This window comes from Martes martes (genome assembly GCF_963455335.1).
Source record: "Martes martes genome assembly, chromosome: 3".
Taxonomy (NCBI): domain Eukaryota; kingdom Metazoa; phylum Chordata; class Mammalia; order Carnivora; family Mustelidae; genus Martes; species Martes martes.
The window spans coordinates 178,721,508-178,787,120 of record NC_137890.1 but is presented as its reverse complement, the minus strand read 5'-3'; the positions used below and the strand labels follow the sequence as shown (position 1 = coordinate 178,787,120).

Genomic DNA, 65,613 nt, shown 5'->3' with positions numbered 1-65,613 from the left:
ATTTAACCTAGTGGCTAAAAACAACAAACATTTAGCATCTCAGTTTCTGTGTGTCAGGAATCTAGAAGTGTACGGGTTTGAGTCATCTCAACGGAACTGGGGTCAAAGGATTCAGCTCACTCACATGGTTGCTGGGAGGTAGTCCTCTTCCTCACCACCTGGTCCTTTTCCGAGGCTGCTTATGTGTCCTCACAACATCCCAGGTGGTGATCTGAGAGGGAGAGAATCAGAGAACGTCCAAGATGGAAGCCAGTCTTAAAAACCCAGCAGGGACATCCCTAATGATTACAAGTCAATCAGTAAGTCCAGCCCACACTCCAGGAGAGGGGATTACATAAGGGCATGAATCCCAGCGGGCAACCATCATGCAGGCCATCTTAGAGGCTGCCTATCACACATAACATACACAGAATTTTGTATCCTGCTATATTTCGTTTTCTTCAGCCTATATATTTTGGTTTGCTACATAGTCTTCATTTAAACAACGTGTTTAAAAGCAAAATATTCTTGCTGTAAAAACTCAAATGTTCAAATGATAGAGGTGTAAAATCCTTTTCTTTATCCTCACTTTAGTTGAACTACCCAGAGGTCACATTTTTTTTTTCTGCTGAACTACTTTTTACATATAGGTAAACATATATATAGGTACAGGTACGTATTATTGCAGCTTAATGTTTTTTTTTTAAAGATTTTATTTATTTATTTGACAGAGATCACAAGTAGGCAGAGAGGCAGGCAGAGAGAGAGAGAGGGGAGCAGGCTCCCTGCTGAGCAGAGAGCCCAATGCGGGACTCGATCCCAGGATCCTGAGATCATGACCTGAGCCAAAGGCAGCGGCTTAACCCACTGAGCCACCCAGGCGCCCAGCAGCTTAATGTTCTTAATGGGGGCGCCTGGGTGGCTCAGTTGGTTGGACATCTGCCTTTGGCTCAGGTCATGATCCCAGAGTCCTGGGATGGAGCCCTAGCAGGAGTCTGCTTCTTCCTCTCCCTCTCCTTCTGCCTGCCGCTTTCCTTGCTTGTGTTCTCTCACTCTCTAATAAATAAAATCTTTTTAAAAAATTAAAGTTCTTTTTAATTTTTTTTAAGAATTTATTTATTTGTTTGACAGCGATCACAAGTAGTCAGAGAGGCAGGCAGAGAGAGAGGGAGAAGCAGGCTCCCCACTGAGCAGAGAGCCCGACGCCGGGCTCGATCTCAGGATCCCGGGATCATGACCTGAGCCGAAGGCAGAGGCTTTAACCCACTGAGCCACCCAGGCGCCCCTAAAGTTCTTAATGTATCTTGCAGTTTCTTTCCGTAACAGCAAGTGGAGATCTAGCTCAGGCTTTTAACCATGTGTATATTTTATACCAAAAATATTTTATGTCCTCCATTGATGGACATTAAAATTTTTTTCATTTTATTTGATGACCAATGTGAATGTACATTCTACTCAAGTCTTTGCAAATTCCTGCTGGTAATCTTTGCGGTAAATTCCTGGAAGTGGAATTGTTTGGTCTAAGAAATGAGCTTTTAAAATTCTGATGGGGTGGCACCTGGCTGGCTCCGTCACTGCATCATGGGACTCTTGATCTCAGGATTGAGTTCGAGCCCCACGTTGGGTGTAGAGATTATTTAAAAATAAAATCTTTAAAAACGTTTTTGGGGCATGTGGGTGGCTCAGTTGGTTGAGAGGCCAACTCTTGATTTCAGCTCAGGTCATGATCTGGGGCTCCTGAGATTAAGCCCAGTGTTGGGTTCCGTGCTCTGCAGGGAGTATGCTTGAGGATTCTTTTTTTTTTTTTTTTTTTTTTTAGTATTTTTATTTATTCATTTATTTGACAGGCAGAGATCACAAGTAGGCAGAAAGGCAGGCAGAGAAGGGGAAGCAGGCTCCCTGCTGGGCAGAGGGCCTGATGCGGGGCTCGATCTCAGGACCCTGAGACCATGACCTGAGCCAAAGGCAGAGGCTTAACCCACTGAGCCACCCAGGTGCCCCTGCTTGAGGATTCTTTCTCTCCCTCTGCCTCTCCCCCTCACACTCTCTCTCGCCAAAGGAAAAAAAAAATCTTAAAAAAAAACCAAATAAGAATAAAGTTTTGAAGGATATCATACAGTGTATGAGCTTATCTGTTTCTCCAGATAATGGCTAACCCTGGGTATTACTAAGCATTAAAATTTTGTCAGGTTCAGTCATGGCCACCACTGTATTATGTATACCTGTATTCAAATGTTGACATTACTATAATTGATGTTTACAGATCTTTTACTACACTGTTAGCTTCTTGAGGACACAAACTGAAGTGCATTTCTCTTAGTATTATACTTGGCACGCAATACTCTGCAAATGTTTCATAAATCTCAAAGCTGAATTTAAGGCTTCGAGATGTCACTGAACCAGGAGTCAAGAGCTGGTTTAACCCAAAAAACCTGCCCCTAATTTTTCTCTAATTCTCTCTGGCTTCCATTCCAACTACAAAATGCACATGTAACACTAGATTTCTTGGGGAACCCGGCTACTTTAGTCGGTACAGTGTCTAGCTTTTTTTTTTTTTTAACATTTTATTTATTTATTTGAGAGAGAGAGAGAGAGAAAGACTGAGAAAGAGAGAACACAAGCAGAGCAAGTGGGAGAGGGAGTAGCAGGCGACCCTGGGACCATGACCCAAGCCAAAAGCAGATGCCTAATAACTGAGCCACCCGTGTGACCCAAGTATCTGGCTCTTGATATCAGTTCAGGTCTTGATCTCAGGGTTATGAGTTCAAGCCTCATGTGGGGCTCCATCAGCACAGAGCCTACTTAAAAAACAAACAAACAAACAAAAAACTAGGTTTCTTTCTACAGTCCTTTTCAGACCTCAAATTTTATGCTTCTAAGAAGGACATTAATTTTTTTTAAATTAATTATTTTTGTTAACATATTACTTGCCCCAGGGGTACAGGTCTGTGAATTGTCAGGTTTACACACTTCACAGCACTCACCATATCACATACCCTCCCCAATGTCCATAACCCTACCTCTCTCTCCCTACCACCCCCCCGCCCCGGCAACCCTCAGTTTGTTTTGTGAGATGAAGAGTCTCTTATGGTTTGTCTCCCTCCTGATCCCAACTTGTTTCATCTTTTCCTTTCCTATCCCCCAAACCCCCCACTCTGCCTCTCAAATTCCTCATATCAGGGAGATCATATGATAATCTTTCTCTGATTGACTTATTTCGCTCAGGATAATACCCTCTAGTTCCATCCACGTCATTGCAAATGGCAAGATTTCATTTATTTTGATGGCTGCATAGTATTCCATTGTGTACATATATATATACCACCTCTTCTTTATCCATTCATCTGTTGATGGACATCTAGGTTCTTCCCATAGTTTGGCTATTGTGGACATTGCTGCTATAAACATTTGGGTGTACATGCCCTGGGAAGGACATTAATGTTTTTCATCTTGTGATCTCTTTACATACCAATTAAAAATTCAATACTGTAAATTAATCACTAGTCCTAAACCACACGTTCACCATATTTTTCAGTACCAACATATGCTTTCCAGTGTAAGTTATCTTCCAAATATTAAGATATCAAAGATTTTGAAGATTTTTTTTTTTTTATTTGACAGAAATCACAAGTAGGCAGAGAGGCAGGCAGAAGGGGGTGGGGGAAGCAGGCTCCCTGCTGAGCAGAGAGCCAGATGCGGGGCTTGATCCCAAGACTCTGGGATCATAACCTGAGCTGAAGGCAGAGGCTTAACCCACTGAGCTACCCAGGCGCCCCTCAAAGATTTTGAATGTCATAGGCAAATCAATCTTTAGAATTTTTCAGTAGTAAAATCTACAAACACTTCAAGTAAAAGGTATTTGGTTTCAAGATCCTTATTCTCTTAAAATCTGGACCTGAGTTCATAGTTTTCTCATTGTCTCTTGGGGCTAAATTATATAAGCAAGCTAATTAAAGTACTATGCAATTATTAAGATATTTTAAAGTCTCAGTTATTACAAAATTATTAGGGAGTTATCAGCTACCTTCATCATTATTAAATGGTGGCCATATATATGTCTATACACAATTTTTTGATCCAATAGATCTTTATCAGATAATTTTCCTTAGAACCCAACAGACTCAGTAAATCTTCCTACAACCGGTGAAAGTTCCATCAAAATAAGCAGAGTTCTGCTTAATAAATTTTCATAGCTTTGGTGGATGTACATATATATAGTAGCAGTGTTTTGTTGATTAGGTTGAACTTGAATAAGTCATTAACTCCTTGGAGCCTTAAGAAAGGAATGCATTTCATTTTATTTATAAAAATAAGAGCTGGAGGTTTTATTAGGCATGACTTTCCCTCACAACCATAGTTTGAGTTTTTCACTTCATTCACTTAGAATGGGGACTTTTTTTTTTTTAAAGATTTATTTATTTATTTGACAGACATCACAAGTAGGCAGAGAGGCAGGCAGAGAGAGAAAGGAGGAAGCAGGCTCCCCACTGAGCAGAGAGCCTGATGCGGGGCTTGATCCCAGGACCCTGGAATCATGACCTGAGCCGAAGGCAGAGGCTTTAACCCACTGAGCCACACAGGTGCCCCTAGAATGGGGACTTTTTTTTTTTTTTTTTTAAAGACTTTTTTTTTTTTTTTAAGATTTTATTTATGTATTTGACAGAAAGAGATCACAAGTAGGCAGAGAGGCAGGCACAGAGAGAGGGGGAGGCAGTCTCTCTGCTGAGCAGAGAGCCCGATGCGGGGCTCGATCCCAGGATCCTGAGATCACGACCTGAGCCGAAAGCAGAGGCTTTAACCCACTGAGCCACCCAGGCGCCCCATAGAATGGGGACTTTTAATTTTAGGATCAAGAACTCCCTTGGGGGTGCCTGCCTGGTTCAGTCAGTAGAGTGACTGCTGATCTCTTCTGAGTTTGAGCCCCATGTTGGGTACAGAGCTTAGTTTAAAAAACAGTAACAAAACTCCCATGGATGGTTCCCTGCAACCCCCTGAACTGTTAGAAAATTTTGAATACACATTTCCCTATAACGATGGTCTTGTTATTGAGCACTTTGAACATGTACTGCGTCAGGAAGTAAGCTAAGAGTTTCATAGGTTTTCTGACCTAATCCTCATAACGACAGTATGAGGTAGAGGTAAATACAATTATTCTATTTTTATCCCCATTTTACAAATGAAGAAATAATCTTCAAATTTTTCTTAGTAACCTTTCCAAAGTTCTGACCCGGCAAGAAGTGGTATTTAAATAACTCAGCAACAAACAATAACAAATGACTGTATACTAGGTATTACTAAGAGGGCATCACACTTTTTATTAATGTATTTGTTATAATACAATTCATAATAAAATTGGGAAGCATTTTGTATAGAGCTTAGGCTTTAAAATCTTTCTTGCACATCTACTCAATTTTCATAGCTGTCCGAAGAGGTTTATATTTGAGGCAACATGGGACAATCAAATATCTCTAATTAAACTCCCTTGCCTTTGTCTCTAACTCTGCAGCTTTAGGCAAATTATTTGGTATTTCTTAGGTCTCAATACCTATTGTTTGCAGGGTTTTTGTGAAAATTAGACATAATGTACTTAAAACTTTAGTGATACGTATTTAGGTTCGCTTTAAATGAGAGGGTATTCCCTTTGCCTTCTTCACCCAAAGGAACCTGGCCCTTGAGCTCTGTAACTTTCTCATTGTTTCATTACTTAGAAGCATAATTCTATCAGCCAGGTTATTCTCACCTTTATGTATTTTTCTTCTATTTGGGGGCTCTTCTTCAGAAAGCCTTTTTCCCCCCTAGCAACCACCTTTAATGTTTATGTTCACAATAACCTTAATATTTAGTTTTACAGGATTAATAAGTGCCCCATTAGACAGACTTTCATGTTTATTTGATGTAAAAACAGGCAATTTTACTGAGCACTACTTACCCCAGACAAGGTATTCTTTATAGAATTACAAGTTCAACACACATTGCCTAGATGACAGCCCAAGGATTCTGAACCATCTTGGTCATATAATCACCTTTTCTCCATTTGAACACAATATTCCCTCACCAACAGGCCTATGAAGTCTACGCACATTCACTGAAAATTACTGTGTAGAATACAAAACTGGCAGCATATGGCCCCTTGAGGTCAGCTACAGTGCTAAGGGGTAAAGAAAGAAGAGGGGGACAAAAAGTTTGTACTGAATTCAAAGACTTTCAGAAAGAATTTGTACAATTTCAGGCAACTTAGAATTTTAAGTACTTTAAGCAAAATATACTTCATAATGTATCTCTATTGAAAAAATAAACAGTGTGGAAAAAATTTACAGGTGACATTCTGTACAGTTTATCTTTTTGAAGATAAAGCATCAAAGACATGCTACTATTTGAAAAATCTTATTGTTGTATCAAGAATATCACATCCTATAATCGGGCTAAGTCTTTAGGGAAAGCAGGAATAAGGGTTATAGAACAAAAGGATTAGGATTCTGACCATAGATTTTGAAAAACATTTAATATGGCTTTAAATTATCTCCCGATTAATTATAAAATTGTAACTCCATTTAGTTTTGACAACTGAAAATTATAAAAGCTGTTAGTTTTGTCTCCTATTACTGGAGTAATTTAGTTGACTTAAAACTGCAGATGGTTAATATAATGAATATGGAACATCCACAAAGACCTAAATTATATCCCTTAACTCCATCACTCCAGTGGTGCATGTGTGATAATCTCTTATACAAAGAAGAATTTCACATCAATCACCATGACATATAAACAGGTTCAAGAGAAAACATGAAGACGGACTATCCATTAACCTTCTCAATGCTAATTCTTAGAAATAACCACCTAAGATCTGTATTAATGGGAGGGAATTATGTGTAGCAGGTAAGAACAATGAGCTTTGGAGTCAGAGAGAACCACATTAGAGTCCTTAACTATTTTTCTATGACCTTGGGCAAGCTACCAAATATCCCCAGGCTTCAGTGTCTTCATCTGTAAAATGAGATAACAGAGTTGTAGCAAGGACAAAACAAGATAATACATGTACAACCAGAGTGCTTAGCACATAGAAAAAGCTGAATAATCATTACCTATCATTATTATGATTATTATTAGTTATAGCTGTCCAAGATACATATCTGATGTGTGATTATGTTACACATATTTTTTTCTATTTACTCAGCTTGACAGAATGCTCAAATCCCTCCTTGACCACTAGAAGCCAGTGGGTTCTGATGGAAGCTCTTATTTCATCCATTTTTACAAACATAAATATCAATGAAAATAAACAAAAACTCGTATTTTAAGAATTTTCTTTTTATGTGTCACAAAGATTGCCAATACTTTTATGTGAAAGAACGTCTGTATACACTGTTTATTGAACAATTTAACAATGTTTACACACAATACATATATGTCTTTGAAACCTCAAAGTTCACTGATAACTGTAGCATCATTTTCAAATAAGCAAGGTACGACCTTGAGTATTACACCATTCAGATTATTTTTTAAAGAGATAAACCTGTAGGGGATCACTCCAACATAACTGTCCATTAATTATCTGTAAGAAAATGGGGTTCCTAGCAGAAGTTTCAGCATATGGATGGTTCCTCTACTGCCTGGGCACCCTCCGTGACAGCTTTGACACATTTGGCCATTGTCTGTGAGGCTCTGCTAATTGAGTCTGAAAGATATTAAGAAAATGTGCATTTTGATAGCACAATTTTTAAATAAGCACACAATATAACTTTCTTGTTACACATATTCAGGAACAACAACAAAAGACTGTAAAATTCTATGTGACTGTATCTAATGTGAGAACAACAAATCCAGAAAATAAGCCCCTTCTATGCTAAATGGTTTTAGTAAGTACTCCTAGGAATGATTAAATAATTATATACAGCTATACAATATGCCAGTATATAACCATTACAATTATTATAGAGAAGTACTAAAGATAGGACAAATATGCACACAATACTGTCACTGAAAGAAAGTTTATAAAATAGTGTGTGTACTAAAATCCACTGAATCTAGGGGTGCCTGGGTGGCCCAGTCAGCTCAGGTCATGATCCCCAGGGTCCTAGAATCTAGCCCCATGTTGGGCTCCCTGCTCAGAAGGGAGTCTGCTTCTCCCTCTGCTTCTGCCCTTTCTCCCCACTTCTTTATGTGCATGAATGCACTCTCTCACTCTCAAATAAAATCTTTAAAAAAAAAAACAACAAAAAAATAAAATCCACTGAATTCAGTGAATTTTATGGTCTGTAAATGGTATTTCAATGAAGCTGTCAACCCCTCCCCCCAATATATGAATAATCATATCTTTTCTTTAAATATGTACGTGTATATCCCTGTATGACAAAATGTTAAGAAAATAAAAGTAGTTATTTCTGGATAGGGGGATCATAGTAACTATTCTTTGCTCATTGGGCTTAGGTATGTATTCTACAACAAACAACTTTCATAAATAACTAAAAAAACCCCAAAATAATCTTAGATTAATACGCTTAAAAAATTTTTACATATACCATCTGCTTTTAGATAGAATATTATTTAAAATCATCTCTCAACTAGCTCAGAACACAGATGTTATATATCAACTGTTATATCACATCATAGCAAATGTAAGATCTTCAGTAAACAAGTTTCAGTAAGTCCACATTCCTTAAAAGCATCCCTAACAATGTCCATCAGAAGCACTTTTTTTTTTTTTAAAGATTTTATTTATTTATTTGACAGAGAGAGATCACAAGTAGGCAGAGAAGCAGGCAGAGAGAGGGGGGAAAGCAGGCTCCCTGCTGAGCAGAGAGCCCTATGTGGGGCTCGATCCCAGGACCCCGAGATCATGACCTGAGCCAAAGGCAGCGGCTTAACCCACTGAGCCACCCAGGCGCCCCCATCAGAAGCACTCTTTTTTTTTTTTTTTTTTTTTTAATTTATCCGACAGAGATCACAAGTAGGCAGAGAGGCAGGCAGAGAGAGAGGAAGGGAAGCAGGCTCCCTGCTGAGCAGAGAGCCCGATGCGGGGCTCGATCCCAGGACCCTGAGATCATGACCCGAGCCGAAAGCAGAGGCTTTAATCCACTGAGCCACCCAGGCGCCCCCAGAAGCACTCTTTAACATACTTCACATTTAAGTGTTTTGATGTTTCTACTGTAATTCTCAGAAAAACCTTCACAGCTGTCACTTAAAAAAATTCTCCCTAAATTGCTATATGGTGACCTTATACACAAGAGTAAATTTTATACTTAAAATTTAGAGTCAAATCAGAAAAAAATATTCTCATAAGCAGGTTGGAATCATAATGCTAAATTAGGTGATCTCATTCCCTCCCTCCTTTCTATCTGGCAGTCAACGCTAACAAATGCATACCTGTCATGTAGAAGTCTTTTATTGTTAGCTGAGGTGGAACAAGCGGATCAGCAAGAAGTTGCTGGTTCACTAGCTGCAAAAAAAGGATTATGAGGTCAATAATATAAGTGAAAACTAACATCAGAGAATACGCTAGTATGAAAACTGAACACAGGCAAGTTTTTACCTTAGAGAGCTCATTTGCTTGTTGGAAATAATTGGCTCCTTCGACATCATCATATCGGACAAGATTAGGAGAGACTTCTTCCAATCTGTTCCTTACTTGATCCAGAGTATCATACGGAAGAGTCATACCTGCAATCTATAAATATGAGGTCCTCAGAATTGACATAAAGCTTTAGTACTTAAAAAAATTCAAATCATACGTAACTGCTACTATCCTGAAGTAATGTGCTAGTGTAAGTTCTATTGGTACCCATCTGCATGTACATTAAGTGGTTAAGTGGAAAACACAACTGTCAAAAATTCTAATTCATAAGGAACTGTCAGTACATTAGTAACTTCTCTTCAGAAATTAGATTGTGTGAAATAAATGAATAAAGAGATAATGCTATGCTAAATCTGAATGCTTTTGCTAACCCAATATTGATCATATACAAAGTTTACAGACAACTGTATATTATTTTAAATCTCATGCTTTTTTTATATTTTATTTTTCTTTTTTTAAAAGATTTTATTTATTTATTTGACAGACAAGTAGGCAGAAAGGGAGGCAGAGAGGGGGAAGCAGGCTCCCTGCTGAGCTGAGCAGAGAGCCCGATGTGCGCCTCGATCCCAGAACTCTGAGATCATGACCTGGGCCGAAGGCAGATGCTCAACCCACTAAGCCACCCAGGTGCCCCTCATGCTTTTCTTAATAATAAAAAGAATTAAAATAAGTGTTTTTAGGCAAAAAAACAAACCACCAGGCAAAAAAAAATAAAACCACCAATATCTAACCCCATTTTCTGAATACATTTGTCTTAAAGAGATTACTCAAATTACCTCTGCACATTAGACCTGCATCCTCCTTGACTCTGAAAATCATTTTGACAAGCTAACAAGGCAAACATCCCATTAGCAGCATCACTCAGAACAAATACCTCAGAGAGGGCTCTTAGAATTTTCCAGTCTTCTCTTGCCAAGCCAGGAGGTGTCACTGCTACTTTAGTCTGCTGGGCTCGGCCCTCAGTATTGACATAAGTAGCAGACTTCTCTGTGTAAGCAGCGCCTGGGAGAATAACATCAGCTATTGGAGCGCCGACGTCACCATGATGTCCTGAGAAAAGATGGAAAATGGCAAACCAAATTTTAGCAAAAAAGTGATTAGGTTTCATACATGAACATAAGATATCCTTTTTAAATCCCATTAAGAATTACAAAAGTGTTGGGGTGGCTCAGGAGTCAAGTGTCTTTCTTTGGCTCAGGTCATGATTCCAGGGTCCTGGGATGGAGCCCTGCATCAGGCTGCCTGCTCACCGGGGAGCCTGCTTCTCCCTCTCCTACTCCCCTTGTCCGTGTTCCCTCCCTCTCTGTCAAAAAAAAAAAAAAAAAAAATCACAAAAGTGTTTACAAAATTATAACATATAGAACATAAAAAAAATTGTGTAATAAAAAGCCCACCTTGCCCACAATTCAACTCCCTTCCCAAAGAAAATTACTGATAAGCATTTGCTATCTTCACAGATTTTTTTTTTTTTTTTTTTTTTAGAGAGAGAGAGACACAGGGAGAGAAGGAACACAAGAAGGCGAAGTGGGAAAGGAAGTAGCAGGCTCCCCGCTGAGCAGGGAGCCTGATGCAGGGCTTGGGCTCCATCCCAGGACCCTGGGATCATGACCTGAGGTGAAGGCAGACTCTTAATGACTGAGCCACCCAGATGCCCCCCAAATTATTTTTTGGAAATACAGAAATATGTATAATATCATACAAACATGTATCATGGGCAACTAGGTATATTATTTCTCTTGCTGATTACCAAGTGGAAATGCTCAGATGTATGTTAGAGAAATTCAGTAAAATAGACTGAAATGGTGGAGGAACAAAAAATGTGGAACAGGAATGACAGTGGTAATACCGAAAAGAACATAAATAGGGTATTATAGAAAACAGTATAATGAAAGGCTGAAAGAGTATAATGAAAATTTTAATAGTTTAACAAAACTGTTAGAAGGAAAAGAAAACCTTGAGTTGGATGAAAGAAAGTTAGAGAATATATGAAGTCTAATCTCATCTATATACATTTTCATATGTAACAGAAAAATATATGAAGCATACATTTTCAAAGCCATCATCAATGATTATTTCTGCAGAGGACTAAGAACCGGATGTAAATTATGCATTTTGCTTTAACTTTATCACACAAAAGGTACAAAATATTATATAATGCTCTTTATGTACCACAGCAATAAAAAGCCTATTACAAATTTATAGTGTTTGTATAAAATGAAGTGGAGAGTTATGTAATACTTTTCTCTGTAAAACATCCAGGAATATTCTGGACTCCATTTATTCTAAATGGAGTCCATTTATTCTAAGGAAACTTCATTATATTTACAATGAGTGAGAGTTCAAGAAAAGGAGTCAAACACAAAAAACCTGGAGAAGTACTATCAAATATTTCTTTTCTTCTTTTTTTCTTTAAAAGATTTTATTTTTTATTTATTTGACAGACAGAGATCATAAGTAGGCAGAGAGGCAGGCAGAGAGAGAGGGAGAAGCAGGCTCCCTGCTGAGCAGAGAAGCCCAATGTAGGGCTCGATCCCGGGACCCTGGGGTCATGACCTGAGTGAAGGCAGAGGCTTTAACCCACTGAGCCACCCAGGTGCCCTGCATTCATGATTTTAAAACGTTCTACCATTTATGTAAAAGTGCTTTCCTCTGATTATATAATAATGCCAAATATTCTTTGAAAAGTTGAATTTTAATGTTACATAACATTTAACTGTATAAATAAATCGTTATTTAAGCATTCCCATTACTGGGGCATTTAGGTTTCTTCTCAATCTTTGTTATTAAATATCATCAGGTAATCATTCTTTTTTTTCCCCCCTTAGATTTTATTTATTTATTTATTTGAGAGTCCCCATGTATTTGGGCGGGCAGAGGGAGAGGGAGAAACAGGCTCCTTCTGAGCAGGGAGCCCGATGTGGGGCTAGATCCCAGGACTCTGGAATCATGACATGAGCCATGAAGGCAGATTCTTAAAACTGACTGAGCTATGCAAGTGCCCCACCAGGTAAATTCTCTCTCTCTCTCTTTTTTTTTTTTTTTAAAGATTTATTTATTTATTTATTTGACAGATAGAGATCACAAGTAGGCAGAGAGGCAGGCAGAGAGAGAGGGGGAAGCAGGTTTCCCGCTGAGCAGAGAGCCTGATGCGGGGCTCAATCCCAGGACCCTGGGATCATGACCTGAGCCGAAGGCAGAGGCTTTAACCCACTGAGCCACCCAGGCGCCCCCACCAGGTAAATTCTTAACAGCAATATCAGCTATATAACTAATAAAACCTATGATTTAGTTTAAAAAATACTAAGGTGTGTGTGTATAACTCCTGAATGGAAAATATTCATTTGACTAAATGTATTGCCATACAGTTTCTAATCTACAAAATGTAGGATTCTTTTCTGTTTCTAGTATCACAGATGCTACTTACCTTGATAAATAATGAAACAATCCTTTGGCAAATCCTGTCGAGTGATACAACCTCCATCTGCCCCCAGGAGAAATAGCACTTTGGGAGGGTTCTTGCGAATTGCTTCCACCCCAGGTTTATAGCCAAGGTCCAAAGCAGCTACCTGGCTTGCAATCCTGTAAAACAATTACGGATTTTTAGCACACCTGCAGTGTTATCATTATAAAAAAATTAAATGTGACTCTTGAAATGATACTTAATCCCTTTCCTATTCAGTGCTGACAAAGACCTTACCTCATCTTCTTCTTTTTTTTTAAAGATTTTATTTATTTATTTATTTATGTAGGTATGTATGTATGTATGTATCTGACAGACAGAGATCACAAGTAGGCAGAGAGGCAGGCAGAGAGAGAGAGAGGAGGAAGCAGGCTCCCCGCTGAGCAGAGAGCCCGATGTGGGGCTCGATCCCAGGACCCTGGGATCATGACCTGAGCTGAAGGCAGAGGCTTTAACCCACTGAGCCACCCAGGCGCCCCTTACCTCATCTTCTTAACCCATTTTAAAATAGATGTCAAAACCAGAAATAGCAATATTTTAGTTTTAAGAGTGGGAAACAAAGAAACAAGATGCTCAGAACACTGTCTTCATGAAATATTTACTTATGTGTTATTTATTATTTGGGGGGGAGGGGCAAAGTGACAGGGTGAGAGAGAATCCTAAACAGGCTGCATGCCCAGCATAGAGCAGGGCTCAATCTCATGACCATGACATTATGACCTGAGCCAAAATCAAGAGTCAGATGCTTAACCAACTAAGCCAATCAGGGACCTCACTTCATAAGATAATGGTTAATGGAATAATTCTGGAAACTTTATGCCAACTGAAATTGTCCTAAATTGATTCTTATTCAATACAGCAAGATACAAAACATAAGGCAAAAACAGTCATTAGAGAAAAGTCATATGATTTTGAAAACCAAAAGGGAGAAATTAAAACACCAGTCATAAAACTGTAATTTGGAGAAAACGGTAAAATTAGTACATACGTGTTCTATGAGCATATATTACTCTTATAAGTAAAAATAATCCTTTAAAAAGAGGTCTGGAGGCGCCTGGTGGCTCAGTTGGTTAAGCGTCTCCCTTTGACACAGGTCATGATCCCGGTATCCTGGAATTGAGCCCTGCATCAGGCTCCCTGCTCAGTAGGATGTCTTGCTTCTCCCTCTGCCCTTCAGCCCGCTCATGCTCTCTCTCTTTAAAATAAGTAAAATCTTAAGAAAAATAAAAATAAGGGGTGCCTGGGTGGCTCAGTGGGTTAAAGCCTCTGCCTTCAGCTCAGGTCATGATCTCAGGGTCCTGGGATCGAGCCCCACATCGGGCTCTCTGCTCAGCGGGGAGCCTGCTTCCTCCTCTCTCTCTCTCGCTGCCTGCCCCTCTGCCTACTTGTGATCTCCATCTGTCAAATAAATAAATAAATTCTTTAAAAAATAATATAAAATAAAATAAAATAAAAATAAAAAAGGAGTCTGGAATAACTATACTCTAAACTGGGAGTCCGGTGCAGTTCGCTATTGCTAACTTTCTAGAAATAGCCATTCTGAGGACCTACTGTATATAAAGCAAGTTGGTGTTTTACCTATTTGTTAGGGGAAAAGAGCAGGTCAAACCAACTCCTACTAGATGTTGTTACTCTGTCAAACTCTGGATAACATCAAAAGCATAAAATGCTTTTTTTTAAAAAAGTAACAACATAAGATTTATATAATGAAAACTACAAAACAACTTTCAAAGAAATTAAAGAACTTACTAAATGGAAAGACATCCCAAGTTAATGGATTAGAGGGCTTAATACTGTTAAGATGGCAATACTCCCCAACTGAGCTTACAAATTCAGTATGATCCCATCAAAAATCACAGATGAATACTTTACAGAAATGGACAAGCTGATCCTAAAATTCACATGGAATGTGAAGGACCCAGAATAGCCAAACCTATCATTTAACAGTGAACAAAACTGGAGGACTCATACTTCCCAATTTCAAAACAAATCCCTCTGCCCCCAGTGGTTTTTTTCCTTAATTTCCCTCAGTTTAAGTCTTGACATGTCTCTCTCAAAGATCCGTGCAGAGATTCACATTAACTTATAACACAGTCCACCTCATCCTAGAAAACAAATCGAGTATGCTTAAGTTTGCCTTTACAATAAAAGGTATGTCCTGGGGCATCTGGGTGGCTCAGTTCATTGACTTTCTTGACTCTTGGTTTCATCTCAGGTCATGATCTCAGGTTTGTGGGATCGAGCCCCATGTCAGGCTACGCTCTCAGCACGGTGTCTGCTTATTGCTCTCCCTCTGCTTCTCCCCCTGCTTATACACCACACCCCTCAAGTAAGTGAATAAATAAAATCTTTTTTTTTTTTTAAAGATTTTGTTTATTTATTTGACAGACAGATCACAAGTAGGCAGAGAGGCAGGCAGAGAGAGAAGGGAGGAAGCAGGCTCCCTGCTGAGCCTGCTTTCTCCTCTCTCTGCCTGCTTGTGATCTTCGTCTGTCAAATACATAAATAAAATCTTAAAAAAAAAAGTCCTAATAAACTAAAATGAACTTTCATAAAAAAGAAATCTTGTAAGAATGAAATGACAAACAAGGCTAATAAATTAAAAATTGTAACAATGTCATGCTCTCCAGAATGAAAACTCACAAAATGATGGAACATAATTTAAGAAATTTTCACTAAACCCAGAGAAAAAAGATATGAGAAAAATTATGAGAGAAGAGCCAAAAGTCTGAAGGTCTATCATAACAAAACAAGTCTCTGCATGAGAGCAAAGAACTAAGTACAAGTAAAGCAATAACCTTTTCTGAGCTTAAAAGAAAAAAGAATTAAAACATTTCAATTTGATAATGGAGAGTATCTATGATATTCCCAGGTAAAAGAAATGACATCTGAGTGTCACCTACTTAAAATCTGACAGAATTTTGAATTTTAACACCAAAAATAAGAACCCAAAGGGTGAGCAGGCAGACACTGATACATATACAAAGTCAGGTCATCCTCAGTGACAAAACTGAGAATACATTAGATCCTCTCTAAAATATCGAATGAAAATGGGGCGCTTGGGTAGCTTAGTTGTTAAGTGTCTGCCTTTGGCTCAGGTCATGATCTCAGGGTCCTGGGATTGAGCCTCACATTGGGCTCCCTGCTCAGCAGGAAGCCTGCTTCTCCCTCTCCCATTCCCCCTGCTTGTGTTCTCTCTCTCACTGTATCTCTCTCTGTCAAATAAACAAATAAAATCTTAAAAAAAAATTAAATGAAAAAAGGATGCAAAAATACTTAGTATTAAAGGAAAAAGACTGTCATCTTTGTACCTACCCAAGTGGTCATTTGTGAGAAGGAATCAGAAATACAGCATTAGACAATTGGGAATTTTTAGAAAGTTATTAATTTTGGTACCCATTCAGAAAAACAAAACTGTATGAATAAAGACACAGATGGAAAAGTGAACTAAAAATACATAAAAATTGTGGCTAGAAAGGATCCAGAGGCGATCAATGCAAATAAACTCTACCTAAAAACTATAAAGTTTTAAAAAGTGTTTTACGTAACAATCTACAAGGCCAAATTAAACCAATCAAAGAGAAACGTAACACCGAAACTGAAATTAATGTTTAAGAATTTATTCAAGGGCATCTGGGTGGCTCAGTCGGTTAAGTGTCTGCCTTTGGCTCAGGTCATGATCCCAGGGTTCTGGGATCAAGTCCTGCATTAGGCTCCCTGCTCAGTGGGGAGTTTGCTTCTTCCTCTGCCCCTGCCCCCACTTGTGCTCTTTCTCTCTCAAATAAATAAAATCTTAAAAAAAAAAAGTATTCAAATACTTGTAAATTTAAAAATTTGCCTATCATATTTAAAAGTACTTAGCCTTGGGGCGCCTGGGTGGCTCAGTGGGTTAAGCCGCTGCCTTCGGCTCAGGTCATGATCTCAGGGTCCTGGGATCGAGTCCCGCATCGGGCTCTCTGCTCAGCAAGGAGCCTGCTTCCCTCTCTCTCTCTCTGCCTGCCTCTGTCTACTGTGATCTCTCTCTCTGTCAAATAAATAAATAAATAAATCTTTAAAAAAATAAATAAATAAAAGTACTTAGCCTCAATCCTTAAACAAATCTGAAAAATAATACTTTTTTAAAAAGATTTTATTTATTTATTTGAGAGAGAGAGGTGGGGAAAGAGGCAGAGGGAGAGGGAGAAACAGACTCCCTACTGAGCAGGGAGCCTAACACGGGGCTTGATCCCAGGACTCTGGGATCATAACCTGAGCTGAAGGCAGACTTAAACGACTGAGCTACCCGGGCACCCCCTTAAAAATAATTCTTAAGGTAGAAAGGATTATGGGAAATGGGAAAACTCATTTACTAAGGTAAAATTGTTACAACATTTCTTTTTTCTTTTTTTAAAAGATTTTATTTGTTATGGGGTTATGGGCATTGGGGAGGGTATGTGCTATGGTGAGTGCTGTCAAGTGTGCAAGCCTGACGATTCACAGACCTGTACCCCTGGGGCCAATAATACATTCTGTGTTAATAAAAAATAGAAAATAAAAAAGAATTTTTAAAAAGATTTTATTTGTTAGAGAAAGAGAAACAAGCAGGGAGCAGCAGGCAGAGGGAGAAACGGGCTCCCCACTGAGCAGGGAGCCCGATGGAGGACTCAAACCCAGGACCTGAAGATCATGACCTGCGCTGAAGGCAGATGCTTAACGGACTGAGCCACCCAAGCATCCCTGTTACATTTCTAAAACAAGTTGGAAATAAGCACGGAGAGCCTCAGAAATGTTTATTCTGTTTACCTTAAGAGCTCTACTTTTAGAAAGCCACTGTAAGAAAATAAAGTTCATTAAGTATCTGTGTATCATTGCATTACTTATACTTTACAGACTAGTATCAATTTACATGTTAACAAGAATGAAATGACTAAAAAGCTGTACATATTCATGATACTAAATTGCCACTGAAGTTTATATTTATAAGAAATTTCTAATTACAAGAAGAAATTTTATCTGGTAATGAAAATTGATAAAAACAGGATAGAAAACTGTTTATACAGTATGATTTCAACTATATAACTAAAAAAATATTTACAGAGGAAAAAGAGAACCAGAAGGAAATAGCAACAGTAATTATCTGTAATTTGTAGAAGAATAATTTCCATTTCCATATTTTCTTCTCTTTCCAACTTCCTAAAATAAATGTATATTGTTTTTTATATATATATATATATATATATATATATATATATATTTTTTTTTTTAAGAAGTATATGCAGGGGTTGGTGGGAAGGGTAGAAGGAGGGGGAGAAAGAGCTCAAGCAGGCTCCACACCCAGCATGTAGCACAAGTGGGGTTCAATCTCATGACCCCTAAGATCACTGACCTGAGCCAAAATCAAGAGTCAGATGTTTAACCAACCGAGCCACTCAGGTGCTCCAAATTGTATTATTAATATGGTCAGAAAATAACTTTCCTTACACTGAATTCTCATGTTAGCTTATATTCTTATCATTCAGAGGCCTTGTTGCAATTTTTGAACCAAGGTATACTAATACCAATACAGATTTTCAAGATTTTCTCAGCACTATTTCAAATATTTTATTTTATTTTTTTAAGATTTTATTTATTTATTTGAGAGAGAGGGAGAGAACATGAGCAGGGGGAAAGGCAGAGGAAGGAGCAGATTCCCTGCTGAGCAGGGAGCCGGACACAGGCTCTATCCCAGAACCCTGGGATCACGACCTAAGCTGAAGGCTGACACTTAGCCGACTGAACCACCCAGGCACCCCTCAAATATTTTAAATATTATCATCTTCGGTTCTTCTCACACAGAAAATAAAGGCATCTCTCACATCTACTACTGAGACATTGCTAAATATTAAGCTATTTGTATATCTAAATGTGACAGTATAACAGTAACACATGTACACAAAATTACTTGAATCTTACAGTATACAGAACAATTACTCAACATACCTATGAAGGATATTCATAACTTTCCAATCACCAGAAACACCACTACTCATCCGAATCTTCTGAGCAATGTTGGAAACAGCTGCAAGAATTGCTGCGCCATCATTTCTCTGGAGTGCAGAACTGCCTAAAACCACCATTGGTTTTTTAGCTTCATGTAATACCTATTTAAAAACAGAACTTCAATTAAAAATTTTTTTTAATTTGCATCTACAATATGTTGTCCCAAGTTTTAGTTTTAATGCAGAATATCTTTGATTTTTAAGAGTCAACATATAGACATATATACAACTAGATTTAACTTAAAAAAAAAAAACACCTCGCCAATGCTACTATGAAATGGCTAAATGAGTTATCAGATAAAATAGATTTTCTAAAAGTAAGTACTGGGAATGAAAGCCTTTCCCAAATATCCTTTGGTCAGAATGATTATGGGTATGTTCCAGAAAAACTGGGGAATGTCCCTACAGAGACTGAGTTGGTACTTTCTAACAGAAAAAGCCACATTCAACTATCATGTCTATAGTCTTCTATCTACTCACCATGCTCTAGACAAGGAGGAACAGGTAGGGAAAGCAATGAACACAAGCATTACAACACAGAATACCTAAAACTTTAAGGGCTCTGCTTTAAATCATAGTAACTTCTGAATGCCAAAATCAGAGGGGAGTGCATCCCCAAATCAAAGGAAACTACATGTTTAGTGGAGGATGGAAAAATTAAAAATAAAGCGCAAGAGTATAGAGATCACTCTCTTAACCACCCTCTGCATCATTCTTCAATAAATAACTGGCCAAAATCAAAGAATCCACCTGAGAGTTATGCCTATACACTACAGAGGAGAGTAAACGTCCTCTTAGGAATTTCCCAAGAAAATGTGAAGAGTTCAGAAAAATGGTTTTCTTTCTTTATGAAACATTTTATTTATTTATTTGACACAGAGAGAGAGAGAGAGAGAGAGCACACAAGCAGGGGGAAAGGCAGAGGGAGAGGGAAAGCAGGCATGCCACTGAGCAGGGAGCGCGATGCAGGGCTCAATCCCAGGCTCAATTCCAGGTCATGGAATCATGACCTGAGCCACAGGCAGATGCTTAACCAACATGGCCACCTAGGCGCCCCTTGTTAGGAGTAATTCTTAATGAAGAGACCACCACTTACTAACTGAAAATACATTTAGGGGTGCCTGGGTGGCTCAATGGGTTAAAGCAACTGCCTTCGGCTCAGGTCATGATCCCAGAGTCCTGTGATCGAATCCCACATCGGGCTCTCTGCTCAGCAGGGAGCCTGCTTCCACCTCTCTTCTCTCTGCCTGCCTCTCTGCCTACTTGTGATCTCTGCCTGTCAAATAAATAAATAAAATCTTAAAAGAAAAAAGAAGAAAAGAAAAGAAAATACATTTAAATCTAGTATAGAAAAAAACTCCCGAAAAACACCGATCATTTTCTGGGGCATGAAGATGGGAATAAGAAAAGAAGAATACTTTTTATTAAGTTTTTTTTTCTATTTTTGATCACTGCAATGAAAATGTTCTTCCTATTCAAAACAAAGGAACTGGGCTTAGCTATTTTGTACAACATGATTACACCTAAGGCCACACCAACTTGGAACCATAAGGAGAAGCTCACTCAAACACATGGGAGCAAAGACACTGAAGAAGTAAAGCAGTAAGGAATATCCTTCCTGGATGACATCCTTGGACATTTATCAAACTGCCTATGCTCCAAAACTGTTACGTGAAGAACAGAAACCTCTTACATTTTTTAAATAATCAGCATTTCATCACACAGGCACAAATACTAAAATAAAAAGAACCTTGAATTTTCACAGTGAAAGATGCACCATGTCCCATAAAAAAGTAACAGAGAACCACCACCATTAAGACATATTCTGAAGTTATTAAATTTCAAAGATAAAGAAGCTAGTATAAAGGTTCAAAAAAAGTATCTAGATAGAAAAAAAAAATCATGACAGGATTGGGAGAAAATATGACTGACATCAGGCTTCTCCACAGTAACAAAAAGCAGTGTCTATAAAGTTCAGAGAGGAAAAAAGTGTGGCCCTTTAACTTTGTATTCTGCCAAGGCTCTCTTCAGGAATAAAACAGACATTCTCAAGCAAGCAAGAACTTAAGGAACAGTGTACTTATGAGCCCCTCTTGGAAAAGTAAATAAAAACCTATAAATACCAGACAGCAATGAAGTGAATGTAAATAAAGTACTTGGTAATGAAAACGTCATTAAAAGGACTGGTGAAATTTAAGAATAACTTTTGTAGTAAAGAAAGATTTCCTTTAACTTCAAATTCCTTTAGTTTCACTTCAGCTTGGAGGGGCTTGAACTCACGACCCTGAAATCATGACCTGAGCTAAGATTAAGAGTCGGACACTTAAGGGATTGAGCCACCCAGGCACCCCTTAAATCAATTTCTTTTCTGATAATTTCAAGTAAAATTAAATTCTGGTACATAAAAATAGCACATATAATAAGATCTCATTTTTGCCTATCTATTCATCCATCTTGCTCTATATATGAAGAGAGAAATGATTATGATGTTTCATCAATATTTGTTTGGAGGCGCCTGGGTGGATCAGTTGGTTAAGCCTCTGCCTTCGGCTCAGGTCATGATCCCAGGGTCCTGGGATTGAGCCCTGCATTGAGGTCCCTGCTCTGCAGGGGGCCTGCTTCTCTCTCTCTCTGCATGCCCCGCCCCCTGCGTGTGCACATACTCTGTCAAATAAATAAAATCTTTAATAAAGTAAAAAATAAATTCTTGTTTGGGTTGGTGGAACCTGGGATAATGTTCTACTTTCTTCCAATTTTCTTTTATTTATGTATTTGAGAGAGAGAGAGATTAAGAGAATGAGTGGGAGGATGAGCCGAGGGGGAGCCCGACATAGGACTCGATCCCAGGACCCCGAGATCATGACCTCAGCTGAAGGCAGATGCTCAACCAACTGAGTCATCCAGGCACCTTCCCCCCATTTTTCTTCTCTATAGTGGTATAATTTTTAACAGTAATCATATATTATTATGACAAAAACAGTAACTCTTAAAAATAATAATACTTAGGGGCGCCTGGGTGGCTCAGTGGGTTAAGCCTCTGCCTTCAGCTCAGGTCATGATCTCAGGGTGCTGGGATCAAGTCCTGCATCGGGCTCTCTGCTTGGCAGGGAGCCTGATTCCTCCTCCTCCTCTCTCTCTGCCTACTTGTGATCTTTGTCAAATAAATAAATGAAATCTTTAAAAAAAATTTTTTTTAAAATAATAATACTTAAAAATCAACGAAAGTAGATACATGTAACTTGAGAGCACCTGGCTGAATGGATGGCTACCGAAAGCAATGTCTTGAAGAACTTTGGGAGAATCTCCCAGATGGTCATATCTATAAGTGAGATCCACTGGGCTGCCAATAAGGGCCACTTTTAAGTCATTGTGAAGCCAGCTGAAATAAAAACAACAAAGATTTTAGAGTTAAATTACTAAATTAGCATAGCCACCTTAACAATGCTAGGGGCTACATCTATTTATGTTACAAATGTTAAAGCACAAAGCAGTCACAGAACATTCATTTCGCCTTCACATACGTAATTTATTGTGTGCCTTTCAAAATAACAGTGTTGTAAAAATGCACACCAAGGTAAGTCAGTGAATTAATTTGCTGTGTAAGAATGCCAACCCTAAGCAAGCTACAAAAACTTTAATTTTAGAATAAATGATGTGTAATTTTTATTCTACCATATTTACATAGCAGAGTCAATTATCTCCTAATTATCCATTAAGGTGATTTAAATATAGTTAATGAAAATAAACTACATCATTCAAATTTATTCTCTTTGCCAGGGAAGAAAGGATCCAGCTCTTCTAAAACTAGTTACAAACATGGCGGCCATATATTGTTTGAGACAGTGCTGGTTTTCATCTGTATCCTGCGGCATTAACAATTCCCCCTTTCACTCTCAACAGTGTCATAGTATAGACAATAAATTATACCAGCCTATTCATAAGTGTCTAAGATATGAAAACATGGAGGTGTTCTACAAAATAACTGCCCCTACTCTTCAAAAAAATGTCAAAAAAGAAAGCTGAGGAGTCATCACACTAACCGCAATATATGACTTGAGACTGAATCCTGAGCAGGAAAAAAAATCATTATAGACGAAATTATGGAAAAACTGGTGCATCTTGAGTTATTTCAAAATAAGAGGACAAAGTATAAAGATCAGCAGCGGGGGAGGGAGGGAATGAGACTCCAATTATCTTTTGGAGTCTCATTCCCACTAACACTATTAGGAATTAGCTAAAACTGTCATTTTTCAGACTTAATATAAACATTTTTAAAACCTTAAATATTCCTACTAACCTCTTTCGAATTCTAGCATTAAACAGTGGTGCCTCAAAACGTGGATTTGTACCAACCAGAAGGACAAGATCTGCCTCTTCCACACCAGCAATTGTAGTATTAAGAAGATAATTGGAACGCAAATCTGTGCTAGAAATACAAAATTAAAAATGCAGGTTTACTTCAAAGCTAATACATAATGAAAATCCAGGCAATATTTTCATGTCAGCAAGCCCATGGTATTCCCAGACAAAAAAATTCTTATGGAGTATTTCGATATTACATCAAAGTTTCAGATTTTTTTTTTGTAAGATTTATTTATGTGAGAGAGAGAGAGAGAGAAACCATGTGCATAGGAGCAGGGCGAGGGGGGCAAGGGAGAGGGAGACAAGCAGATTCCCTGCTAAGTGGGGAAGCCTACTCAGGGCTCAATCCCAGGACCCTGAGATCATGACCTGAGCCGAAATCAAGAGCTGGTTGCTTAACCAACTGAGCAACCCAGGCGCCATTCAGATATGTATTGACAACTGGGATTCTCCAATAGTTCCTGGGTTGACTTTGGTCTCTGTGTGAAAAGAAACTGGCAGGTATGATGGAAAATCGAAGCTGTCAGTCATCACTTATTGATGCCACAGATGTACTTATTTATTTAAATTGTTTTTAATTTTTTTAAAAAATATTTTATTTATTTATTTGACAGACAGAGATCACAAGTAGGCAGAGAGGCAGGCAGAGAGAGAGGAGGAGGAAGCAGGCTCCCTGCTGAGCAGAGAGCCCGATAGGGGGTTCGATCCCAGAACTCTGGGATCATGACCTGAGCCGAAGGCAGAGACTTCAACCCACTGAGCCACCCAGACGCCCCCTATTTACTTATTTATTTAAGTAAATTCTACCACCAATGTGGGATCGAATTTAGGACCCCGAGATTAAGAGTCACCCACTCTACCAACTGAGCCAGCCAGGAGCACCAGATGTATTGATTTAACCACAACAAAGCAGGCTTAGATGCTAGCTTCGTAGTTCTCACCCAGCTCCTGCAGTGGGGAAGACCTCTTCCGTGCACAGGGTGTCAGAGTCCACCCTATTAAGCAAATCTTTGAGAGCTACTAGGGCTTCAGCATCCACCAAGCCACCTGCAATTGCTGCCACATCACTGCCTTGAAAACTCTGCAACTGGAAATGGATAAAAAGGGTATCACCAAAAACCTCTATTCAGCAAAGAGCACTACTCAGAAAACAAAACAACAGTCATTTTAAAGTATTAAAAAAGCAACAAACTTTAGAAAGGCTTACACTAACTATTAATCTAGAAGTGACAAAGGTGTCTGTGAGGCCAAGGCTAATAATACCACCAGCTTGGAGGGAAGGTGTTTATTTTAAATTAGAAACAAAGGGGGCTCATGATGAGGTTTGGTGGATGAAGACTGAATTATAGTTAAATTCGACTTCTTCCAAAGTATCTACTACTCCCTCAAGCCCTTTGTGTACATTGCCTTTCTATGACTAGAAAGCCCTCCCCCAATCTTTGCTCTGGCAAGTCTGCATTCATTCTTAGACTTTGCCTAATTGACCTTATATAGGAAGGCATCCTTGATATGCTAGCCTGGTTAGGCACCCCTCCCATGTGCTCTCTCATATACCATTTCCTGCACAACTACCTGAGCACATGATACCTGACTGACTACAGGTCTTTCCCTACTACAAGATTGTGGGAAGTAGGGACCATGTGTTAGGGGTCTCTACATCCCTACTTCCAGCGTGAATATCTAGCATAAGGTTCTTAATATATGTTTGTTAAATGAAAGGCAATCATGACAAGAAAAAATGAAGAGACATACATTCCCCATTTTGCTACAAAGATGTTAGTTGAAAGATCACAAATATACTATTTCTTCTATACTTCAATTTTTTACCATTCCAGCTACACGAGAGAGTGCATCCTCCCAGGAGGTATAGGTTAAAAGCCCCTTTTCATTTCTGACCATCGGCTCCGTAAGTCTTTGACGTTTTAGCCCATCATAGGCAAATCTAAATAACAGAAATTACACCATTTATGGAATCCTGCTGACGAGGCAACTAGTTTTCAAGTTTAAAATCTAAAAAAAATGCTATTTAAACACTGTACCAGTTACAGTGTCAAACAGACTGATGAACACTTGGATACAAATAATTACTCCCGGTTTTTGGAAGATGAATAAATATTTTATGTGTATCATCCAAAACTAAAACATCATCTAAAGAGTTTGAGTTCTTGTAAGTTGCTTTCAGCTAACTGAAATTACAACACAAAAAAAATCTGACAGCTGAAGAAGCAAAGTCATTTTTATTTATAAAACTTGAATACTTTTAGATATTTTATCAAAATTATGATGTACAAGCTCTAACTTACATGTAGCTTTTCTCTAATGAACAAACTGGAATAGATTAAGTACCTTAATCCACTTCAAAATTGTAGGATGGATATTTGTCAGTTAATATGAAAGCCAGCGATATACCTAGACTACTGTTAATTTTCTCCAATTCTCCATATTGTCTAGATTTTCAATGGTCTATATTTATTAACTAATTTGCAAGTATAAAAGCTATTTTAAAATTAAAATTACCATAAAATATACTTCAAATCAAGTGCAAAAGTTAAGGAAAACAATGCCACATATACCTGGTTTTATCAGAGATCCACTCTTCATTGATGTCCTCGTGCATCCTTGGCAAAATCCTCATCACCTCTCCTGTTCTTGTGCTTACCACAATATTACTTCCAACTGCATCCATGACATCAATGGATTCCGTCTTTCTGAGAAAATAAGCACATGTATTTACTATGCTGATTTTGGCAATAAGGACAAAGTTTCTGTTATTTGATTTAACCAAAACAAAAAATTTTACAATGATTTGCCTTTCTGAATTTCTAAAAATAATGGCACCCAGAGAAATTGCAATAAAATAAAAATACCCTCATATCTGTCTACTTCACACAAATTCCTACTGTAAAAATAAAGCTTTAGGGATGCCTGGGCATCTGACTGTTGATTTCGACTCAGGTCATGATCTCAAGGTAGCAAGATCAAGCCCTGTGTAGTATGTAGAGTCTGCTCTCCCTATGCTCCTCCCTGCAATTGCACATGCATGAGCTTGCAAGCTCTCTCAAGAAATAAAATCTTAAAATAAATAAATAAATAAATAAAGCTTTAGAGACTGTTAACTAATATAAAAGCCAATGGTAAGGGTTCCAAGTGGCCAAATCTGGGAAATATGATTATCAAAATAAATAGCAAGAGGGTAAGATTTCTGGGTATGGCTGATTAAAAAAGCCTGACAAATCCTCCCCCAAAAAAGCAAAAATAAAGCTGGAAAAAATTAACAAAAACAACCACTTTGGAAATCTAACAAAAAGGCACACACCATCACAAGAAGCTTTTATGCAGGGAAAAACTACCGAACTTCAAGTAAAAAGGCTGGAAATCAGTGGTGATGTGAATTGGGGCCTGTTCTCATCCCCTTCCCCACCACCTTGAACAGGTTCTGCCAGGCTGAGGTAGGCTGTGGAGATGGAAGCTTCTCTGCTTGCATTATGGGAGTCTCAGAAGAAAAACAGAAAAATCTCTACTTACGTCATCTCAGCTATGTACTGTGCCTTATCCCCCAAATCCTTTTTATACATAAATATATGGTTTAAAACCTAGAACTGTAAAAAACTCCCATATATTCTAGTGGAAGTTTAAAAATGGGAGGGCAATTTAATGATATGTTTCTAGAACCTTAAAAATACTCAAACTTCTTGCAACTACCTACTCCATTTCCGGGTTTAGTAAGAAGAATCAGATATACAAGAAAAAAAATTCATTTGCAACAATTTTTAAAAAACATTTTATTATTAATTCACTTGGGAGACAGAGAGAGAGAGAATAAGTGTGTAAGCTGGGGGGAGAGGGAGAGAATCTGAAGTGGACTCTTGTGCTGAGCACAGAGCTATATGTGGGGCTTGATTTCATGACTCAGATCATGATCTGAGCCAAAACCAAGAGTTAGATGCTTAAGTGACTGAGCTACTCAGGCATCCCAATAACAATTTATATCATAGGTTTACAACTATACAGAAACAAACTAAATGCCTGATAATAGGAACTGACAAAATAAAGTATGATATATCCACATGGTTGAAAACTTAATATACAATGAGAGAAGACTATAAATCTTAAAAAATCAAGACAATTTTACTCTTTGGAAATACAAGTGACTAAAATAATTATATGGTTAAGTACTTTGGAATTAATTTCCAAGAAAACTGTAATTAATTTGCACAGGTTCATCCTATCCTTTAATCTATCTTCTTACTTTCCAGTAAGAGGGTTTAACTTAAAGCAAATACCTAAAAACTTAGCAGACCAAAGCAATCAGAATACAGCAAGAACATGAATCTTCAATTTTTATCAACAGCAGTCAACTAAAGGACAAAAAACAAACTGTTAAAAAATACGACAATGAATACCTTGTTTCCCAAGGGCGGGCAGTAAAAGCATAGGGCTTAGAGGTCAGGGCACCTACAGGGCAGATATCAATGATATTTCCAGAGAGCTCAGACATGAACATCTTTTCAACATATGTGCCAACTTGCATATCATTTCCTCTGCCTGTTGTTCCCAAATCATCTACTCCTGCAATCTCACTTGCAAACCTGCAAGATAAAAATGTACTGTCAAATGGTCAAATCCAGCAAAATTATCTCCTTTCCTAACTATGCTCACAAAGAAATAATGATTTTCAAAACACTAAAAAGACATGAGTATATTTTCTTTCTTTTTTTTTTTTTTTAAGATTTTATTTATTTATTTGACAGATCACAAGTAGGCAGAGAGGCAGGCAGAGAGAGAGAGAGGAGAGAGGAGGAAGCAGGCCCCTGCTGAGCAGAGAGCCCGATTCGGGGCTCGATCCCAGGACTCTGGGATCATGACCTGAGCTGAAGGCAGAGGCTTTAACCCACTGAGCCACCCAGGCGCCCCGACATGAGTATATTTTCAATGGTGAGCATAGTCCTTGAATAAAAGAGTTCAATAAATGTTTCCTTGTAAGTTAATCACAATGTAACACACATACAGAAAATGGCACAAATCATGTGTAGCTCAACAAGTTATCACAGAGTTAATGTTTGTAGATTTTGATTTGTAAGTTCAGCGGAAGTTGATATTCACTGAAAGTGAAAAATTTCATTTTATTGGTTTGTGCAGACAACAATAAAAACAACCCTTTCCTACAACCAAAAAAAAGTTGCCTTTTCTTCCAGTGTTGTTATTCCACCAAGTTTGTGAGTATTAGGTAAGTATGTGAATGATATTCCAGAAAAGAAGAGGAAAAACATTACCTGATGCAGCGAGTACACTGTATACATCTAGTCATGATGGTCTTTACCAATGGCCCAATGTTCTTGTCCTCCACAGCACGTTTCCCTTCTAAAAATCGGCTTCTATCACTTCCGAACATCATGGACTGATCCTTAAGTAGATTAGGAGAGTTAATTTAATGCTGCTAGTAAAATTAAAACTTGAGACAGCCAAAAACGATTTATGAAGTTAGACTACATACCTGCAGATCACATTCACCTCCCTGGTCACAAATAGGACAGTCCAGTGGGTGATTTGCCAGCAAGAACTCCATCACACCTTCTCTGTATGGATAATTTTAATATATAAAATGATATAAATTTAGCACTCAAAATGGTTTGGATATAGGCTATCTAGATAACCTCCAGAGATGTATTCTTTCACAAAGCATTAATTTTACATTTATTATCAGAAATGCCAATGCAACCATCATTCTAGTATTAGACACATGATCTAAAAAAATGTTTATAGAAACCTAGGAATAAAATATCATTATAGAATCTAGAAAATTGTAACTTTTAACAATACAAAATTACCAAAAATTTCTAAATGATCTTCAGAAAACATTCACATTAATTCAAAACAAAAACAAACACACAAATGCACAGCAAAAAACAAGTAACAGTGCCTGTACAGTATAGTAATGTTACTGAAATAATCTCAGTTCAGTAAGCCCCAGATTCACTATTCATCACAAGTTTAACAAGTTACTGAAGAAGAGCTTTTAGTGCTAATTCTATTCTAGGCTCAAAACCATAAACACCTGACTTCACCTCCTCAATGTGTACTTACTTCCACTGCTCCCATGAGCTGAACATGCCAACTTTTTCAGAGCTTGCTACTGAGTTTCTCATCCAGGAGAGGTCTAAATACTGAAATGAGCAATTTTCTGCTCTAAGAAAAGTTGCTATGCTAAGTAGCACTAAAGTACCTGGCTTTCTTAGATTTCTCTGAGTTTGTCAGGATATTCCAACCTTTCATTACTGGCATGGCACAAGCAGCTACAACCTGCAATTTCAATGGAAAAATCTTTAAGTTCCTATATTTATAAGCAACCCAACATATGAAAAAATCAAGTCATGCATCTAAAAAGAAACAAAGAACAGTATTTTTGAAGACATAATTTTTCAGTTTTCATATTCACAATATAACTTGACTCTTAGAAAAAAATAAGATATTATACTTCTAAATTCTATTCTCATAGTTAAAGCAACTTTAGACTCTGAAACAGAACATCAAATAACTTTTTTAAAAAATATTTTATTTATTTATGTGACAGAGATCACAAGTAGGCAGAGAGGCAGGCAGAGAGAGAGGAGGAAGCAGGCTCCCCACTGAGCAGAGAGCCCGACGCCGGGCTCGATCCCAGGATCCCGGGATCATGACCTGAGCCGAAGGCAGAGGCTTTAACCCACTGAGCCACCCAGGCGTCCCAATAACTCTGTTTTGATTAGCACGTACTACTGAATTAAAACTAGATGAGACAAAATGAAATTAAACTGAAAGTGAACCTCTTCATTACAATCCTTCTCTAGTGAAAATGGAACAGCAGAAGAGCTTTCACCGTGATGCTTGGCAATTCCATATCCTAGCTGTGCGTCTTATCACGTGGAAATACTGGCAGGTGTAAGAAGTCACCTTTAATTTCCAATCTATTACATTTATATAGTGCTTGCATTTATAAAGCACTTTCATCAAGGCTTTTCCAGTTTTGAAATGAACAGACTTAACTGCACACAAAAAAATAAATTTCTAGAAACAATTAAACAGGGCTAGGTTTCTCCACTACAATAATGATTCTAAATAAAGTCTGCTGCAAGATTTAAAGTTTTCTACCTTCTACAGCATGGTGTGGAATTTTAGGTATCAAGTACCTTAGGAGCTTTCTCAATTTCAACCAGGCACATCCTGCAGTTTCCAGCAACAGACAATCTTTCATGATAACAGAATCGAGGGATCTGCATGCCAACCTTCTCACAAGCCTAGAAGACAAAGTAAACATTTTTTTGCATTAGGATAACCTAACCTCATCCCTTTCTTGCCTAAAACACAGAAGAAGAAAAAAGTCATCCCCACCTACCTTATTACACCTATCTATAAATATCTATACCTTCATTCATTCTTACTCCATTCCTGAACAGATTTCCCTCCTTCTTTGTTCTTGATTACTACCCCTTCTACTCCTAAGCTGCTTCTTTAAGAATCCTCAGCATACCTATACCTTATGTGGAAGAAACGAAATGAACCAACCTCTCAGATTGTGCTGAAGGTTTGACTCCCCATTTCCACTCTGAACTGCTGTCTACAAAGACACCCCTTCAAACTCTGTCCCAGTCGTTTAATAGTGGGATTTCTTCTTTGCTTAGGTCTCCCCCTTTGTATTAGACTTCAACTCACACTGTCTAGTTGGCTATGATCTGCTTCTATATTGGCTCCATATTCCCTACCTAGGACTCATACTCCCACTGTCATTGACACTCTCCTCAGTTCCCATTTACCTACCAAGGGGGATTAGCCTAGCTCTCCTAATTATCACTCCTTCTTCTTGAGGCCTACAAACCTATTCAAATTTCCCCTGGAGTTAGTTCTTCCATCTTTAGCCCTTACCTTAAAGCAGTTTCCTCAAATGCCAATGTTTCAACTACTTAGCAAAAATGTATTGAGTCTTCCTGTGTGCTAGATACAGAGCGTATAGGAAGTAACAAGCAAGATCTGGTCCCAACCTTTATATGAGCTCACATTCCAGATGATGATTATATCTAAACCCTCATTTGTAGCCCTGAGAGTCCACCACTCCTCTAAGCTTTAGACTTAAATAGGCATGCACATGTGTATGCTCTATAGACAGCTAAAATTCAACCTATTTCTGTCTCCTATGATATATCCCCAAATAAGCTAACAAAGCCAGAAACCACAAAAATTCCCCTGCTCTTCACTGTTCCCAAAGGCCTGTATCTTACTCTCCCTGAACTATCCTCTTATTTTCATTCCCATTGCTACTATCTATTTTAGGCCTTTCATTTTCTGCTCTACTAATGCAAGATACTTCTCTTTTGTTTCTCACACTAGTCTTGTTATTCTCCAAACCAACATCCTCTATAGTCACTGTCATACTGCTTAACTGCCATGAGAACTGCAGATAGGTCAAACTCTAAGCTCTTTAGCATGACACATATCTTTTTTCATGACTGGACCTCTCTATCAGAGTAATGGGAGATCCTGTTATCTTATCTTCTACATATACCTTATGTCCCAACAATACCAACTATTTGAAGCTTCTTTGTCCAAATATAAACAGTTACTTAGCCTTTAAAATCTCCTCAGGGATCACCTGAGATACCCCTAACATCTCTTTCTATCACCTCCTGTACCTGGCAAAAATACTCTCCACCGCATGTCTGTGCTTGGCAGATAGTCTAGAAATGACTGCTAACATGAATGAAGAGCATTTTAGCTTTCGATAACTTGCAGATGGAATGAAGCATCACTTCTCCATGACCAACTCTGTTAGTTCTGAAGGAATCTGGAAAAATTGCATATTCCAGGCATAAATACAAGAACAGACTACCTTCCATTTACCTGCTTTGTAGGACACATTCCTGGAAATACTACTAAAAATTGATAAGTTACATGAAGTGAAAAGCATCAAGCAGGTTCACAACAAAGATTACCTTTTTCCCAAACTTACTCATATTAATTTATAATTTATATTTGGTAACTTCAAATTTCTAGTAGGTATTTACTTGGAAAACAGAAGTAAAACAATTTACTACCATAATCACTAAGAAAGTCAGAAACAGATAAGTGATAGCTCACTTTGAAATGCCAAGATTTTAAATCCAATTTATTTTCATATAATTTTACTATTTATAGTTCTTTTACGAGCATTTATCAAGGAATCTTAAAATGTTTAGAAATAGATAAACGGTATAAAGAAAGCAAATTGATATTCCTTAAAAAACCAGAACATAAAAAAAAAACAAAACAAAAAACCCCAGAACATATGCAAAAATAAAGAATTAGAACATATGCCTACTTGGAGGACGGTAGTTCCTGGTTCCACCATGACAGATTGACCATCAACAAATACTTCAATTAAGTTGCTTGCTGCCGTAGCAGTTGTTCGAACTGACCATCAAAAATATTGAGATGAGAAATAAATTAACAGAGTTAAATTTATTAGAGCAGAGGATAGTGTATTAACTCTAACCTACAAGCCTAAATATTTTCCTCATTTTATACTATTCCCCTCTACTTCTCTAGATGCAAACCTATGAAATACAGAATTAGACAAAAGCTTTTCCAATCCTGAATACCAGCTAGAATATGGCTATCCACTTTTAATGGTAGTTTAAGTTGAAAATACCACTGAAAATATGTTCATGGAAATACCATTTTTCAAAAGCAGCATAACTGCTTTTTCCATTCTGGCACTGACAGGCAGTTCCTACTACTTTCTATTTCATGACACCTTCTATAAACTATTTAGTTACATTAAAAAAATTACTCTAGGGGTGCCTGGGTAGCTTAGTCAGTTAAGTGGCCTACTCTTGATTTTAGCTCAGGTCATGATCTCAGGATTGTGAGATCAACCCCTGCGTCAGGCTTTCTGCTCAGTGGGGAGTCTGCTTCAAATTCTTTCCCTCTGCCCCTCACCCTGCTTGTGTGCTCTTTCTCTCTAAAATATATAAAAAAATCTTAAAAAAAAATTTTATTCAACTAGGATCATTTGTTTCTATTTTACTTAAAACAAATTACAGTTTAGGGTCTTTCAAGAAACATTCCATAAACCACTGAATTTACAAAGATAAAAGGCTAGTACCCACAAGTACAAAAAAAAAAAAAAAAACTCACCACATCCTTTGGAAGACTTATTAGAAAGGCCTAGTAAGGCCCTTCTTAGAGGTATCCTTAACATATTGCTAAGAATAAAACAAAGAAGAGTTATATTATCATAAGAAAAAATAAAACCTTAATTACAAACTTTTTGGTAATAGTTCATAAGTTTTAAACACTTCACAAACATTATTACATTGAACATTCATGAGTCCTGATTTTTCCCCTCAAATTCTAGAGATGAGAATACCCAGTCTCAGGAGATTAACTGATTTGTACAATCCCAAAGAGCTAAGAAGGAACGGCTAGCGTATAAATCTACATAAAGGGCAGTTTTGTGTTGTTTTTAACTATCAACAGATGATCAAATATAAAACACTATGGAGTAAAATAAACTCGAAGAACAACAGTGAACTTACCATTAATACTATGTAAAATGATGTCTACCTTCCTGCCTTCATTTCCTGCCAATACTCACTCTAACATTCTATGTGCTACACAGTGATCTACTAAATGCTCCTGAGATTCGGAGCTGGCTCACAAGTTCAAGCCTTTTAAGCGTCTGGAGTGCCATTTTCTGTGCTTGGTACATTTATCTTGCGGATTTGCAATTACATACCCTCACCGTATTATGAACTGCTTAAATTCTTTCATCTTTAGGGCCTATTTCCAAGGCTGGTACATAGTAAGCTCTAAAACAGTGGTTTTCGACCAGGGACAGTTTTGCTTCCCATGGAACATCTGTCAACATTTGGACACTGTTGTCACAACTGGGGAAAAGCTACTGGCCTCTAGTGGGTAGAGGCCAGGGTTCTGTTAAACATCCTACAATGCACAGAACAGTCTCCTATAATAAACATTTGCTGAATTACTAAAAGAAATGGCAGTGACTTATACAAATAACACCAATTAAGATATACACAAGCAAAGAGAAAAGCTATCTGAACTTTTAGAGTTTTTATCCATTCACTCGGTCATAGGGTCTAAGCATTGAGCTTTTTGTCTATTCATTCGATCAAATGGACTAAGCATCTGAATTATAATTTTTCACTTAGTCTAAAAAAAGAAATTATGGGATCAGAATGTATCAACGTAATGACTTTCAAAGGTAGAGGGTGGACGACAGTCCATATACCTAAGATTTAAGCATTAAGTTTCACTTACCTATTACAGAAGAGATATAACAGAAAATGTCATTAAATCAGACGTTAGTTAATTCATAACATTCATTAATTCAGAACTTGTGATTCTAAATTTGCAGACATGAAGTCTATCACTCACAAGTGAGTGATTTTTGGTAAATCGAGCTTCTGCTTCTCTATCTATTGATAAGGAAGAAATCAATACTTCCTAGGCTATGCATTATTAGTAGTAGTTCAATAAATGTCAATTAAATCTAAATTCAGTTCAGACAGTATTAGCTACTGAAGAGCAGTTTCAAAATCCTCTTCCTTTGTACTCCCTCTGTACCATCAGCACACACTGTGTATACAGCTTTAGTATTCCACCTACTAAATTACAAGTTAGTCATCAATTTTAGCACCTACCGAAGTATAAGCTCCTTGAAGAAAAATGGTGTAATTTAGTCATTTCCCTTTTCTGAAGACCTAGCCCTTGAAAAAAATAACCACCAAACAATCTTATCACCAAGTTCCAAAATGAGTAGCATCTGTCTTACTAAATTCTATTGATGATATAAAGGTAAATCTGAATTTGCTGAATCAGTGCAATGACAGACTGAAAATCAACAAACAATATTTCATACAACAATGTAAACACTTTCTATTATTTTGTCTCCAATACAATCTGAAAAGTATTGTCCACTTTAGCTAGGAAATCAACCAGAACTAGGTTGTCTCTCGAAAATCCAGCATCAAAGGGAAGAGTGCATAGCCCCAACAGGAGACAGTTATACAAAATTTCAATATGTACTTTGCACATATTTATCTATCACATAGGAATGGAAATAGTCATCTTTAAATGGGAACATGTTAATGACCAAACATTTCTAAAACCAGAATGGACACTTTTTAGTATGAGAACAGTACTGCTCCACATTCCCCACAGTATATTCTGCATCCATGCACTTCTCTCCCTCCACGGTATACCACTCTACTGTATGCCACCATCATCTAGCCTGGACTATTACAACAGCCCACCTACAGGTCTCCTAGCTTCCACACTGTCCCCACAGCTTCTCCCCTCTCCCCACAGGCTGTGGCCTCAGACTGAAATGCTCTTCCTTTAGATCTTTCTGACTTCTTGCCCTTGAAATTTGGGCTTACCAGACATTCCTCAAGGAGGCTTTCCTTGATCGGCCTATCTTAAAATTTCCTAACTACTCCCCAGTCATATCACCCATTTTATTCTTCTTCGTAGACTCATTTCTAGTTTATTATAGACGTTCAATAACTATTTGCTAAACAAATTCGATCTCAAATCTCTGGCCCAAACTTCCACTTCCCTGGAGTTAAAAAGTAAAAAGGGCAGGTGCTCTGACAGCCCTCTGACACCCTGCTTAACGATGCACATGCAATTCGGCGGAAAAAAGAACACTCTCTAAGGAAACAACTTGGGTGTTTATTCATCAGGAACAGTTCAAGCTACATTTTCAATGTCCTCAAATCGTTTTGGAGCAGAGCTGTGTCCGATCTACGGATCCCATCTAATGGATCCCCATTAGATCCCAACATAGCTAAACAACGTAGCTATGTCATTAGCAGTGCGACCTTGGGCAAACTTTTTAAATATCATTTTCTTCAGTTTCCCCACCAGGGAAAAGAATAAAAAATACTGCCCAATGCACTCAATGGAAAAAACAAAACAAAACAACAACAACAAAAGAGAGGTGTGGATGGTTGCTAAGGCAATAGGGGCCAAACAGTGCACTGTACCAAGTACATCCTAACTTGGGGGGTTAATGCTCAGTCTTTAGGCCTAAGTCACTTGACATACGTCCTCTCCCAGGGAACAAAACGGCCTCCGCTCCACAAAGGGGAATGTCCTGCATTTCCCCTGCACAATGAAGGTCACCCACAAGACTGCCACCGGTCCAGCGCTCCCAGGGCCTCCAGGTTCTCCAGCTGATTTCCGCTCCAAGAGACCGGAGACCACGGCCAACAGCCCTCACCTGCCAGCCCTAGGGGCTTCCGGGGGAGGCGGGGTGGGACGTGGTGTCCAGTCAAGGACAAGAGTAGAATAAGTCACCTGGGCCAAAAGTCTCCTCAAGAAATCAACTCCTATGGCAAGAGGAACGTCAGCCTTTTCACGCTATTCACGGCCTCACCTTCTCCTCGGAGCCGCCGAGGCCGCTCCACAGAATTGTCTGTACCGCAACAGCCCCCTCAAAGGCCGGATTGCTTATTCAATATGGCGGCCTTGGCTAATCTCGCCCGCCGGGCCTGGAGAACGGGAAGCCAGGAGGGACTAGAAACCCCGGATTCGACAATTTCCGTTCACCAAGAGTTCGGCAATTTCCGTCGCCCGGACAGGGGGCGGGGCGGAGGGCGAGCCGCCTGAAGGGGGCGGGGGCGGGGGCGGGGGCGGGGGGCGGGGAGGCAGTTTGGAACCGCAGTTCCGCCGGAAGTAGCTGTGCGCCTGAGGCCGAGCGTCTTCGGTCATCTCCGGCGCTTCGAGGGGCGGTTCCTGTAGTGTTCCGGAGCCGCGGAGGTACTAACTTAAGAAATACCCCTTTTATTAATTTATTTGCAAACACGAAGAGGCCCGCAGACAATCGGCCCCCGATTTTTTTCGTGGAGGAATGAGGCTCTTAATTTTTCGTGGAGGAATGAGGCTCTTAACATACTTTGACCTTTAACCTTCGACCCGGTGCGGCAGAGGGAAACGCCTCCGTCTCTATATAAGGCATTTTCCGGCCTTTTGCGGCCTTTTTTTCCCCCCCCTCTTAGCGCTAGTCAGCGGCTCCCTCTTCTCTTTTCCTTCGTTGCCGCCGGGTTCCTGGGATCAGCCGACGCCATGGGTTTTGGAGACCTGAAAAGCCCCGCCGGCCTCCAGGTGCTCAACGACTACCTAGCGGACAAGAGCTACATCGAGGGGTGAGGACGGACCGGGTATGGGGCCGGGCCACGTGGCGCGGCCTCTGCCGCCGCTGGGGGAAAGGCGGCCGGGCTGCGAGGGGCGAGGAGTTAAACGTGTTTGCTTTCCCCGGACTTGATTCCCCCAGGTCATCCCGCGAGCACTGGGTTTGTGGAAGTAAGCCTGTAGGTCTTCGTGAGATACTGCAAACTTTGAGGTCCACGAAGTGGCAGGGATTCCCAGGGTGGGGCGGAAAACCAAACACATGGTCCCTGATCTTGAGTTTATTTAAAAAAAAAAAAATAAGTACAGCAGCTTAGGGTTCCCAGTAGCAAATGGGCCATTTCGCAGTAATTAGTTTGACAGAGGTGCCGTTTGTCATTTATGTGCTGGTGTTTGTAGATTTTCTCTTAAAGGCGTGTGCAATTTTTGGTGTCCTCGGCAGGTATGTGCCGTCACAAGCAGACGTGGCAGTATTCGAAGCTGTCTCCGGCCCCCCACCTGCCGACTTGTATCATGCCCTCCGTTGGTATAATCACATCAAGTCTTACGAAAAGGAAAAGGCCAGGTAAAATCACCTTTGTCTTTATCTGAAGAAGAGAACGTTTTCTAAGCTTAAACTTAGGGTTTTCACATGACAGACTTGGACCCAGGCTACTTTAGTTTTGTTTGGGATATTGTGAGCTTAATTATCTTTGTGACTTTAGAAGGCCGAGAGACTGAAGTCCTCCATTTTTTCACAGAACAGGTAGCACACGGACAGCAGCAGTTCAACTTTTCCCCACAGTGCCCTGACAGTGTGCCTGGACCCTGACGTGGGGGGCCCACCTCTGGGGTGAGAGGGTGGCTCATTCATTCAGTCCTTGGCCATTCTTCTGAAACTACCAGCAAGGGTGGAAGTTTGGGGAAGTGGACTCCAGTTCACTAAGAAATGGAACTGAGCATACTTAATGAAATCTCAAAAAGAAATACTCATACAGAAAGAGTAAATCATAGTGAGTATTGAATGTAACGTCTCACGTGCTCCTAATGCTTGTTGGGTGAGGAGTTAAAAACGTGCAAAAATATTGGCCTGGGAGTGTTGAAGGGTAAATTCTTAGTACAAAAGGGATCTGTTGGTAAATAGTGATGGAAACACATTCTCATGTGCTGTTCAAAAAAGAGCATACTGACCTAGTGGCGGTTGAACTTAAATTTTTTTTTTCAAGCCTTCCAGGAGTGAAGAAAGCTTTGGGCAAGTATGGCCCTGCTAATGTGGAAGACACCACAGGAAGTGGAGCTACAGATAGTAAAGATGATGATGACATTGATCTCTTTGGATCTGATGATGAGGAGGTATGGCACAAATTAATATGTGTATCAGTGAGCTTAATCATAGGCTCTGTGGTGAAATTGCCTGGATTCGAATTCTGGTTTCACCACATTGTTACCTGACTTTTTAAGTTCTCGCTGGTTACGTGATGAATAAAATCAAATCACCATCTTTCGGCTGAGCCCCTGATGGATTTGCTTTTTTCTGATGAAACTGGTCTTTGTTGTGATGGTTCCATTAGCTATAAGCTGAGACACAACCAACTTTGTGAAACGTACTTAATTTTTCTTTATAGGAAAGCGAGGAAGCAAAGAGGCTAAGAGAGGAACGCCTTGCGCAGTATGAGTCAAAGAAAGCCAAAAGTAGGTATTTTGTAACTTGTGCTGCTTTAACTTTATTTCATGATAATGTGAGTGATCTTTTTTGAAGTTTGATTTCTAAAGTAATTGCCTCTGCATTTGTTGATGAGGTCAGTATTTAAAAACCTGTATAGGTAGTTCTTTCTAAAACTTCCACAGCTACTGGTCTGCAGCTGTTCTTCCGGTAGCAGTTGTGGCATTCCTCTGTGGGACAGAAACTGTTACACAATTAAACACCTCTTTCTTAGCACAACAGAAAGTGGGCATGTGAGTAACAAACACAAGATGTATTCTGTAGTTTTGTTTGGCTGAGGAGATGATCCATTAGGAAACAGATTAAGATATTACAGGTTTTAGCAGTGTCTGAATAATGCTGGCTGTTCCTTTCCTTAGAACCTGCACTTGTTGCCAAGTCTTCCATACTACTAGATGTGAAACCTTGGGACGATGAGACGGATATGGCAAAACTAGAAGAGTGCGTCCGAAGCATTCAGGCAGATGGCTTGGTCTGGGGCTCTTGTGAGTTCAATTTTTGCTTTTTGAAAGTGGCATCTGAAAGTTGCATAGTTACAATGTTTGTCAATCAATAGGACTTTGCTAACTAAGACTTTTCGTGTTCCTTTCAGCTAAACTAGTTCCAGTGGGATATGGAATTAAAAAACTTCAAATACAGTGTGTAGTGGAAGATGATAAAGTTGGAACAGATATGCTGGAGGAGCGGATCACTGCGTTTGAGGACTATGTGCAGTCCATGGACGTGGCTGCTTTTAATAAGATCTAAAAACGACATCATAGATCATTGCCCTTAAATAAAAGCTTAAAAGACAAGTGTTGGCTCTAGACTCTTACATAGGGTGGTTTCCATTTTGAGGGAAATTCAGTGGACAATATAATCAATAAAAATAAATTTGGGTCAGCATTGTTAGATATTTATCCCCCAAAAGAGGAAAATATCACAAATACTATGAATACAGGTGGGTGTTGAGTAGATTTGATAAACAAATTCATAGAAATGGGCTCAATCTTAGTATAGTTTCTGTACCCAATGTGCAAGGATACCACTTGTACCACAGCATTTCAAGTTTCATACTGCCTTTTTTTTTTTTTTTTTTAAGATTTTATTTGACAGAGACACAGAGAGGAAACACAAATGGGGGGAGTAGGAGAGGAAGAAGCAGGCTTCCAGCTGAGCAGGGAGCCCAATGTAGGGCTCAATCCCAGGACCCTGGGATCATGACCTGAGCCGAAGGCAGACACTTAACAGACTGAGCCACCCAGGTGCCCCCATATTTGCTTTGTTTTCAAAAGAAGTCAGATAAGCTTCGCTTGTGGAAATTTTGGATTAAGAATTTCAACTAGATTTTTAGCCCTGTAGATTTATAATGGTTCAGACCTTAGGCATTTTGCAAGGAGTTACAAGGTAATACCTGGACTGGTTTTCTGCAATGGAAATGTTGAAAGTACCTTGATGAGAAATGGGTCAATACATGTTACAGTGCTTAAGAAAACTGGACACAGTGAATGTCCTTTACTTACTGGACTAGTTCATGAAACATTGGGAAAGAAGGAAGTTAAATGTTGAGATTGACCAATGACTGATGAAGTGATTTGTTGTTACCTACGGTCTTCCAAGTTGGGGGTTACTCCAGGATGAAAACTCCCATGAAAATCTCACTTGAGGGCCCCAAGGTGACTCAGTCGTTAAGCATCTGCCTTTGGCCCCTGTTGGGATCCTGGGCTCCTGGGATCTAGCCCTTAATCTATCTCCCTGCTCGGCAGGGGGCCAGCTTTTCCCTCTCCTGTTCCCCCTGTTTGTGTTCCCTCTCTTGCTATCTCTCTGTCAAAATCTTTCTTTAAAAATTTTTTCTTAAAAAATCCCACTTGAGGGGCGCCTGGGTGGCTGAGTGGGTTAAAGCCTCTGCCTTCGGCTCAGGTCATGATCCCAGGGTCCTGGGATTGAGCCCTGCATCGGGCTCGCTGCTCGGTGGGGAGCCTGCTTCCCTTCCTCTCTCTCTCTCTGCCTCTTTGCCTACTTGTGATCTCTGTCAAATAAACAAATAAAATCTTTAATTTAAAAAAAAATCCCTCTTGAAAGCAATATATAAAATGGGGTGTGCAACCTTACTAAAGGACATCTAACCCAGAGGAGGGAAGTTAAGTCAAAGAAAGGATTCCCAAAATTTGTTAAAACCATTGGAGCTTCTGGGTGGCTCAGTTGGGCCTCTGCCTTCAGCTCAGGACGTAATGGTTTTGGGGGAGGTCCTGGGATGAAGCCCCTGCATCAGGCTCGCTGCTCACCGGGGAGTGTGCGGGGAATGTGCGTCTCTTGCTGGCCCTCACACTGTTTTGTGGGCTTCTCTCAGATAAAACTTTGGGAAAAAGAAAAAAAATCACAAGCAAGGGGGAGGGGTCGAGGGGAAAGTAGACTCCCTGCTAAGCCGGGGGCGCCACTTGGGGTTCAGTCCCAGAACCTTGAGATGACCTGAGCAGAAGGCAGATGCTAAACCAACTGAGCCACCCAGGTACCCTGATGGAGAGAGCTTGATTTGTGTTTTTGGGAATGCAGTTTTTGAGTAGCACTGTGTCATGGAAAGGTTATAAGGTAGTTGGTTCCCAGGCTGTGGTTCATAAACCTGGCTAGGGTGTGGAGGTGGGGACTGAGTGGGGCATTTTACTTGGATTTGGATATCAGAACCTATTGAAGGGACTTCAATAATGGGATCGCTGCAGGTAAGTAGGTGAAGCCCGCGTTTTGTTGTTTTTTTTTTTCAGTAAGTCCACACTGAAGTGTGGAGCCCAACAAAGATCTTGAACTCAAGACCATGAGATCAAGGCCTGAGCTGAAATCAAGAGTCAGATGCTTAACCAACTGAGCCATCCAGGCGCTCCAGGAATTACTGACTTCTAAAAGTCTTATTTTGTGGTCTCTAATCTGTAGACCAAAGAGATTAAATGATTTGTTTGAAGTCAGAATTTTCCCCGCCAAACCAGACAGTGCTATTTTTTTCCTCTCAATCTGACTTTTTTTTAATATGGGAGACTACCTTAAATGTGGGAAATTGTTTAAATCTGAGATAAAACTTATTTAATCGGTGTATGTATGCACATATAACTACAATCATCTTAATTAAGCAGTGTTTCCAACGTCATGAGAAATTTTCCGGTTGTCAGTGTCATGAAAGCCAGCAGAGGGCAGCACTTCATTTTCTGTAGAACAGAGCTGCGGGATTCTGGAAATGTTGCCATGGAAAGATCGAGATGTAACAACTAGTGAATAGCAGCCCCAAATTACTCACAATGATCGACATGTTAAAGGGATTGAGCACCAGATAGCTGGAAGAAGTATTAACAAAAATGATAAAAACTGTTGATTAAAAATGTGGTTCAAAGTAAAAGGAGCTAAAAAATTTAGAATGGTCATTTCAAACCACAGCTGTCTTATAAATCTTAAAATGATAAATGAAGCACGTGACTTTCAAAATCTGGACTCCACGGCCTCCTATAGATATATTTAGTGGCATATTTTCATTTTATATTAAAAAAATAGATAAAACAGTAACATAGTACAAAACGAGAGGTTATACAGTGTCTTCCCTGCCCCTCTTCCTCCTTGCCCGGGCTTTCCGATTAGCTCCATAAAAGCAACCAATATCAACAGGTTCTCAGCAATTTCCAGAACTAGTGTGAGCACATGCGTGAAGTAATTGTAGCATACAATGCAAACTGTTCTGCACCATTTACTTTGTCCTTAAAAATAGACTAGGATGTCTTGGAAATTATATCTTGAATATTCCATGGCAGTACTTATAAAGCTTTCTCATTTTCTAACAGTTACATAATCCATTGTCTCATATCTTATTTAACCAGTCTATTTATTGGAGCTTTAGATTGCTTTCAGTTTTCTGCTGTTATAAGCAATGCTCACATTTGCTTGTGAGCCTGTATACCGAACAACCTGTTTTTGAACCAATGGGCTCAGAAGGCATGGGCAGACATGGAGAAAGAGAGGTTTTTTGGTTTGCTTCTGACTTTGGAGTGTTAACAAAAGATAAAAGAGGCCAGGTTTTTTTTTTGTATGCCCATAAATGATTACAGTCACTCAGACCGTACTGATTTTTCATTATTTGGCATCCCTCACACAAGGCTGAGAACAGTGTGGGAATTAAAAATGATTCATTCAGTAACACTATGTTAGAAGCTACAAAAATACAAAAGAAGAGTTAAGAAAATTACAATAGGGAGGTGGCTCGAACACATGTAAAATTGTTAAAAATTAGTCATTTTGTGATTAAGCAAGTAATCCAAAAGTTCAGAAGGTTCGGGAAGGCTAGAATTGAAGAAAAATTTTTTGGAGAAGTTGGGACTTGAGCTGGGTGGGCTTTGACCGGTAATTTGTTTAAAGAAAAAAAAGAAGAAAAGAAAGAAAGGAAAGAAAAGAAAAAAGTATTCCAGGAGAGGATAAAGGGCAGGAATAAGAATAGACAAAGCGACATTTACGAGGCAACTAGATCGGTTGGGCTGGATTTTGCAGCGTCTGTTTGGGATTGGATAGGGTGGGGCCAGGTTGCACATCCAGGCTGGCTCCTTCAAGGGCAGTGTGTGTGTGTGTGTGTGTGTGTGTGTGTGTGTGTGTGTGTCGCCGGGTGGGGAGCCTTGTAGGCTTCTGAGCCAGAAAATGACACAAGCCGACAGCTCTGACCTGGAGGTGTTATGGATGGAAGCATGGGACTAAAAGGATTGTCACAGTCCGAACATGAATGGAAATGGCTAAGTTATGACATATATACTCAATGAAATACTTTATAAACAATATAATTAAAAAGTAACAGACTAGAGCAACGTTGAAAAGTGCTGGAGTTTTTCCCTATTATGAAAAAATAAGCTTATGGGCAAAGACAAATACAAAAGGAGCTGCATTCATGTTTTGGGATCTCTGTGTAGCCCCCCCACCCCCACCCTGCTCCGGAAACAAATCCAATTTGGCAGTTCTCGTCCTTAGAATAAAAAAAGGAAAAAAATACAAAAATACATGCCTCATACACATTGTCCATTTTTTAAAAAGATTTTTTAAATTTATTTGTTTGTCAGAGAGTGAGCACAGGCAGGCAGAGGCAGAGGGAGAGGCAGGCTCCCTGCTGAGCAAGGAGCCAGATGTGGGACTTGATCCCAGGACTCTGGGATCATGACTGAGCTGAAGGCAGCCGATTACCTGATTGAGCCACCCAGGCATCCCTTACTTTTGGACCCCATCATAAGCTATGAGATAAGCAAAGCTGACACTGTTATCACCATTTGGATAAGGAAACTGAACTCTAAAAGATGATTTGCCCAATTATTCACCTAGAGAGAGAGAAATGAAACCCGGGCCCTTGGCCAGGTAATGTTGTTGCCAATAGAATGAGAGAAGTTCTTCATCCCTGCTTTTAGACAATTTAATCCTATTTTATCAGTGTAACCCTTGCTTCATACCCTCAATTAGGGAAGGTGAGAAGATAAAGTCACATACGGGTAAATTTAAAATGGAATTAAGACTGATAAAAACATTTTCTCATTACACGCACTGTATGGATGGTAACAGATGCATTCAAGAAATGACCCAAATGAACATCTGTTGTTTGGAATGCCATTGGCCTGCCTAGCTTTCAGTACATTAAAAATCAAAGGAAAATGTTCATGGACTTCTTAAATTCATCCCCCGAGAGAACTGCGCATATGTAAGAATATTGAGGAACTATGGAGTACTATTCAAGCTGGGCACCAACTTGTGAATCTTCTACCCTCATTCTGTCCCAAGGAAATTGGACTATTTTTCTAAACAATTTTTTCTGATCATAGTCAGTTTTCCTTTGTACGTTTGCCCTTCCTGGGTCACCTACCTGAAAAGCCTCTTTCCTCACCTGCACTTGTGAAAATGGGGGCCATTCTTCAAGATGCACTTCAAATACATCTTCCGAGAAAACTTTCATTCTGCTTCACAGCCTCTAGGCACATAGTCTTTTTTTAAAATATTTTTTATTTTTTTATAAACATATAATGTATTTTTATCCCCAGGGTACAGGTCTATGAGTCGCCAGGTTTACACACTTCACAGCACTCACCATAGCACATACCCTCCCCAATTAGGCACATAGTCTTTTATACATACTTATAAACTATCTTGTTTTAAGCTTTTCTGTGTAGCTTCCTTATTCTTCCTATGTTGATACAGGAGGAAAGGAGCTGACATTTAGTAAGCAATTAGTAGGTTGGAAGATGCCAAGAATTTCACTGATTAATACCAGCCAGGATTGGTCAAGTTGTTTCTAGAGCCAAGTACCCCTCGAAGTGCTTTTGCTGCATCTCCTTTAATTTCCACAAAAGCCCTGTGTGGCATGTACCACTATTGTTATCCCCATTTTGCAGATGGGGGAGACAGGTCTAGAAATCTGAATTAATTTAGCCAAGGACACAGACCCAGGTTGTGTGGGAGCCTTAGTTCAAATCCAGATCTCCTGCCTCTGGAGGCCTTGGGACTTGCCCCCTTCAAAGAGCTGTTTTCCATTCAAGAGGCAGGTTTGTCTCCTAATATCTGCACTGCAGTCCCTGAAAGCCTGGGATTCTTGACTTCTCTGCCCTCTGGGCACTGAGCTCCCTCACTCCTTCCCTAATTGCTCTGGAGCCTGTCTGCTCTACCAGCCTCGGTCATCTCGTCATCTCGGTCCTCTATTTAGTCATGCATCCCGCTCTTCTTCAGGAGACCCCTGGAAAGCCCCACTGACCAAATTCCAACTGTCGGGGGAGGAGGCTTGGAGTCCCCAGTCCTGGACCCAGCGCTACTCTTGGGATCTTCCCTCAAACTGAGAATAAAACATTAACTCCCGTCCCTGCTGGGGAGTACTTGTACTGGCTGCTACTTTCCACTAGCAGATTTCTGTGACATCCCCACTATCAGCTATTTTTTTTTTTAAGATCTTTATTTATTTGAGAGAGAGACAGCAAGAGAAGGAACACAAGCAGGGGGAGTGGGAGAGGGCCAAGTGAGCGTCCCACTGAGCAGGACTCTGGGATCACAACTTGAGCCAGAGGCAGACTGAGCCATCCAGGCGCCCCCCTACTACCAGCTTTTTTAAAAGCCACTAAAACTAGTCTTTAGCCCAGGGTCTAAGATCTCTCTGATATTTTATTTAAAAGCACATTTCTAGGGAGGGGTGCCTGGCAGTCACACGCGATTTGAGTCTTGATCTTGAGGTTGTGAGTTTCAGCTTCACGTTTGGGTGGAGACTGATTAAAAAAAAAAAAAAAGTTTCTAAGGAAAGGACTCATAACCTTCCTTAGATTCTCAAATGAATCCAGAGTTCCTTTAAGATTTGTAGACCTTGGGTGGCTCAGTTGGTTAAGCGTCTGAATTTGGCTCAGGTCATGATAGCAGGGGCCTGGGATTGAGCCCCAAGTTGGGCTCTCTACTCGGCAAGGAGTTGCCTCTCCCTCTGCCTGCCTCTCCCCCTGCTTGTGCTCTCAGTCTCTCTCTCTGTCAAAGAAATAAATAAGATTTTTTTTTTAAAAGACCTTTGTAGACCTTCCTTAAAACATTTTTTTTTTTTGTCTTGGAACACTGAAAAAATAAAATTAAATTAAAAAAAATTTTTCTGGAAGCCTCACTCCTCATATCAAACAGTGAAACCTATTGAAAGTCCATACTAAATATAAGCTTTTATATAACTATGAAATATTTCATTTGACTCATTGACATAAAGACGTATTTTATAGACATGTGATTAAGTATTTATTAATTTTGACTTTGCAAGTTTCCTTTTTTGTATTCTAGAGCCAACAATATTTTTTTAAGATCTCAAATATTTTCATAGGCCTTTGGTAATCTCTTGCTTCCTGGGTGGTAACACCACCTGCTCCATCATTTCCTTCTGCCCTTGGTTGCTTAGTCCCCTTCCTGCTTCCTCGGCTTTCCCCCACGGCCCTGAGAATCTCTCCATCTGCTCAAACTAAGGATGAGCCTAAGATATTCTCTTTGTCTTCCATCCTCCAGCTTTTCTCCCGATTCTGGGAAAGCAGGGCCTGTCCCTTGAGGGTGATGGGGAACCCAGAGTGGAATTTCTTGAACCCTGGTCGGGGAGGGACAGACACGCGCAATGAGTCCTTCTCTCCTTGCCTTCCCTCCATACTGGGTGTGGCAGAAGCCATGAAATTCGGGGATGACCAAAGTTTGGGACATGCTGAGCGATGCCACACATTTTTGAGGAATAATTTCCAAAACCAGATCTGATCGTTGCTATGGACTACTAGTAAAGAACATAGCCAGTAAGCCATCCAAGATTGGCATTTCCAGAAGCTGAGAGATGAAATTTAAAAAGGATACTGATTCAATAAATAACATGGCTCCCCTCCCAACTTTCAAAATAAAATCAAGAAATTACAGAAAATTAAATGCTTTTTAAAATTGAAGAGGTTACTGACTTAAAGGCATACTTTATTGTTCTTGTACTGGTGTCTACATGTACACAGAGGAATAGAAGGTAGAAATATATCAATGTCACACGTGCTTTCTTTTTCTGAAAACATTCTGAGATTGGACTGGCCTATCCACCACCTAGATGCCAGTGTTTTATGTTTACAGCCATCTTATACATACTTGCACATACCCAGAATTTTCCAAGCATCTTGATATTTATAATGATTTCATGAGGGATTGGGGATAGGAGCATATCTCCATTGGCAGGTGGGGTCTACGTGGCCTCCCCTTGACCCTGAGCTGGACCAGGACTACTTTGACCGAAGAGTACAGTGATGTGATACCATGTCAGGGGTGCGCGTAGGCTTTAAGAGGGCTAGAAATGCCCACTTTGGTCTCTTAGAGACCTAAACTGCCATGTAAGGAGGCTGGCTACCCTGAGTCATCATACTAAGAGCTATGTGAAGAAAAAGAAGCAAAGGGACAGTAGGGCAGAGGAGACAAGCTGTTCCCAAACTCGACCATTTGGACATCCCAATTGAGCCCATGCTGCATACCTTGTGAGGCCGAGAGATAAACCTCCCTTCTGTGCCTTGTTTGAGTTTCTGACTCAGAACTGTGAGTTGTTAAGACAATAAATTGTCATTTTAAGCAACTAGATTTTGGGACACTTCACAAAGCATGAAGAGTTCACAATGTTTTAAACTACTGCAATCAGCTATTACTTTAATTTATAAATGTATATACATAGATTGCATGAAATAAAGAAATTAAGTACATGTCGCACTTCAAAAATATGTCTAATAGGTTACTGGTGCAAAATAAAAGTGAGCTTAAGCACATATGTTAACATTTCTGAAATGAATTAATCATCTATTTAACATTAAGATCTAGGACTTCAGAGTCATGAAGATTAAAAAAATAATAGCTGATATTGCATCAACAGTGGTGACTAATCCACTGCAGTGTAATTAGCAAGAATGACAGATAACTTAATTTGCAGGGGAAAAAAATGAAGATCTTTCCTACGTTTCGTACCCACACAAAAATGTAAAACCACCAAACTGCTTAACAAAAAGAGATGGTTATTACCATACCTGGGAACCAAATAATCTGAAAGCATGTGTCAGGCCCCCTACCCTCCTGCAAAAGCCTTCTACTGATAACTCACTGAGCTGTTTCCAGCAGACACAAGTTCTTGGTCTCAGAGTTCCTGAGCTGTTCGCTCACTGTGCCGGAACAGCTGACCTCCCACAGCGTGTGCTTTAGGATCTCAGCAACTGAGGCCCGAAAGCGAGTTTGGAACTTCTTACTAATGAGGACGTAAAGGATAGGGTTCAAGCAGCTGTTGAGAAATGCCAAGCCAGTGGAGAGGGGGATGCCGGCCTGAAGCACCTGGTGGAAATAGCTACTGTGGTGGATTGTGAGCTCCCAAATGTTAAACAGGTGGTAAGGAGTCCAGCAAATCAAAAAGGCCAGGACCACAGCTAGGATGGTCCAGAAATGCTTACTGGAGGCCAGGATGCTTCGCTTCTTCACCTTGAAGATGAGACACAAGTAGCAAATGCTCATTGCTAGCAAGGGGAAGAGGTACCCGACAATAAATTTCACCCAGGTCAGAACATGGTGCCTCATCAAAGTAAGGTCAGGATCATGCTCATGGAAATTGTTATAGCAAAGAGTGTGGTTATTGAACTCCAGAGTGTCCCGGAAGTAGAGGGCAGGACCACCCATTAGAGAAGCCAAAAACCAAATGGAAACAACGACAATCAGGGAGTTCCTTAGGGTTCGGTGCCGATGAGATACGACGGGATGGATCAAGTGGATGTAGCGGTCCACGCTGATCACCGTCAGGAAAAAAACACTAGCAAACATGTTCAGCTGGGCAATGAAGGAATTGGCCTTGCACAACCAGATGCCAAAGGGCCAGTGGAAATTCATGACCACATAGGAGATGTACAGAGGTAGGAAGAGAAGAAAAATGAAATCTGCGATAGCCAGGTTGAGGAACCAGAGAGTGGTGACTGTCTTCTTCCACTTGAACCCTGTGAACCAAATGACAGTGGCATTTCCTGGAATGCCCAGAATAAACGCTAAACAGTATAATACCAGCGAGACCCAATGAGCAACTCCCAGGTGGGCTTTCTCCTCCAAATCGGATTCTGAGGAGTAATATTCCAGGTTATAGGAGTAGTTCTCGAATTCTTCAAAGAATGTTTCCTCTAGATCTTCCATGACCTTGTCAAGTGGAGGATGAAGATATCTAGAGAAGCAAATTTAAAAAGAAAGAAAACAATTCTTAAAAGAGGAAATGCTTGGTGAACAAGGAACATTAGGATAAAATATTTCATTTGAGGAACTGAATGGAAATAGTATAATTTTTGGTGAGGTCTGTGATTATATTCTAGATATCCAAATCTTGGGGGTACTTCAGTTTTGCTCTGGTTACTCTCAAATCTGTGAGAGCTCATTTTTGCAAAGTATTCAGTAAGTGCTAAATTAAAACGATTGACTCTACAGGTACAATTCCTCTATCCATAAGGCTTGTAGGCCTGACTAGAGAGAATCTAACATTCAGGGCCATCTGAGTGGTTTAGTGGATTAAGCCTCTGCCTTCGGCTCAGGTCATGATCTCAGGGTCCTGGGATCGAGTCCCGGAACGGGCTCTCTGCTCAGCGGGGAGCCTGCTTCCCCCTCTCTCTCTGCCTGCCTCTCTGCCTACTTGTGATCTCTGTCTGTCAAATAAACAAATAAAATCTTAAAAAAAAAGAATCTAACATTCAATAGACATTGATTAGGTTCTGACTCTGCATTATTATTTTAAGGAAGATACAAAAGAAAACATGAATACTTATGTGGTGATGACTTCAAAGCCCTTCGTTATACCCTGACTTTCTTTTTCTTCTTTTTTTTTAAAAAGAATTTATTTATTTATTTCACAGATAGAGATCACAAGTAGGCAGAGAGGCAGCAGAGAGAGAGAGAGAGGAGGAAGCAGGCTCCCTGCCGAGCAGAGAGCCAGATGTGGGGTCCGATCCCAGGACCCTGGGATCATGACCTGAGCCGAAGGCAGAGGCTTTAACCCACTGAGCCACCCAGGCCCCCCATACCCTGACTTTCTAAGCCTAGACAAGAGTCCCAAATGCTTCTTCAATCCACACCTCCAGATCCAGGCAAGCACTGGAGGTTCTGACACACTGTTTTGCACCCACAGATGTTTTGATTCTATGTGTATGAAGGCAAACATGTTTGTAAGAATTCTATCAGTGTGGAAGACTTTTCAACTGAAAGGCATCCTTTGGAGTAAAATCGACTGTGACCATTTGATTTCTGTATCAATTTCCTATAGAGTGCCGCTAAATTTTATTTAAATATTTATCTCATTGAAATTCCTTTGTTTTAAATTAATTTGGGTTAATTATGTTCCACATTTACAATGAAAGTGTGATTTATTAATCAGTTTTATTTTGTTTCATTTTGCCCCTGCCAAAATTTATCTATTATAATTTCACCCAAAGTTAAGTTTTCTTTTGTGACTTTTTTTCTCCTTCCTATCAGGACAAGTTTTTCTGGGTTAAGAAGAGGTAAAAGTCATTTTTACAATAAAAAAAAAGTTTACTGGGTATATTTTTATTTTTTACGTTTTTAAATTTTTTAATTTTTTAATTAACATATAATGTATTATTAGCCCCAGGGGTACAGGTCTGTGAATCGCCAGGTTTACACACTTCATAGCAATGTCCCCAATGTCCATAACCCCACCACCCTCTCCCTCCCCCCTCTCCCCACCCCCGTACAATTTTAATTACATCAATTTTATTTTGTATTGTTTCTGTTTGTTAGTATTCAAAATCAAGAAGAAAGAAGATTAATAGTTGTATTCATTTCAGGGAGCTATAATAATTAATGGGGCATACACATAAGATATGGGGTTATGAGGAAGCCTGGGTGCTATAGTCGGTTAAGCATCTGACTTCAGCTCAGGTCATGATCCCAGGGTCCTGGGATTGAACCCCAGTGCGTGGAACTCCCTGCTTCCACACTCTCTCTTGCTTTCTTTCTCTCTCTGTCTCTCTTAAATAAATAAATAAAATCTTTAAAAGAAAAAAAAATGAGGGGTGCCTGGGTGGCTCAGTGGGTTGGTTGATCCTCTGCCTTCGGCTCGGGTCATGGTCTCAGGGTCCTGGGATCGAGCCCCACGTTGGGCTCTCTGCTCCACGGGGAGCCCGCTTCCCCCTCTCTCTCTGCCTCTCTGCCTGCTTGTGATCTCTCTCTCTGTGTCAAATAAATAAATAAATTTAAAAAAAAAGAAAAAAAACGAGATTATAATAGGGGTAGAATGAAAAGGTCAAAACATGTAGTGTTGCTCAGAGACATCTCACATTCAGTTCTACTCACACTGAATTCATCATCCGACCTCAAAGTGTTTGAAGAACCTGGCAGGGCATAATTAAAAAATAAAAGCAATTCATTAGCCTCCTCCCAACCCAGGCCCAGCTACCCTCTCTTTGTTTTTCAATATTCAGCTTAAATGCCACCTTTTCCTGGAAACATTTTCTGACATTACCTTTGCCAGGATAATTATACTAATAATCACTATTATTATCTTTTAAAAAGTCAATGTTATTGGGAATTATCTAGGTGCCAGGCACCTATGGTCTGATTTGATCCTCATGAGAATCTTACAAAGAAAGTAAGTAATACTACTATTCCCACTTACAAGAAAGGATACTGAAGTTTTTTTGTTTTGTTTTGTTTTTTAATTTTTTATTTATTTTCAGCGTAACAGTATTCATTGTTTTTTCACCACACCCAGTGCTCCATGCAATCTGTGCCCTCCCTAAAACCCACCACCTGGTTCCCCCACCCTCCCGCCCCGCCCCTTCAAAACCCTCAGGTTGTTTTTCAGAGTCCATAGTCTCTCATGGTTCACCTCCCCTTCCAATTTCCCTCAACTCCCTTCTCCTCACCATCTACCCTTGTCCTCTATATTATTTGTTATGCTCCACCAATAAGTGAAACCATATGATACTTGACTTTCTCTGTTTGACTTATTTCACTCAACATAATCTCTTCCAGTCCTGTCCATGTTGCTACAAAAGTTGGGTATTCGTCCTTTCTGATGGAGGCATAATACTCCATAGTGTATATGGACCACATCTTCCTTATCCATTCATCCGTTGAAGGGCATCTTGGTTCTTTCCACAGTTTGGCGACCGTGGCCATTGCTGCTATAAACATTGGGGTACAGATGGCCCTTCTTTTCACTACATCTGTATCTTTGGGGTAAATACCCAGCAGTGCAATTGCAGGGTCATAGGGAAGATCTATTTTTAATTTCCTGAGGAATCTCCACACTGTTCTCCAAAGTGGCTGCACCAGTTTGCATTCCCACCAACAGTGTAAGAGGGTTCCCCTTTCTCCACATCCTCTCCAACACACGTTGTTTCCTGTCTTGCTAATTTTGGCCATTCTAACTGGTGTAAGGTGGTATCTCAATGTGGTTTTGATTTGAATCTCCCTGATGGCTAGTGATGATGAACATTTTTTCATGTGTCTGGTAGCCATTTGTATGTCTTCATTGGAGAAGTGTCTGTTCATATCTTCTGCCCATTTTTTAATATGATTATCTGTTTTGTGTGTGTTGAGTTTGAGGAGTTCTTTATAGATCCTGGATATCAACCTTTTATCTGTACTGTCATTTGCAAATATCTTCTCCCATTCCGTGGGTTGCCTCTTTGTTTTGATGACTGTTTCTTTTGCTGTGCAGAAGCTTTTTATCTTGATGAAGTCCCAGAAGTTCATCTTTGCCTTTATTTCCTTCGCCTTTGGAGACATATCTTGAAAGAAGTTGCTATGGCTGATATCAAAGAGGTTACTCCCTATGTTCTCCTCGAGGATTCTGATGGATTCCTGTCTCACGTTGAGGTCTTTTATCCATTTCGAGTTTATCTTTGTGTACGGTGTAAGAGAATGGTCAAGTTTCATTCTTCTACATATAGCTGTCCAGTTTTCCCAGCACCATTTATTGAAGAGACTGTCTTTTTTCCACTGGATATTTTTTCCTGTTTTGTCAAAGATTATTTGACCATAGAGTTGAGGGTCCATATCTGGGCTCTCTACTCTGTTCCACTGGTCCATGTGTCTGTTTTTATGCCAGTACCATGCTGTCTTGGTGATCACAGCTTTGTAGTAAAGCTTGAAATCAGGTAACGTGATGCCACCAGTTTTATTTTTGTTTTTCAACATTTCCTTAGCAATTCGGGGTCTCTTCTGATTCCATACAAATTTTAGTATTATTTGCTCCAGCTCTTTGAAAAATACTGGTGGAATTTTGATTGGAATGGCATTAAAAGTATAGATTGCTCTGGGCAGTATAGACATTTTAACGATGTTTATTCTTCCCATCCAAGAGCATGGAATGGTCTTCCATCTTTTTGTGTCTTCTTCAATTTCTTTTAGGAGTGTTCTGTAGTTCCTCGAGTACAGATCTTTAACCTCTTTGGTTAGGTTTATTCCGAGGTATCTTATGGTTTTTGGTGCTATAGTAAATGGAATCGATTCTCTAATTTGCCTTTCTGTATTTTCATTGTTAGTGTATAAGAAAGCCACTGATTTCTGGACATTGACTTTGTATCCTGCTACATTACTGAATTGCTGTATGAGTTCTAGTAGTTTGGAGGTGGAGTCTTTCGGGTTTTCCATATAAAGAATCATGTCATCTGTGAAGAGAGAGAGTTTGACTTCTTCCTTGCCAATTTGGATACCTTTTATTTCTCTTTGTTGTCTGATTGCTGTTGCTAGGACTTCTAATACTATGTTGAACAAGAGTGGTGAGAGTGGGCATCCTTGTCGTGTTCCTGATCTCAATGGGAAGGCTGCAAGCTTTTTCCCATTGAGGATGATATTTGCTGTGGGTTTTTCATAGATAGATTTGATGAAGTTCAGGAATGTTCCCTCTATCCCTATACTTTGAAGCGTTTTAATCAGGAACGGATGCTGGATTTTGTCAAAAGCTTTTTCTGCATCAATGGAGAGGATCATGTGGTTCTTCTCTCTTCTCTTATTGATTTGTTCTATCACATTGATTGATTTGCGAATGTTGAACCATCCTTGTAACCCAGGGATGAATCCTACCTGGTCATGGTGGATAATCTTTTTAATGTGCTGTTGGATCCTGTTTGCTAGGATCTTGTTGAGAATCTTAGCATCCATATTCATCAGTGATATCGGTCTGAAATTCTCCTTTTTGGTAGGGTCTTTGCCTGGTTTGGGGATCAGGGTGATGCTGACTTCATAAAAAGAGTCTGGAAGTTTTCCTTCTGCTTCAATTTTTTGAAACAGCTTCAGGAGAATAGGTATTATTTCTTCTTTGAAAGTTTGATAGAATTCCCCAGGGAATCCGTCAGGTCCTGGGCTCTTGTTTTTTGGGAGGTTTTTGATCACTGCTTCAATCTCGTTACTAGATATCGGTCTATTCAGGTTGTCAATTTCTTCCTGGTTCAATTTTGGGAGTTTATAGTTTTCCAGGAATGCATCCATTTTATCTAGGTTGCTTAGCTTATTGGCATATAACTGTTGATAATAGCTTCTGATGATTGTTTCTACTTCCTTGGTGTTAGTTGTGATCTCTCCCTTTTCATTCATAATTTTATTAATTTGGGCTTTCTCTCTTTTCTTTTGGATTAGTGTGGCCAATGGTTTATCGATCTTATTGATTCTTTCAAAAAACCAGCTTCTAGTTTCGTTGATACGTTCTACTGTATCTCTGGTTTCTACCTCGTTGATCTCTGCTCTAATCTTGATTATTTCCCTTCTTACGTGTGGAGTTGGTTTGATTTGTTGTTGGTTCTCCAGTTCTTTAAGGTGTAGAGACAGCTGGTGTATTCTGGATTTTTCAATTTTTTTGAGGGAGGCTTGGATGGCTATGAATTTCCCCCTTAGGACCGCCTTTGCTGTATCCCATAGGTTTTGGAGTGAAGTGTCTTCGTTCTCATTGGTTTCCATAAATTGTTTAAGTTCTTCTTTGATCTCCTGGTTGATCCAAGCATTCTTAAGCAAGGTGGTCTTTAGCTTCCAGGTATTTGAGTTCCTTCTGAACTTTTCCTTGTGATTGAGCTCCAGTTTCAAAGCATTGTGATCTGAGAATATGCAGGGAATCATCTCAGTCTTTTGGTATCGGTTGAGCCCTGATTTGTGACCCAGTATGTGGTCTATTCTGGAGAAGGTTCCATGTGCACTTGAGAAGAATGAGTATTCTGTTGTTTTAGGGTGGAGTGTTCTGTATATATCTATGAGGTCCATCTGGTCCAATGTATCATTCAATGCTCTTATTTCTTTATTGATTTTCTGCTTCGATGATCTGTCTATTTCTGAGAGAGGCGTGTTAAGATCTCCTACTATTAATGTATTCATATCAATATGACTCTTTATCTTGATTAATAGTTTTCTTATGTAATTGGCTGCTCCCATATTGGGGGCATAGATATTTACAATTGTTAGATCATCTTGGTGGATAGTCCCTTTAAGAATGATGTAGTGTCCTTCTGTATCCCTGACTACTGTCTTTAGTTTAAAATCTAATTTATCTGATATGAGAATCGCTACCCCGGCCTTCTTTTGAGGCCCATTGGCGTGAAAGATGCTTCTCCATCCCTTCACTTTCAGTCTGGGTGTATCTTTAGGTTCAAAATGGGTCTCTTGTAGACAACATATGGATGGGTCCTGTCGTTTTATCCAATCTGCAACCCTGTGTCGTTTTATGGGTGCATTTAGGCCATTCACATTGAGAGTGATTATTGAGAGATACGTTTTTATTGACATTGTGTTATCTTTGAAGTCTTTCTTTCTGTCGATTGTCTCTATATTTCTGTTCAATGCTATTCTTAGGATTTTTCCTCTTTTATAGAACCCCCCTTAATATTTCCTGCAGTGTCGGCTTGGTGGTTGCATAGTCTTTCAAGCCTTGCCGGTCTTGGAAACTCTTTATCTCTCCATCCATTTTGAATGTCAGTCTTGCTGGATAAAGTATTCTTGGCTGCATGTTCTTCTCATTTAGTGCCCTGAATATATCTTGCCAGCCCTTTCTGGCTTGCCAGGTCTCTGTGGACAGGTCTGACGTTATTCTGATGGGCTTTCCTCTGTATGTAAGGAGGTTCTTTGTCCTAGCAGCTTTCAAGAGATTTTATCTACAATTATGATTCCTCAATTTTACTATGAGGTGCCTGGATGCTTTTTTTGAATTTATAATCTTGGGGGGGGACCTTTCTACTTCTAGTACATGAACACTTGTTCCATTCGCAAGATTGGGAAAATTTTCATGAAAAATTTGTTCCACTATATCTTCTAGACTTCTTTCTTTCTCCTCCCCTTCAGGGATTCCAATAATTCTGACGTTGGAACGTTTCATGGCATCATTTATTTCCCTGATTCTGTTTTCGTGGCTTCTAAGCTGTTTGTTCCAGGCTTCCTCCTGATCCTTTCTCTCTATTTGTTTGTCCTCCAGATCACTAATTCTATCTTCTGTCTCAGTTACCCTAGCTTTTAGAGAATTTAGATTAGATTGGAACTCATTGAGAGCGTTGTGAACCTCATCCCTGGTGGCCTTCAGCTCTGCCCTAACATTATGAACCTCCTCTCTGGTCGCTTTCAATTCTGCCCTAATCAATTCTGTTTGGTCATCCATGGCTTTCTCCAACCTAGCTATTGCCTGGATAATTGTTAGCCTGAATTCTCTTTCTGACATATTGTCTATGTTGATAGCCGTTAGCTCTGTTGCAGAAGGCCCATCCTCTGTATTTTTCTTCTGTTGGGGATTCCTCCTCCTAGTCATTTTGGTGAGAGATGACTGGACAGATGTAGCTGGATGTATTGACCGTGGTGCAGTCAAGGTGCACCCTGGAACGCTTCTGAGCACTCAGGATTCCCCACCCAAATGAGAGAAAAAAGAAAAGAAAAAGAAAAAAGAGGGAGAGAGAGAGACAGGAAAAAAAGGGAAGATAAAAGTGAAGGTTCAGCCCAAATGGGCCCCAGGGTAAGGTTTATGACGTATACAAACAAAAACAGACAAACAAAAAGACTGATAAAAGTATATGACGAGAGAAAAAATATATATATATAAGCAAAAAAAAAGGAGGAGCCTCGTCAAGAAGAACCCCAAGTATAAGATTTATATACTATCCGGACAAACATAAATACACAGAGACACTGGCAGAAGAAAAAGATGGGAGCATGGTTATAGATTCTCGGTGTGGGCGAGGAAGGTTATTTTGATTCTTCCTGGATGTATCTTGATATCTTTGTTAAAGGACTCAACTTTCCTAAGAAAAAGGGGGATTAAAAATTGGTTCACCTATAGGGGTAGCATTGCTTGGAGAAAGGGGGTTACCTTGAAGTTTAACTCTATATGAATATTAGAAAATAAAAATAAAAAAGGAATAAACTGGACTAAACTAAATTAAAAATTTTTTTAAAAATTAAGAAAATAGAAAAGCAAAAGAAAAACACATGTGTATGTATCAAAAAATTCAGGTTAGAAGTTTATCATGGAATTTGATGTACTGGACATCTCACTGTGATGGTAAATAGGTTAAAAAATTATCTATATAAAAAAAGAAAAAAAAATGAACCAGAATAGTGGGAAAGAATTAAAAATAAAAGTTGTATCTATGAAGTAGTGGTGGTTGTTCTCTTGTAGTCTTTTTTTTTTTTTTTTCCTGATTTGTTTTCTGGGGGAGGGGGCTGCCACGTGGGTTTTCAGTCAATGATGTTCCCTGAGTTAAGTCCTCCCGACCCCCTCAAGGGGGTGGGCTCTGAGAAAAACAGTTTTTTTTCAGGTTTTTGTTCTCTGGAAGTTTTTATGTTTGTTCACTTCTTTTCTCTCGCCTTGACAGCTTTTGATGGTTTTTGGAGGTTTAGAGGAAAGAAAACTGCACCCCAACCTCCCTCTCAGAGAGAAGCCTCAGTCTGCTCCCCTGCAGGTGCTGCAGCCGCTGGGCCGCTGGCAGAGCAGGTTCTGAGTCGCGGTCCCTGGGGACGCAGGATCTCCTGCTTGTACGCAAAACCAAGGCAGCTGTGGCTGTCTGGGCAGCTCCAGACCGCCAGAGAGGTTCCAAGCAGCAATCGCACACTGAGATTTTCCCGCTGGCTGGGGCTGAGAGCTCAGGGCTTGCGCGCACCTCTCCCAGGGGATGGTTTGGGGCGCGGCGCCTCCAGCTCTATCGGCTCTATCGCCGCGTGGGTCTATCGCCGCGTGGGTCCCAGGACACCAGGCTGGGCGTTCGTGCACCTCTCTCAGGGGAGGTTGAGGCACGCGCGCATCTCCAGTAAGGTGCGCGTTCTGCTGTCTGGTGTGGCTCCCAGCCCCTCATGGGAGCCGGACTCCACCCGTTCTCGGGTGCACTGGTGGCTCCGGGACAAAGACCAGGTTTGTCCGCCGCACTCTCTGGCTCAGCGCCAGGGGAGGCTGCCCTGGGTCTGGGGACTTGAGCCCCTATCCCTATCCGCCCCGATTCCCACAATTTCCCCGCTCGAGTCTTTGCTCTTTTGAGTGCTTTCAACAAGACTCCAAGGTAATGCTGGTCCCCAGATGCCGGGCACTCTCGTATTGGGGTATTATTTTCCAGTCGGTCGCCTCTGGTGGCTCCCTCCCCCTTTTGTTTATCTTCCGATATCAGTCCGACGTTCCCACTCCACTTTACCTGCCCACTGGAGTCTTCTGGCCCCCGTAGAGATCCAGACGTGTATAATTCTGATCTCAGGCTGATTTCATGGGTGATCGGAGTTCTTTGGTAGGTAATCAGCTCACTTTAGGGTGCAGGTTGAAAAGGCGCCTCCTCCTACTTCCCCGCCATCTTGTCTCCCCGAAAGGATACTGAAGTTTGAGGAAACTTCGTGACTTGCGCAGGATCACACAACCTTTAACTGGAGAGTCAGGATATGAACTCAAATCTACTGGACCCAGAGCTCGGGCTCTTAATTACTATGATTTTGTATGACACTGTATTCTTATTGCACTTGATACACTAAATTGTCATTGGTTTATCTTTGATTTCTGCCCTACCAAATTCTTTCTTTTTTTTTTTTTAAGATTTTATTTATTTATACGACAGAGATCACAGGTAGGCAGAGAGTCAGGCAGAGAGAGAGAGAGAGGAGGAAGCAGGCTCCCTGCTGAGCAGAGAGCCCGATGCGGGGCTCGATCCCAGGACCCTGGGATCATGACCTGAGCTGAAGGCAGAGGCTTAACCCACTGAGCCACCCAGGTGCCCCTGCCCTACCAAATTCTTAACTCCTTGAGAACGATGCCTGTCATCTCTGATCCCCATGGTGCCTAGCACAAGTCTTAACGTATCACAGACGCTTAACATGGACCAATTAAATGATCGGTTCGGCTAAAAATCCTGTTCAGAACCAAACGTAACAGGAGAGTTGGTGAGTTCACCCTTAAGTCACCATCATTGCCAGAATCTCTCTGACCTTGACCCACAATTCTATCCCCAGGATCTTGGCTTTTTTTTTTTTTTTTTTTGACACCGAGTCTTTTCCTTCGTGTATCCTACTCCACCCACCCAGAATTGGCTTCCTTCTTGCTGCCCTTTTCGTGCAGGTCTGGGATCTTACCCCGTCCACTGCTTCTGGTAGCCATCCTCAACATCAAGTTTTTGTCTAGGCTAGTGTCTAACTCCCTGTCTCTGTTTTCTGCCTGTATACTGGGACACCCTTCCCTCCTCATGCCTATGACCTTTTTTTTAAAAAATTAATTTATTTATTTTAATAAACATATAATGTATTTTTATCCCCAGGGGTACAGGTCTGTGAATCGTCAGGTTTACACATTTCACAGCACTCATCATAGCACATACCCTCCCCAATGTCCATTTCCCCACCACCCTCTCCCGTCCCCCCTCCCCCCAGCAACACTCAGTCTGTTTTTTGAGATTGAATCTTTTATGGTTTATCTCCCTCCCAATCCCATCTTCTTTCATTTTTTCTTTTCCTACCTGCCCCCAACCCCCCACATTGCATCTCCACTTCCTCATATCAAAGAGATCATATGATAGTTGTCTTTCTCTGATTGACTTATTTCGCTAAGCATAATACCCTCTAGTTCCATCCACGTCGTCGCAAATGGCAAGATTTCATGTCTTTTGATGGCTGCATAGTATTCCATTGTGTATATATACCACATCTTCTTTATCCATTCATCTGTTGATGGACATCTAGGCTCTTTCCACAGTTTGGCTATTGTGGACATTGCTGCTATAAACATTCGGGTGCACGTGCCCCTTCGGAGCACCATGTTTGTATCTTTAGGATATATACCCAGTAGTGCAATCGCTGGGTCATAGGGTAGCTCTATTTTCAGTTTTTTGAGGAACCTCCACACTGTTTTCCAGAGTGGTTGCACCAGCTTGCATTCCCACCAACAGTGTAGGAGGGTTCCCCTCTCTCCGCATCCTCGCCAGCATCTGTCATTTCCTGACTTGTTAATTTTAGCCATTCTGACTGGTGTGAGGTGGTATCTCATTGTGGTTTTGATTTATATTTCCCTGATGCCAAGTGACGTTGAGCACTTTTTTATGTGTCTGTTGGCCATCTGGATGTCTTCTTTGCAGAAATGTCTGTTCATGTCCTCTGCCCATTTCTTGACTGGATTATTTGTTCTCTGGGTGTTGAGCTTGATAAGCTCTTTATAGATTTTGGATACTAGCCCTTTATCTGATACGTCGTTTGCAAATATCTTCTCCCATTCTGTCAGTTGTCTTTTGGTTTTATTAACTGTTTCCTTTGCTGAGCAAAAGCTTTGGATCTTGATGAAATCCCAATGGTTCATTTTTGCCCTTGCTTCTGTTGCCTTTGGCGATGTTCCTAGGAAGAAGTTGCTGCGGTAGAGGTCAAAGAGGTTGCTGCCTGCATTCTCCTCAAGGATTTTGATAGATTCCTTTCTCACATTGAGGTCCTTCATCCATTTTGAGTCTATTTTCCTGTATGGTGTAAGGAAATAGTCCAATTTCATTTTTCTGCATGTGGCTGTCCAATTTTCCCAGCATCATTTGTTGAAGAGGCTGTCTTTTTTCCATTGGACATTCCTTCCTGCTTTGTCGAAGATTAGTTGACCATAGAGTTAAGGGTCTATTTCTGGGCTCTCAATTCTGTTCCATTGATCTATGTGTCTGTTATTGTGCCAGTACCGTACTGTCTTGATGATGACAGCTTTGTAATAGAGCTTGAAGTCTGGAATTGTGATACCACCGACTTTGGCTTTCTTTTTCAATATTCCTTTGGCTATTCGAGGTCTTTTCTGGTTCCATATAAATTTTAGGATTATTTGTTTTATTTCTTTAAAAAAAAGTGGATGGGATTTTGATAGGGATTGCATTAAATCTGTAGATTGCTTTAGGTAGAATAGACATTTTCACAATATTTGTTTTTCCGCCTATGACCTTTTAATTAGGAATTAAATTAGGAATTTAATTAGGAATCATAAATTGATTCAATTTATTGAATCATATGATTCAATTAGGAATCATAAAGCTGAATGGCCCAGGTGGCAGTTTAAATCACCTTACAAAATCCTAAGCAGTAAGTAGAAGGACCCTCATTCTCCAAGCACAGAATGCCAAAGGAAGACCCCGAATTACACGAGAACCATTAACCTGCCCAAAAGTCAGAAACCTCCCCCTTCTAATGCCATTACTGACCCTGCTGGGCCAGAATGATCACAGGGTCTGCTGAAGGACACCAGCCACCACTCTTCCCTGTTCTTTTGGTAGGGGGGAAGGTACCGCAAGGATGAGTGATCTAGTTCGTCCATTTCAGAATCCCTTCAAACAGAAAACCCTCTATCAGAGAGGTCCCCAATCTTTCAGAGAGCAGATGAGTTGATTAGACACAAGATCCATTTAGCTCAAGCTTGGAGAAAGATCTTCAAGAATTGCTGAATGCTGCCCAGCTGAAACCTTCACAGGAAATATAATCTAGGAATTCCCCTGTGACTTAGAGCAGATGTTTTTGTGTGGTGGCGATGGTGAGGGATATGGGTAGGACAGAGAAAAGAGAGAAGTAAGGCAGAATTCAGCAACCGTCCCCCCGAGTCCTTGGACAAGCACAGTTAACCTTTAAAGACATAGTCTCATTTAATTATCACAGCTTGTTTATATGCTGCTTTATAGTTTATAGGCACCTCCGGATCTAATTAAGTTTCCAGATCTCACACCTAGCCACCTACCTAGAGGCTAACTATATTAGTTTCATAGGGCTGACGTGACAAAGCGCTCTAAACTTGAAATTTCTTAGTAACAGAAATTTACGGGCTCACAGTCTGGAGGCTAGAAGTCTGAAGTCAGGTGTAGGTGGGGTGGTTTCCTTCAGAGGGAAGTCTTTGAGGGAGACTCTGTCCTGTGCTAGGTTCTGGTGATTTGCCAGAAAACTTTGGCCTTTCTTGGCTTGTACATGTGTCATCCTCAAACCTGCCTTCATTGCCTCATGGTGCTCTGTCTGCGTGTCTGTCTCTGTGCCCAAACGTCACCCTTCCATAAGGACTTGTGTCCTACTGAATTACAACCCACCCTGATGACCCTGTTTTAACTTGATGACCTCTGTAAAAACCGTAATTCCAAATAACATCACACTGTGAGAGGCCGAAGGCTTAAATGTCAACGTACCCTTTTGGAGGGGCCCAATTCCACCCGCAGCACGAACCCGGAGCTGCCAGCCACCTCTGAATCGTAATCACTCATTCATTTAGCACATGTTCAGTAAGTGCCTGCATTTCTCAGGCGCTATTCTAGTTAATTGTGCTTCTTCACTAAATGAGACAATTATTTCTTCCCTTTTAGATTTTAGAGTCTAGCAGGAGATAGTAAAAAATAAACATAATAGAAAAGCAAATTACATAGCGTGTTAAAGTGTGTTAAAAGCTGGTAAGTGCTGCAGAAAAACGGGGGGCGGGGGAGGGAGGAACGGAATAAAAGGGAACAGAGAGCAGGTTCTATTTTTCAGTAAGGTGGTCAGAGAAGGGCTCACTGGGGGGCCAGCAACCACAGTCGGAGGGACGTGAGGGAGTTAGTCGTGTGGATATTGTGGGCAGGAGGGTTCTAGGCAGAGGGAACAACCAGTGCCTTAGGGCAAAGTGTGTCTAACATATTCCAGAAATACTGAGGATACCAGTATGTCTCGAATAGGGTGAGCACTGCAAACAGCGGGAAGAGTAGAAGAAAAGCAGCAGCAAGGGCGTGTGAGAGGTCGGATATGGAGACATTTGTAGGCCACGGAAGACTCTGCTTTTCACTCTAAGGGAAACGCGATGCCCCTGAAGGATTCTAAGCAGAGGAGAAAAGTAATCTGTTTCTATTATCGTACAGTCCCTCCTTCTGTTAAGTTGAGAGTAGACTGCTGTGGGTAGTGGTGACGGCGGCGGTGGGGCACGCAAGTGTAGAAGTAGTGAGACCAATTCCAAGATTACTAGAAAAATCCCAGGCGGAGATGAGGGTGGCTTGGACCAGGGCGGTAGCAGAAGTGATGAGAGAGGGGCCCTGAATTTGGGGCGCCTGGGTGGCTCCGTCCTTTGAGCATCTGACTCTTGATCAGGCTGTGATCGCAGAGTCGTGGGACTGAGCCCTTGGTCAGGCTCTGCGCCCAGTGGGGAGTGTGCCTGAGAGTCTTTCCCTCGGCTTTTCCCCCCACTCATGCACATGCTCTCTCTCTACCCGTCTATCTCAAGTAAATAAGTCTTAAAAAAAAAAAAAAGGACAGACTGAATTCTAATTTATACGTCGAAGACAGAATCAATAGGTTTCTTAGTGGATCCGATGTGAAAGAGAAGAGTTAAAAATGACTCCCAGGCCTTGGGGTCTCCTGTACCAGAGTCTGAGGCCCTCTGATACTCCTTGTTCCGTCTTGTCATTGGCTCGAATACAGATACAGCCATGAGCTATCTTACACTGCGAGATGAGGAAAACGTGAGTTTCATAAGATAGAAGAAGCTTGGGCCCTCCTTAGCCCTCGTGGAGCACAGCTGCCCTACCTCTCTGGACTTCCTCCTTCTGGATTATTGCTGTTCTTTGGGACTTTTGTTAAAGCAGCAGGACCCGTACCCTAACTCACTTAGCTTCACTGGGCCTTGCCTTTCAGCCCTGTGGCGGAGCCCGGGCCGTGCCCACATCCTGCCAGAAGATGCCGTGAGAAACCCTTGAGGAAGGAGCTCTTCCTACCAGTGACTGTGGCTTCCGGAAGCTTACTCGGGGAGAGAGAGTGGGGAGCTTCCCCTGGGGACAACAGAAAGAGAAAGAAACTGACCTTGTAAGGGAGATCTCTGTACCCCAGCAAGAGTCATCTAAGGAACACCCTTCTCAACCATATGAGGGGGGGGTTGCAAGTGACCATGGTAAGCTGATAAGACTCCTACTTTATAAGGAAATGAGGGGCAGACCTTGAGTTGCGCTGATATTAGACCTATACTCTTTTGGCAGAGGCTAAAACATCCTCTGCGCTCTATTTCACATTTAAATGTTCCCGAGGCAGGTAACCATAAGAGGTTCAGTAGTTCAGGCTGGGGAGACCACGGGATTCAAGGGAAGGGAAGAACAAGAGGGGCGCCCCACAGTGGACAGCAGCTCCTCCGTCCTAGCCAACTGTTACCATGCGGGAAGGGAGGACTTAGTGTGGCCAGAGTGTTTGAAGAATGGCTGGATATCTATCTATCTATCTATCTATCTATCTATCTATATTTTTTTAAAGATTTTTATTTATTTGACACAGAGAGAGATCACAAGTAGGCAGAGAAGCAGGTAGAGAGTGGGGGGAAGCAGGCTTCCTGTTGAGCAGAGAGTCCGATGCGAGGCTCGATCCCAAGACCCTGATATCATGACCTGAGCCAAAGGCAGTGGCTTAACTCACCGAGCCACCGAGGCGCCCCTGGATATCTATATTTTTAATGTGAAAA

At 40.3% G+C, this 65,613-nt stretch overlaps 3 protein-coding genes across 5 annotated transcripts; 1 reads left to right on the top strand and 2 right to left on the bottom strand.

Annotated features, from left to right (window-relative positions):
* Positions 1-5,271: 5,271 nt before the first annotated feature.
* Positions 5,272-37,001, bottom strand: NDUFS1 (NADH:ubiquinone oxidoreductase core subunit S1). Of its 3 annotated transcripts, XM_080799283.1 has the most exons (20): positions 36,804-36,920; positions 35,065-35,130; positions 33,536-33,603; positions 32,718-32,809; positions 30,556-30,663; positions 29,613-29,689; positions 28,884-28,965; positions 28,663-28,793; positions 27,793-27,978; positions 25,963-26,097; positions 25,217-25,331; positions 24,331-24,476; positions 23,325-23,453; positions 22,277-22,406; positions 18,969-19,129; positions 12,975-13,129; positions 10,425-10,600; positions 9,509-9,643; positions 9,343-9,415; positions 5,272-7,654 (listed from the first exon to the last, which is right to left on the bottom strand). In XM_080799283.1, exons 3-20 carry the CDS (start codon positions 33,597-33,599, stop codon positions 7,563-7,565), a joined length of 2,187 nt encoding a protein of 728 aa, XP_080655409.1. In that variant the 5' UTR covers positions 33,600-33,603; positions 35,065-35,130; positions 36,804-36,920; the 3' UTR covers positions 5,272-7,562. The 3 variants fall into 3 exon arrangements, with proteins under 3 accessions (XP_080655409.1, XP_080655408.1, XP_080655410.1); XM_080799282.1 differs by lacking the exon at positions 35,065-35,130 and having other exon boundaries at positions 36,804-37,001; XM_080799284.1 differs by lacking the exon at positions 35,065-35,130 and having other exon boundaries at positions 36,725-36,920.
* Positions 37,002-37,116: 115 nt separating this feature from the next.
* EEF1B2 (eukaryotic translation elongation factor 1 beta 2) lies at positions 37,117-40,138 on the top strand. The gene is made up of 6 exons (XM_080799286.1): positions 37,117-37,572; positions 37,998-38,120; positions 38,761-38,887; positions 39,160-39,226; positions 39,617-39,742; positions 39,850-40,138. The coding sequence occupies exons 1-6, from the start codon at positions 37,493-37,495 to the stop codon at positions 40,002-40,004; spliced, it is 678 nt and encodes a 225-aa protein (XP_080655412.1). The 5' UTR covers positions 37,117-37,492; the 3' UTR covers positions 40,005-40,138.
* Positions 40,139-48,836: 8,698 nt separating this feature from the next.
* Positions 48,837-49,904, bottom strand: CMKLR2 (chemerin chemokine-like receptor 2; the record flags this gene model as incomplete). The annotated part of the gene is made up of 1 exon (XM_080799285.1): positions 48,837-49,904. The coding sequence occupies one exon, from the start codon at positions 49,902-49,904 to the stop codon at positions 48,837-48,839; it is 1,068 nt and encodes a 355-aa protein (XP_080655411.1).
* Between the last annotated feature and the right edge of the window lie 15,709 nt (positions 49,905-65,613).

Excerpts from the sequence above, each read along its gene's own strand:
- NDUFS1 (XM_080799282.1), bottom strand. The coding sequence starts at position 33,599 with ATGTTAAGGATACCTCTAAGAAGGGCCTTACTAGGCCTTTCTAATAAG. Across the intron at positions 24,477-25,216 it reads TCTCTCGTGTAGCTGGAATG|TTGCAGAGTTTTCAAGGCAG; the intron begins GTAAAAAATTGA and ends ATCCATTTCCAG. Across the intron at positions 10,601-12,974 it reads TTGTTTCATTATTTATCAAG|GACATCATGGTGACGTCGGC; the intron begins GTAAGTAGCATC and ends ATCTTTTCTCAG.
- EEF1B2 (XM_080799286.1), top strand. The coding sequence starts at position 37,493 with ATGGGTTTTGGAGACCTGAAAAGCCCCGCCGGCCTCCAGGTGCTCAAC. Across the intron at positions 38,888-39,159 it reads TTGGATCTGATGATGAGGAG|GAAAGCGAGGAAGCAAAGAG; the intron begins GTATGGCACAAA and ends TTTTCTTTATAG. Across the intron at positions 39,743-39,849 it reads TGGCTTGGTCTGGGGCTCTT|CTAAACTAGTTCCAGTGGGA; the intron begins GTGAGTTCAATT and ends TGTTCCTTTCAG.